Below are 58200 nucleotides of genomic sequence, written 5' to 3'. Positions count from 1 at the left end.
AATCCATTCGCCAAATAAAATACTTCTGGTGGTTTTTTACCTACTGCATCTAGACTTGCCAGAAGTTCATGTACACCAGAACAACATCATTACCCCATTCTCCATTGTCTTTCTTTAGTTTTGTAAAAATAAATAATGCTTGAGTTTTCTGGATTTCATTATTTAGGACAAATGTGGTCTTTGTGCTGTTCAATACCATTAAACTTGTAGTTTGACATTTATTTTGTTTTCAGCAGGACACATTATTTAATCCATAAATGTTTTTGTAACATGAAGCTTTTTGTTTCTATTTCATTACGAGTATAAATAAATCTGGTGGGCATTGTAAATGGGTCTTGTAACAACATGAACTAGTCCATTAGTCTAACAAAATAATGATGTGAAAAAAACTATTTATTTTCTGTATATTCAGCCTCACAACCAGTGCATATTGATTTCTGTCACTGGTAGTTCTGATTATCAGCTTTCATGGTAGGACTCTAATGAGGGAACATTTTCCACAATGAAACATAAAGAAGAAAAAATAATGTGCTTTTTTTACCAATACTTTAGATGAAGTATGTAACAATAATACCATACAGCTTGCACTTAATCTTCTGACTTCAGTGCTCTCCTTATATGGAAACTATTAGTATTCAAATAATTAAAATTAAGAATTTTTTACCTAAGTCCATTTTGTGAATTGAATGCCTTCCTGGTGCTTTCCACCTATCTTGTATACAATCCAAGTTCAGCAATGATTCCATTGATGCCATTTCCTAAAACTGTAAGTCCTATGAAGGAGGAAGAAGTTTAAATTTAATCTTCTCTAAGCAACTTTTTTTTGTCACTCTTTAATCATAAATTTAAAAACTGCATAATACACGATAAATGCATCATAAAAAGTGAATAAATACTGTAATATATTTATAATAATTAGTGTTTTCATTAACCTACCTAATTAATGCAAAGAAACTATGTATCTAGAATCCCTTGGGCCTGTGACCTTTCATTGACTTTGATTAACTTATTAACTTAAAAAAGAATATCAGAAGAATTTATTCCCTAAATGCTTAATTGTTTATTTGAAACCAATCACCAAAAAACATCAGCTGTGTTTGCGTTTATTGCTTTATTTGCTTATCAGATGTGGTAGATTATCCTGCACGTTTTGTATTGTCCATTTCACTTTTTCTCCAGACTTGTCACATAAAGTCTATTCCACATGGGCATGAAACATTCCATCTTTACCCTGATATGTTTTAAAAATGCCATAACAAGCTATTGCCAACAGTGTCAAAACAGGACTGTGCAAAACCGGCACAAGCCTGTGACATGAAGGTTCCGTAAAATTCTAGAACGGAAGGCTTCGGTTGTCCACCACTGCCAATAATATACAGTAGGTTTATGATTCACCTCAGTTTATTTTGGATGTGGGTTCTCTTTTGACTCTTTTGTCCAATATTTTCTGCACAAGTGATATATGTGGGTCTGATCTAAGACTGGAAGTTTAATTGATTTCCTTTGTGTATTTTTTTCTTTGTTCAACTTGAAACAATTAATTTTAAACTTTGCTGCTTTGTCATAAATCATCTTTTGTCACCTTTCCTGCCGCAAGCATCTTCCTTTCATCCGTCAATATACCTGCGTCTTTGAAGTGACCCACACGACTTCCTAACTTTCAGCTTGCAATTTTGCACGGGCAGGCTGGGGGAGGAGTTTATGTGCTGTAGATTGTTTGCCTTCCTGAGCTGCTTTGAGGGAGGTGTTCAGTTTACAATGACATTCAGTAATGGGTTTTGTACAGCAGCACGTTGCAAATCAGTTGTGAATGGAAAAAATATAGTGCCCTCCAAATATATGCAAACCCCTGATGAAATAGGAAAAATAAACATCACACAACAAGGATGTATAGATTATATCATGCCTCTTGCTTAAAAATATCTAAAAATGTGTTATACAGTAATGATACCAGCATTTCACAGAGCAAAGTCATCTTAGTCCAAAATAAAAAAAAGGTCATTTAGTCATACCTTTGTACAGTAGTTAAAGGGAAACTGCTATGCTATTTTTATATTTCAGGGTTAGAAAGATTCAGCATTGATGAGTGCATTTCAAACCACAATAAAAGTCAAATGAACACAGTAACTTGTAACCTCCAATTTGCATCACAAAATTGACAAAATTTCCAGGTATGCGCAGCGCCACGTACTGTGATTCAGAAACTGGCAACAAAACTTATGGTGACATGCGTGGTCTTATTACACTGTAAACAAGCAGACTTGTGAATACATCTCTTTTAATCCAATACAATATTACTTTTAATTTCAAGATGGTTTTGCTGACAACTACTACTTACTTGTTAACTCATGTTGGAACATTTCTGGGATAAAATGTCTGCTGCACAACCTGTACTTATTCACTCGTACATCACATTACATTAGCCATTACGGTGACTAGTGAGCAAGAAGGATCACATCACTTTGCTATTCGTGGGAACACGAATGTGAGTTTGTGACAGCATGGTGACGTACAGTACTATCAGTACTATAAAGTTCACAAATTTGTACATTTTTTCTATAATGTCAATTAATTTATTTTGTTACCGGAATTTAATAACTGGTCTGAGAAATTGGGACTGCAGTTCCCCTATAATAGTTTGTGAATACTCTGGCAGGATTAGGATTAGACATCTCCTGTATTGTGCTATGACATTCACATGGCAGTTCAGAGAACATTTCTGAACATTTTTCCAAAAATTGCTTTACATGCTTCAGACCCTTTGGTTTTCTTCTTGACCTATAATGAAAAATATTCAATTGGACTGAGGTCTGGAGATTTATTTTTTGCTACAGTTAACCATTGTTTTGTTAATTTGTATGTTAGCGCTGGATTATAATCATGATCGAATGTCCTTTTTCAGACAAGCATGAGGTTTTTGAGGAACGACCCTGGGTTCTGTCCAAAAGGTCCTGGTAGATGTTGAAGTTAATGAGTTTCCCCGCATTGACAAGGGCTCCTGGACACATAGGTGCAAAATAACATCTCCAAAACACAGGAGACCAACCATCATATCATGGTCAAGGATGTTCTCTCAAAATTCACTATGTTTTTAAAATAGCTTTTTTACACCAAGCATACCACTGGTGAGCATGTTCAAATAACTATATTTTCATTTCATCTGACCACAATACATTCCTTTAATTGTCATTTAAACGTTTGGCAAATTTCTTCTTCTGGTACTGCGACAAATTTGCAGTGCAGCGATGAATGCCACATTCATGCAGGTGATTCTGAATAGTAATTTGACACTTTATGTCCCTAGGATGCCAGAGTGTGTTGAAGATGTGTTGCCTTAAATTTACAGTAGACTCCCGAACCACTAGTTTCACAGCCTATCCTGCGGCAAGATATTCTTGCACCCCCTTTCTAGGAAGGTGGCAACTGTACCAGCAGACTCTCTTAAAATGGACACTACAGTGAAAAGAGGCAGGTTTGTGTAGATTCTTTTATAGACATCCCCATCTTGTGGAGGTCAGTGACTTCTTCCCTGCAATCTTTGAAGAGCTCTTCCCAATGAAGCTGCTACTACTGAACATCTTCTTTCTTCCTTCTATCTTTCAGCAAGGAATTAACCTACTGTACACGTGATCCTTTGCGCTAATGTACTGTATGCTGACACAGCTTCCCACTCGAACCTCTAAACAAGTATACTGTACTTGGAGATACTTCAAGTAAGTAGATGCGTCAGCATGTGTAGGCTACAAGGAAACAAGTAAAGATTTATTCCATGCTGAAAAGAGAAGAAAGAAACACACTTCTTTGGGTGTGACACATGGAATAAACCTTTACTTGTTCCTTTACTTAGAGGTACATTGGTACTCGTTCTTGCCTAGCTCAACCTGTGTGTACCCTTTTCTGCTACAATATGAACAATTTGATAGTCATTGTCTAGTACGGGTGTTGCAAACAATTTTCAAATAGGTATTTACTGTAAGTGTTTTTTTTGTCGGTGTTGGCCTTACATGTGGCTTTTAGGTTCTTGCTCTATTTAAACCATTATAAACTCTTAATGACATACTGTACACAGAACCAAAATTCTTATTGCAGCTGTCTGACCTCAGATCTCATCTTCTGATCTCGTCTCAATAGGATTAAATGAAAGGCCTGGGTAAAAGAATGCAAGGCCAAAAACTGCAGTGTCAACAATTAGTGCTGGTGTCCCTCAAGTGTAATTACTTTACCTCTGGTTTTGTTTGAAGTACCCTGGTCTAAATAATTGATCTGAGGCATGTGTTGCAACTACTGTATACTCCATCATATAATTAGACTTTTCGGTCAAACACAATAACCTAATAAATCAGGCAACATTGCTGTTCAACATTTGATTAACAGTGATTGATGTCACATCAAAAGACATAGAATTTTCTATTTATAGAAGTATTTTACACATTTGTTTGTGCCTCTTTATACAAATATCCCTTTCTCCTCTACTCATTAATAAACTCATTCTGTCAGAATCTGCTATTTCTTCTGAACAAAAAAAAATTAACTCTCCACTCCTTAGGTATGTTCTGTGGAAAGCCTTATACAGAGCTAATGAAATAGAATTGTTCTCAAAGTTAAGAAGAATAAATTTCATTTCTGGGGGAAAATTTTGTATTCACATCAGAATATTAGATTAGCTACATAAAAAAACCTACTCTGTTTGACAGTGTTTCTGAGAAAATACAGATGTTACATTTTAAAACCAATCTGCTGGAGTGGAATGCAAGTCGCGATTCAATGTTTAGACACAAGCTTAATAACTACAGTACTTGACAAATAAGATAGGTTTGATGTGCATTCCCTTCAGAGATGCTGGCAAAGCCTTGGTTTTTATTAATCCTCACAATTCATACTGACTGGTGCTGACACACACACAAGAGAGGCCTGATCTGTATTTTGAAGACCATGATTCGGTTGTCAATTAAAAACATACTATAAGTTGTGCTGCTTCTCAATAAATAATTCTGAAGGACAAGCTGCATTCTTTGTGCTTGGGCTTTCTGAGTCATCTTGGTGGTTTATTCTGCTTTTTCAGCTCATGTTACTTATTCTGAAGTAATGCTATGAATCAAAATGACCCAGATATCCCATGATTACTGTTTCTAATTTTTTAATGTCATATTACAACTGCATCTTTGTTTGAGATAGTCAAATGAAGTATAAACATTAGCATTTCATTTCTGTATTGTGCATTTAATGGCAGGTATTATACAGCAAGACCAATTATTGTTTACCTTTGTGCCTTCCACAAGGGTCAACAGAATGTGAAACAGCAGTTACTTCATGCATTGGTTAGATTATTCTTGCCAAGAAGAAGTTATTTTTGAAAAAACCCAATGTTCCTGATGGGTTGTTCACCTAGTATATATATATATTTGTTGTATTAAATTAATATTGAAAATAATAGAAAAAACAACTCCTGAAAATCAAATTGAAACCCAGAGGAATGCTGAAATTATTATCTTTGTCTAGATGTCCACTTATCTGTGCAAAGCCCAGGTTGGAATTATCAAGTTATAATGATTAATGTCATAAGTGATATTGATATGCAATTTAGGATTGACAATACATGAGAAAAAGCAGAATATCATTAAAATATAAAATAGATAACGCTCTTACATTGCTTTTCAATAAAGTGATGCTACAGTATTAGTGATGTACTGTACCATGGTGCGAATTACAGGGGAGCTAGGGGAGCTTAGCTCCCCTGAATAAGGCATGAGCTCCCCTCAAGAGACCATTTGCGAAATTTTAGGGGGTCTCTAAAATACGGATGGCACAGACGTGGAATCAATTTACAGTTGTCTGAGAGGGAGCCTTAGTAACGTGGGTTTTGATGAGTTTTTGAAGAAATCTCTTTCACACGTGTTGCGTCCATCCCCAACCAGGGGTGAGCTCCCCCTAATGCCAAGATATAATTCCCACCCTGTGAAGTACTATCTGCAAAGTGGAATGAAGGCAATTGTTCTTTTTTGGTGTATTATAATCAAGAAATGATAAGTTTAATTCAAACTTTCGGTTACCATAGAAGGAGTTTAAATTAGAGATAATGTACAATATATAGTGTATAATAATTATGTATAAAATTGTTGAGTATAATGTAACTGTAATGTCATGGTAATGCAGTGTGCTTTGACACGAAACAAGCAAAAACAAATTAAAATGCATTGAAATGCATTATGCACTGAGAAGTAAAACTCATTTAAATGTACTTTTAAGAGATTTTTCTATACATAATCAAAACAAACACAGAATTCAGATCAAAGGGCATTCCAAATAATTTATTCAGGTTAATTAACTTTACTGCCATATTAAAGGATAAATATTCAACAGAGAACAGACCGTTCCTTGTGGGGCTATTAATCTAGTTTCCTTAGGGACGGGCCATAGCATAAGCATACTGTAAATATAGGAATAGACACAGAAGCAAGAACAGGAGGAAAGAAGGGTCATCATCAGAAGCTGTGCCATAAGAGACCTCCAGCTTCCAATCAGACTCAAAGCCAGATAGGGTCCAGGTAATCTGGATGCTGAAAGAGCACCAGACACTGAGCTGTATTATATAAGAAAGTCGTATTTATCTGGAAATTCTGATTTCTTTTTTTTCCTGCTCAAAACATATCCCTTATTTTTAGTGATGCTTTGTTAGAACAAGGACATTTCTTCCCATTCCTTTTTGAGCATCTATTTAGAGAGATTTAGTCCTGGTTGTGATTGAGTTTATTACCCCCTTATTTAGCTTCTTTTCTTATGGCCAAGATTCTTCAGTCTGTTTTGTTGTGTTTACCTTTTAAGGATGAAATTCTGGAATGTGCTACTGTATGTCTATAAGATGCAGGACTCTAGAACTGACTGACGTACAGTATATATCTTGTGTAGTGTTATGTTTATAACATGTTTTTAAGAATATTATTGTTACAAATTGTGGTATATTTTCTGAATTCTTTTGATAAAGATTTTCCATAGAAGATTCTTTTTAGATTAGTTTCATTTCATTAGATTAGTATGCATTATTCACCATTCACTATTCTAAATACGTCAACCTCCACAATTATTAGTAAACACCCAAATGTCTGTCAGAAATAAATTATAAAGACACTCCCCATTTATACATGCGTTGTGCTTCAAAGGAAGGATAAAGCGAGGGTGAATCTTTCAGAGATGGACATGAAACTGATACTTACCAAACTGAAACATCCATCCATGTCTTGTCTTCTTCTTCCAATTTAGGTTTTTGGGGGAGCCGGAACAAGCCGGCACAAGCCAGGATACACCCTGGCCGGGACACCAGTTCATCGCTAGGCACACACACAGACACAGAAACTGACATGCACACACACACATACAGTACACTTACACCTAGAGCCAATTGTTCTATAAGCCAGTTAATCTATCAGTATGCTTTAGGACCGTGGGAGGAAAATGGAGCACCCAGAGGAAACCCATATGAACATGTGGGGAACACACAAACTCTGCAGGTCAGAAAGCAAACACAGGACCCAGTTTTTTTTAATCAGTTTTGATGTGTTTCTAACTCTGACTTTAACCACACACTAGTCTATAGTCATTGGATCGATGGTGTTATTTGATCTGACCTCAGAAATCACTGGAGCCTTTCACCAAGCCTGTTTTCCTTGTGTGCTCTATTGAAGACAAGGTCAAGTTCTTTTTAGACCATACACCACTGGGCAGCTATCTCCTGCTGTGAATATTTTCACAGGGCGTGAAAGGGCGTTTCTCGAAAAGAGTAGGGGTGTAACCCCGGCGTCCTTACAAATTTCCCATTGGCCCTTACCAGTCATGGCCTCCTTATAATCCCAATCTATGAATTGGCTTCATTACTCTGCTCTCCTCCCCACTGATAGCTGATGTGTGGTGAGCGTTCTGGCGCACTGTGGCTGCTGTTGCATCATCCAGGTGGATGCTGCACATTGGTTGTGGTGGAGGGGAGTCCCCATTACCTGTAAAGCGCTTTGAGTGGAGTGTCCAGAAAAGCTCTATATAAGTGTAAGCAATTATTATTATTATATTTTTACTGGGTGAAAAGTTTTTTGAACAGCCAAAGAATCTGTGAGGCAAGTGTTTGGCCAGAAGCGGCACATGTTTGAGTTCCGCTGGAGAGAGGGGGAATGAGGGTTTGAACACTGTACGCTGCAGTTTAGGGCTGAGACAGAAGGTTAACACAGCCCCTGAAAACCCACTGAGCTTCACACCCACTTGTTTTAAACAAGGTCATTGGGAGGTGCATTGATTTCTTGGCAAATACATCCTTGAAACTGTCTCAAATATGAAATAGCTTTTTTCAACCCTTTGTGTTTGCCTGTAGCTTTGGTGCTTTTTCATGCCTTTCATCCAGCTCTTTTTGAATGTCCTCTGTGGAGAAGGAGCCAGTTATTGTAAAGAGTAAATGTGCCATGCTAGCTTTTTAGCTGCACTGGCAACCATGCACAAAACATCCTTTTGAGGGGATCCCTGGATAAATTCAAAGCTGTTTCAGGAATGTCTCTTAAGCCTTAGATAGTTTTCTAAGCTTGAGAAAAACAGTCCCTATTTTTTCATTTGGCATTCATTGATATTGGCATGTTACATTTTTCTAGTAAAAGTGCAATTCTTTTGATATTTCCCACAATTAGTTTGCTTCACATGGAATTTTGGCAAATAACATATACTTGAACTTTCAAACATATTTTTGAGCATCATTTGAAACTTTTTCTTGCAATTTGAATTTGATAGAATTGATCTTTGTCAAAAATTATTACAATGAAAAAATCTGGTCAATAATTTTATTTAAAAAATAATTTAACTCAAATGTATCACTAAACACTTGCTGAGATATGGCAATTACTAGTTTGAACAAGAAAGCTAAATGTCTCCAGATGATATTGTAACGCATACGGCCATCAGTGGTGTGTAAGAGCCGGCTTACCAGAGCGGTGAAGTCACCACCCTTCCCTGTAATAGCAGGACTACAGCCTGGGGCTGTAGGGAGATCTCTCTTTAGCTCAACAAGCTGGGTCCCTGTTGAGTGATGCTGGAGGCCCGGGTTCGCGTCATGCACGGAGCGGGGCCGACCTGTGTAGGCAGAAGGCAAGGGTGCCCACCTGAACCACTGTTGTGTTACATTGGTGTCAGAGTGGGATGGGATAGCCCTTCGCTGAGGACAGCGAGTTAAGCAAGGGAGAGTGTAATGCTTACGGCCATCAGTGGTGTGTAAGAGCTGGCTTACCAGAGTGGTGATGTCACCGCCCTTCCCTGTAATAGCAGGACTACATCCACTGGGCTGTAGGGAGATCTCTCTTTAGCTCAACAAGCTGGGTCCCTGTTGAGTAACGCTGGAGACCCGGGTTCGCGTCCCGCACGGAGCGGGGCTGACCTGTGTAGGCAGAAGGCAAGGGCGCCCACCTGAACCCCTGTTGCGTTACAATATGATACATTCACCTGGAGCGATTCTTAATAGTGGATCCTTCACAAGACCCTTTGTAATTAGGTCAGTAGGCAAGCATGGCTCCACCATTGCCTCAAAACTGTTTTCAGTATTTCATACCAGTATTCCTTTCTATCCCTGAGCAATATCCCTCACCTTTCGACCACCAGCAAGCACCCAGCTGGAACAGAGCTAAGCGCTCAACATGAAAATAAGGTCTTTAACCTCAGCTGACCCTGAACCAGAAAGAAGTCTGTCCTCACTTCAGTCACTGAGCTCCAGAATGGCAACAATGCTGTAATGTACTGTATGCTTGGAAGCAGATCTTCAGGCAATTGCACAAATCTTTACTGAGGCATGTAAGAAAGTGAGATTAGTGCTTTACACTCAGAAGACTAAGGTTCTCCATTAAGAAGCTCCAATGAGCAGTCTCCAACTCCAGCAATTGAGATTCATGGGAAACTGAAAAACTTGTAGAATTTTACTGTTAACCATCCCTCAATTTACAAACATAATAAAGCGTGCCCTTTCATATCTATTCTTTGAAGTTCTGAAGAGGTGCAATGAAGGCATGTCCTTCATAGCTGAATGGAAGAAGCCACCTTAAAAGTGTGACCTTCCACTACAATATCCAAAAACATAGTTTCTCTCAGTGTCTGTGTCAATAGAATCCTGACATGTTTTATCTTGTCTGTGTATCATGTTAGCTATCGTACAAAGGGAAATAGGGTAATTAAATATAAAAAAACAAGCAGTCGTGTTCTTACTGTGACTCTGGTAGGCAACAAAAATAGTATTGGGTGATTTCTAAACCTCGGATCAGAACAAAAGGTTTTACATTTAAATAATGGTAGCTTCATTTTTGATTTATGAATTTTCACTGTTCTGAACCATTTCTAGGAATGAGTTACATTTGTAAATCAAGGGATGGGCTTATTTGAGAAGTCACTCTTAAACAGCAGCCATGAGCAACAAGTCCTCCTTTGTTTCAAAGATTCATGTACAGTTTTTAATTACCCGAGAAAGTTCATATTAATCTTATTCTGATCTGAATCCAAGCTAACAGTCTCTCAGAAATTTTCAATTCCCACACTTTTCTACAGAACTGAAATGTGGACGACATATCAGAGAAACCTCAAGGTGCTGGAGACATTCCTTCAGTGCTGCAATGCCTAGGCAATATCTCTTGAATGTCTAACATAGCCAACAGACAGATGAGTCAATGTAAGTAGTCCTTCACAAGCAAACAGAAAGCATCAAGTTAAAGGCTAAAGATATGATTTTGTTTTAATCATTTTCAAGGAAAATAAGGTGCTTAACTACCCACTGTGAATTAAGTTTTTTATATTATGCAGACATTTCCTTTGATCCAAATTTCAAACTTCAAAGAAACACATATTGTACAGTATAATTAAGGTAAGAGTGAGCATAATTTTAGTATTAACTGCAGGTAAGCATGAAGTTAACAAAAATCTGTGATAGACTTGTAATGATATTAATGATGGTCTGATGGTAATGATATTCTAAACGATTGCATTGGGGGAGAAGGATGTTCTTGTTGTACATGTTATCCAATGTATGACAAGAAAGGCTCAAATCCCTTAATAGCCTATTTCTACATAACAAGAAGAAATTTGTTAATTGAATATATCTGTGTAATTAAACCACAGTTTAAAAATGTAAATGCTTGGAACAGCGTTTTCGCTGATACTAGCTGTCCTAGAGCTAGGATTATATGTAAAGAGACACAGAGGAAAGGCTATAAATTCTGAGAATATTTCACACATTTGCACAATTTTTCTTAAGCTAGAGGATAAGCTTAAACAGGCATGAAGCAAATTAGTGTTTTTGATAATAGCATAAAACAGTGAATGTGAAATGTCACCAAGCAATTGCTTTTTTGTTTTGTAAAATACTGTATATATTCATTAAAACTGAATTAGTAACAGAAAAGCAGTTGCAGAAATATACATGGGCAGTAAAGTTTCAGACATCCTATTAATTGTTGTTTCAGACTAAAGTGATGACATCTTCTTTCTGAAAAAGATTTCTTTAGTAATTTAGTTTATTTTTTCTTAATTGAATTCTTATAATTGGGTCAACAGTTCAAGATCTAAATGAACACAAGACATTATTATTTTAAGCCTTGTGAGTTTGGGGTCTATAGGTCATAACCTAGAAACTCCAGTGAGAACAACTGTTACAAGGGATGAAGTAGTACAGAAATCAGGATGTAGCAGATGTCAGCTAGATTTAGAGGTCAATGCCAGTGTGCAGAGTGTGTTTTAACACAGACAGCACGCCTGGTTTTGTAATACAGTGTTTTAGCAAGCAACACACAGCAAGTAGCAGCTTTTCCAGTCTCGCAGTGGGAGTCTGGCACAGCAATTGCTCACTGTGAACAGTGGTGTCTCCCAGCCTTCAGACTCTTTTGCTGCTTCAGGATTCTACAAGGATCGGCAGCTCTCTCACAGCTCTCTGGGGTGAATAAATGCTCATGTCCCGGCAGCTGGGGAATTCTCATTCTCTCCACGCACTTCCACAGAACTCACTGAGCAGCCCCCACTCAACCCACAGGCACATTACATGCATGCAAATATGTTTTTCCAATAACAATCCTCCTGGTGCAGCAGCAATTACCAATGGGACCCTCAGTGGTCGATTCCCTGATGTGTTACAATAGGAAGCATTCAGCTATTAAAAAAAATACCATGAATAATCTTACAATTTAAATCATGAATATCCATTAATACCTAGTTAATCCATTAATCCCAGTTTTAGACTGTATGTTTTTCTAAATAGAATAACAGTGTATTATATTCAAGTAAACCTTTCCTTTGAGAGAATATTTAACTAGGGTAATGGGACAAAAGGTGAAGGTAAATGCCTCATTTTTGGAGACTGCTTTGTTGTGGATGAAGTTGCAGTTGAATTGTAAGTAAATGAGAAGGCTGACCCAGCCAAGAGGTACTGAAAATGAAGCCGGGAAAGGCCGAACAATCATATATATGGAGATCCGACAGAATAAATAAAGGTCTAAATTATAAAGAAAAATGTGTTGGATGGGTATTGTTGAAGAAATCCCTTCTCAGTAGGGCATCTACTATATATTAATGTACTGTTAGCTATAGATTAATATGAATAGTGTCTGGGCAGTCTGTATGGAGTTTGTATATATTCTCTATGTTTATGTGGGTTTCCCTGGGGGGGGTCAAGGGAGAGCTCTGGTTCCCCCACTATCCTGTACTCGATAAAGAAGTCAGTTTACAGACAGTGCAAATATAGACAAATGCATGTGACTGCTTTCTCTTTCTCTACTTCCTCTGGGCCAAAAGTAAACTGCCATGACACAGCACAAAATAAGACATGTCAAGTTCTGCTTCTTTTGTTAAAAAATAAAAATTGAATTGGAGAATTCATGAATCAGTTGCATGAAGTGTTACCAATTTTGGACAACAAAAGCAAAAATAAAAGTGTATACTGTGTGTAGCCTGCATTATGTGCATTTCATTGGATGTAGAAGGTTGATAAAAGGCTTTCTGTGTATCACAGACAGCCAAGCTCAGCTATACCTAGCAGGAGTGAGACATGTCTGGCAATTTATCATGTCTTTATGTAGCATCACGTGAGGAATTACTCAATGTCAAAATACAGCCATTTTCAAGATTAAAATGCTTTTGTTAAGAGGAAAAACAAAATTGATCTGGGGTCATAGTTGAATGTGACAGCTTCTAAGCATCCCCACTGGGATCAGGAAGAATGTTTCTTTGTCTGGTCCTCTCACAAATATCTGCAAATATATATTTCAGGGCCTCTGACATATTGGTCAGTCCATTGATTCAATGTCACCTTAAAATAATGAGGTATCTTAAGGTTTTTTTTCCCACCTACAACAAGGGAAGAGCAGCAAATATAGTAGAGTTTTACTTTAATTTTAAAACTTTAAATTCTAAACCTTCTCATATTTTTATGAAGAAGTGATAGAGATATTGGGGGCAAAACCACATACAGTATATTCAATAAATAGCTATTAGTTATGAGAATATGCTGATGCATCTAGACTGCTGCTGTTTTTTATTTAATGAGCTCTTTTCCAATTAATAGTGTAACGCTTACGGCCGACAGGTACTGTGTAAGAGCCGGCTTACCAGAGCAGGTGACGTCACCGCCCTTCCCTGTGATAGCAGGACTACAGCCACTGGGCTGTGGAGAGATCTCTCTTTAGCTCACCGGGCTTGGTTTCCTGTTGAGTGACACGGGAGTCCCGGGTTCGAGCTCCCGTCGGTGCGGGGCCGACCTAATGCGGCAAGGGCACCCACCTGAACCCCGTTGCGTTACAATAGTTTCAATCAATAGTTTTAGTTGTTGCACTATAATCTGTCTCTGGTTTATTTTTAATTTTGTTTACTAGATCCATCGGAACTTGAGTTTTTCTAACCTGTTTCATTATGATGTCTCCTGTAAAGTGTTTTGTGGCTCACATACCCAGGCGGGACCTCTCTGTCTGATGCTTCTTACTGCTTGTCTGGCCTGATCCAGGACTCAGCTCCAGACCAGACAACCCTAATTAGCTGGGATGAACGCTTGTGTCCATGCTGTGTGCTCTTGGATTCTGATACTGCTACTATCTGCTTCCTTGGCTCACTGGAAACAATTATTAGAAATAACTAGGTGTTCATCTGTATGGCAGTAAGATTCTAGAACTTTGTCAGCTTGGATTTAGAAAAGCAGGTCTTGCTTAAATTAGGCTTCTTTGAACAAGCAATAATAAAAATTAATATTTACTCAATGTGTGATATACCATATTTAGAATTTCAGAAGCTTTTGATTACATTTCTCTTGAAAGATTAAATGATCAAAATGTAGGCTGTAGGCATTCAAAGACAAATCATAGATAATACCTGGATTAAGAACTATTTCACAGACAGTAAACAAAGGGTATTGCTAAGGGATAAATACTAAAACTGTGGTGCTGTTATTTAGTGGAAGGATTCAGGGAAACAGTTTGTGTTGGGACTATTGCTCTTCCTAATTTAGATCAATGATTTAGATTCTGGTAACGTCAGTAAAGAATCAAATTTGTAGATGATACCAAAGTAGAAGGATTAACAAGCAGTGCAGAAGCCAAAAATGGAATTAGAAGAGACTAAGATGAAAATTCAGGATTTGACAAACACCTGGCAGATGACATTTAATGAAGACAAGTACAGGGCATTGCATGCAGAAAGGCTTATGAAAAAGACTTTGGTGTTAAAGAATACAAATCATTTTTGTCTACTATATACTACAGGGAAGCAATATGAAGACTACAGATAATGTTAGAATGCTCAAAATGGGGTTGCTTTGAGGAGACACAAGGAAAAACAGCACTATGGAAACGTATTTGGAACAGCAATTAAGTGTATAACACCTATATAAAGGGAAGAGTTTGGATAAGTAGTAGAAAAGTGGAAAAGAATAAATACAATTTAATACAGTAGTACTACAATGGTAATACTGCTCAATCTACAATTCTGGTAATCAGGCTTTGATTACAATAAAAATGATTCACAAAACCTTGTCTGTCCTGCATCTCTTTCCTGACTTTTGACACTGACAGCACAAATTCGTCTTTAAAGCACTGGAGAAAAAAATTCTTATACACATTGAAGAAACCAGCAAGTATAAATAAACAATTGTGTATGTATTAGGGACTCTTTTTCTTCTCAGATTTGAAGCCCAAAAAAAAAACTTTAGCAACATTTAATGCTATTTTTGAGAGGAGTTATACTTATTGGACCATAATTTTGTGTGCTTCACTGATATTGGCAAGGTAAAATGAGTACTTAACTCATAGATTCAAAAGAATAATATCCATTGACACTTATAGCTGAAACAATGGGAATAACGTCTTAAAATTGGCCTAAAGATGGTTTCTTACACATTATATGATTTAACAGCAATATTGCTCAGAAGCTTAAAAAAATGAATTTCATTTTGCTTAACAGAATAACCAGAGCGTAAATTACCTTACAGATACAATGATAGGGCACAAGTGGATCCTTTGCTCCTTTTCTTTAAGAAAGTGCATGCTGAAAGCACTGCACAGTGAAAATGAAATCAGTAGTACAGCCATGGGCTACAGGGCCTGCTCCATTTCCATGTCCCCACACTTCAGCACCAGGACAGTCCAGTGTTGTAGAAAGCTTGAATTAAATTTTGTTTTGAGGGAAAAAGATCCCTTCTGGGGAAACAATTTAAATATAATCTGTGTACTTAAAAGATTATTATTCTTAAACCAGGCAATTTTAACTTGAATTACAGTAATTGAAAATGCATGCCTTCAGAGGCAATACTGTAAGTAAGTAGGTCCCTTTCCAGGCCATAAAGGCATATTACTAGACACCCTTGCCGTCTGAGCTACCACGACTCCAAGGCAATACTGTACATACTGTACACACTTAGCAAGCTACTTTACAGTACAGATTAAGAGGAAGAGTTCTGCCATTAAGCAGTTCAGTTTTTTTGTTGTTGTACCTGAACAGATGCTTATTGCAGCTTTGCAGTATAATTAGTCCCTCCAGAATTCTGCAAACCTAAAATTTCATTTATTTTTGCTGAGCTTATAAATGAGTGAAATTTTTCACTTTCATGTACAAAGAAATGATGAGGTTAATACAATTTACTGGAACACCCTGGGATAATACAACTAGCGTTTGTTTATAGCTGTAACACATTCAGAAAACGTTTAATGTGGAGTAGAGCCTTTGGACTCCAAACTAAAAGGACAGAGTCTCAAAGCTGGTGAGCAACACATTTGAATAAGGTACTTCCCTCAGAGAGCTTCAATAGGTACAAACAAAGTACCCTCCAGGTTGCCATTGGAAACGTAGATTTGTTCTCAATTGACCTGACTCTGATTAAATTAACATGTACATGTATGAAAAAGAAAACGTGTATTGCAGATTTCTGCAGATGTTCACAGCATAGAGAGGATGAAAATAAACTCTGAATTTTGATTTGTTTCTTGCAATCACCTAAAGTCTTTATTTGAGCAAAAAAAAGGCCTTTTATTAAGATGTTTATCTTTTTTCAGAACAAATGTTTTTAATTCTTAGTTGACTCATTACTAGATGAGGCAATACAATTGGTAATTAAAGTAAATTTTACAATAAAGGTTTCTTAAAGGACAAAATACATCACAACCATCTACTGTATAAAACCCTGCTACGTTTTGAAAGAAATGCCTTTGCGTGCAATTTGATGAAGTATGAGGACAGTGGAGGAGGGGTTGTTAGGACATTCATACAATACAAGGTGGCTCAGGATTCTACTTGACTCCTGCCTGACTGGATATGTATACTTATAATCTGCAAAAGAGAGTTCTGCATTTTCCTGCTCTTTTAATTTTTCTCTTTTCTTCTTTATGTAATATAGATAATTCTGCAGTGACCTTCTATTGAAATATTAGATGCTGAGTTTTTAAACTTTATGGACGTGAGGAGAAAAACACATGATGTTTATGATGAGGTAATTATGATTATGACTGTATTAGACTTGATTGACTGGCCCAATGTTTCATACTGGCAGCTCATATATAGTTTACCATGAGATGTGATCATGTTGTAAACTAAAAACAGAATAGTATTTTTTCACCCAAACGGAGCCATTTTAATACCAGTCAAACTTTGCACACTATACGATATACAGTATATACAGATGATAACACAAAATATTAGGGGAGGCTTTCATGAAATTGTTTAAAGTTTTTAGAACAAAAACGTGTTTAAGATGTCTGAAACTTGCAAAGCTTTGCGTAGATATACAATTTGCTAACTGTATATTTTCTCTTTACTAACATCTTTATGTATATGTGTCTTTGCTTATATGTGCATATGTGTACATACAATTCATATGAATACATTCAATTCATATGAATATATACCTAGTATAATAAAGCCCTCTTTTCGGTTCTTTAAAGAATAATCACAGGTCTGCTGCTAAAGAATTTCAATGCAGCATCAGGGTATGTTTACTACCCTGTTATGTCAAGTGGCAGCTCTTCTCAATTGAAGTAGTATTGTGCTGTCAGACTCACAGTCATCCCAGGCTTTCCTTTAGGGTGTAAGTGTTCAGTGTGCTCAATGATGTGGTTAGTATGCCTGTTTCCAGGGCAACTGGAGAAGCAGTCACACTACTAAAGATATCTCACAATTATTTTCTTTGTTTATATAAATTAAATCCCAAAATAGAAAAAAAAACTCTTAGTAACATTTCAGGGACATACTATAAATTAATTCTAGATATTGCTTTCAGTTTTATGATACACATCTTATATATACCACTAACATATTTAATCATTTATAATATGTGTAAATAAATATTTACAGAGATTCTATCTCACGATTAGAATTTTGTGAATCCACAATAATTAAAATTAAAATTACTTTTTAAATGTGTCATTTACAGTACATTCAGATTTATATTGTAAATTTTATATGCAGAATTTATGTTGGGTTTTTCCCTTGCCAGATTCCAAACTTCTTATAGTATGTATTTACAGTAAATGTGATGAAGTGCAGTTAAATCTCTGGGTGAAGTGCAAAACTGTTGCTCAACTTTTGTTCAGCTGAAAATCTTAAGGGCTCTGCTCTTATTCAACTTAATCTTCTATGCAATAGACAAAAAACTTGTACATATGGAAGGCGTAAGCTGTTAACAGAGAAGCAAAACTACTTGGAAGCACGCAGACTACTTTGGAATATTGTCTTTCAACGAATATGGTTTGGGAAACCGGATAATAATAATATACTATGTTGTTTAATTTTTATCGCAAAATCATGATGTTTTCATGATACAGTACGTGCACGTACTGTATTCAAATTTGCAACAATTAATACTTTGCTAAAACAGGCAACTAGCTTACGTTATTTTAGAGGTAGTTTAAAACTTTTCTTTCTCCAGAATATAAATTATTATACATTCTTGCAAGCATGATACTGGACAAAAGATGTCCCTCGATTAACATCTCTGTTAAGATCTCTGTTGCTTTTCATGTATTAAAGGTAGTGAGTTACAGAAGTACTGAAGTGTTTTATATCATTCTGACCGTTTTTTGTACCAGGTACAGCTGGATTTTTTAACACAATAACTTCCGTTTTATAGTCGAAAAAAAGTGGAAAACTGAATTTGTAGTTGGAGTAACGGCTTATGGCAGTTTTATATTTCCATATTAAAAATCGGCTCACGTCGTCGGCACCAGTGTCTTTGCGCCTGCGTGGACCAAAAAAGCCGGAGCTGTCCAAGTGCTGAAATTAATCAGCGGAGCTGAGCGCACGTCGCTCATTCCAGCAGTAGATGATCATCTTTTGAAACAAAGATTCTTGGGCTTTACACTCCATCTTTTGATTTTTTTTTCCAAAAAATAATAATGCTACTTGAGTGGAAAAAAGCTGATGGCTAATTATTTATATTTCTTCAGTTAAATGATCAATTGCATTCACCATGTGCTAAAAATCCTTTTGGAGGAGAGAATTCAGTTCTCTCAATTCATGTGTGTGTACATATTTTTTTCTCCCCATACTTTACGTGGGTATCAGTCTTCCTCTAAACAGAACTATGATTCTAAGGACTGGCATATTATTTCCTGCTCATTATTTGCCGCTCACAAAAAAGTCTTACTGCCTTTTGATTTTAAAGAAAGCAATTTTGGCTTGTGGATCTTGCGTTTGATCAACATTCTCCAATGGAATAATTCAGAGAAGTGTGCAAACAATCACAGAAATCAAGAGGAATGAATCGTCCGCTTGTCAAAATCCTGACGACCTTATTTGCATGTTTCTTAGAGACCAACAACTTCAGGTATGTTGATCTTAAAGTAGTCTGTTCGGAAGTTTAGATTTATATTCCTTTGTGTCGCACAGCAGCGTACCTTTAGGCACGAAATTCTACGTGCAAAATGATTTCTGTTTTGCGTTGGTTTTCTTGATTCATAATACGGACACCTGTGCGGGATAACTTGATATCACATAAAAGCGATACATACGTATACATACGTATGGGTGTTTATAAGGAGCTTTTTGGACAAGCTCAGTGCTTTCTGGCACTGGCTTAAGGAAACGTTGTTTGTACAGGTTTACGGGAGAGCTCGCTTCTCTTAGATGCAGCCGAAATTGTTTTTATGTTTATTCAAACAATCCAGGATGTCTAAACGTTTTATTCTCAATGAGTCGGTTAACAATAATTTTGGAAATGCGTTTGGAATCGATGTACACAGCTGGCAGCAATGGTAAAGCGCTTTGTTATAAAATGCATTAGCTGTTTGTCGTAACAGAGAAACACACGACCTTTTTAAGGTAGGAAACGATATCATCGTTTCCTACCGAATACACGGTCAATTAGCTTGCGCCTTCTGGCATGCAGTTTGCATTTAGTTTGATTTCTGATTTAGTTTGATTGATTTAATTGACTCTCTTATGCACCTAGGTACATTCCGGATGAAAGTCTTTCTGACAGCATTGTTTGTAAGGCGATTAAAATACGAATGGAGCTGAGTGTTGAGTCCATCAGGAGTTTACTATAGTGAAAGAATGTCGATGTTAAAGCGCTGCTTTGCTTTAGCAGTTCTTACACGGAGCAATTTAATTATACGCAAAATTTATTACATACGGGAAATAAAGTCATATATGAGCTAAAATAATTTAGTGCTTTTTTTGTCATACCTAATATGTTTTAGTCATACTTAATATAGTACAATACATTAATTAGTTCTAATTAGTTTTAATTATTTATTGTCATTTTAAACCCATAACAGAACCCAAAGATGTCAAATGAAAAACAAATGTTGCAAAATATTTCCCTTATAAATTTTGAAAAGCCTTTAAAATCATAATTTTCCCATGCCAGCATGATGTTTACTGTGCTGTAACATGATTTGCACTGGATGTACTGTAGATTCCCTTTTGTATGTTGATGTAGTTGTAGCAACACCTTGAGTTGCCTCACAATCAGAATAGTCTTAAGTATTAAAGAACAAATGGAGACACTGAAAGATATACTGTATATTTTCTTCCAGGAATACAGATTGATTTATCTATTGTGTGCAACAGAAGAGAGTAATAATGCTTTTTTCTGCATATCATAAAGGATGTCTGATCATTTTGTTGTCAAAGCACCTGATTTAGGTCACCATATGAATTTTTGTTTCTTCTGATCTTTACATTATGCTAGAGTCTCTGATCAAGAGGAACACAACATGTCAAAGTGAGTGAATGATAGAGATTTGGAACACACAAAATAAATCCTTTTTTGTAGCACTTTCATTTTAAATGTGAGTCTCATCCTTCTTCATCTCAGTGCTGCTTTTGACACTGTTGACCATAACATCTTACTTTCTGGAGTTTCTGACACTGCTCTCAAATGGTTCAAATCTTACCTCACTGATCGCTGTCACTTTGTCTCTCTTAATGGGTACAGGTCTGAAATTGGTCTTGTTAAGTCTGGTGTTCCTCAGGGCTCAATACTGGGCCCCTTGCTCTTCAGCATTTACATGTTCCCACTTGGTCAGCTTTTAAGATCACACGGCCTCAGCTTTCATTTTTACGCTGACAATACTCAAATATACATCCATACCAAACCTGACACTGATGTGGCTGTCTTTATTCTTATTGCATCTCTGACATAAAAATTTGGATGACTCAAAACTTCCTTCATCTTAACTGCGACAAGACTGAAGTCATGCTTATTCGCACCCCCCATCAACTTAGTAAAGCCAGTCCTGTAACCCTATCTGTAGATGGTTCTGTACTTGAGCTTCAATCAAAATTGAAAAACCTTGGGGATATATTCGATTCTGGCTTAACATTCGACCCACATGTGCAGCATACTGTCAAAACATCTTTTTTTCACCTTAGAAATATCGCTAGACTACGCCCTATGCTATCATTAACTGTGGCTGAAAAGCTGATCAACACATTTGTGTTCTCTCGAATTGACTACTGTAATGCTCTACTCGCTGGGGTATCTAAATCTACTCTGAACAAACTGCAGTATGTCCAAAATTCAGCAGCCAGAATCCTGACCAGGTCTAGTGCAAGTGTTCACATTACTCCTATCTGGGAGTCCTTGCACTGGCTTCTGGTCAAATTCCGTGTAGACTTTAAAATCCTCATGCTCACCTATAAGGCTCTGCATGGCTTGGCACTTCAGTACCTGTCTGAACTATTATCGCCCTACTCCCCACCTCGCAACCTTTGCTCTTCTAATTCTGCTCTCCTTACTGTCCCCCAAGCCCGACTACATTGTGTGGGTGACAGGGCCTTCTCCTGTTATGCCCCCAAGCTCTGGAACTCTCTCCCCAAGGATATCAGAGAGTCACCTTCTCTAAACTCCTTCAAATCCAGACTCAAAACCCTCTTCTTCAGAAAAGCCTTTACTTAACTGGTTCCATTCTTCACCCCTCTGCTTTTCTTAGTACCACCATCCATGGTCTCCTCTACCTATTTAATTGTGTTTTATTTTGTGTATTCTTCTTATTTATTGTTGTTGTCATCCTGTAAAGCGCTTTGAGAAGCCACCTTTAAAGGCGCTATATAAAATAAAGTTTATTATTATTATTATTATTATTATTATTATTATTATCATTAAGCAGTATTAGAACTGTATATGATACAGTATATACTGTATATAAACACTCGAAGAAGGCTCTGCAGCCGAAACGTTTAGTTTTCTTTCTTTTTTTCAGCATTGAATAAACCTATTACTTGTTCCTTTGCACATTTACACATGTATATCGTGTTTATCTCCATTACAAATACTTACTATATATAATGGGTAGTTTGTAGGAACCAAGAATATGGACAAAGTAGGCTCAAACTGCAAGCCCAACTAGTATTTAATTTCTAACATCCATCCAGTTGTACAAGAAGGTGTGTGCTGGGATTTGTGAAGTCTTTCCCTTCAGCCATTTGTAGAGGTTCATTGAAATCAAAGGAGAATTAAATATATTAACTGGATGTAGGGGAACATTCTGCTACCACAGTCCTGAATCCATTTAAGCATCAGCTAGGCAGCTGCCCTGCTGTCTTTAGGAGGAGCCGGTGTCATTTATTAAGAATACAACTTGTTGGAGTGTTATACATGATGATGATTGAAAGAAACTCAGTGTGGCCAGAACTCTCACACTTACAAGAGAGAGATTTGAAGGTTCCATACAATAGGACAGTAACATCAGTGATCTCCAGACCTTATTTCTTATGTAATGTTTATGATGAGAGTGCTTCTGTGTGGTTTCCACAGGACTACACAGACATGACACAAAAGGATCTCTTGACATTGCAATCTGTTGACTGTTATTGATTTACTTATCTCAGTGTTTTTTTTATTCATGGTAATTTCAAACATCTAACTAAGCTCTGCTTTATTAGTACCACTCATCAGATATCCATGTTCTTAATTATTAAATTTCAAATACTAGCCAAGTGTAAGAATATATGACCTGAGTCTCAGAAATCTTATAATCCAGCTTCATAAATATTAAGAGTACATACTTAAGGTAAGAAAATGATAAAATCCTGTCTTGTTTTTCCTTTCTCTTCAGAGTGGCAGTTGCTAAGGAGCATGATTCAAGACCATCAGGAAAAAGCTCCTCCTCAGCCATGTCTCCTTCTGATTTTTTGGACAAATTAATGGGTAGAACTTCAGGTTATGATGCAAGAATACGACCAAACTTTAAAGGTAACTAAAAAAATATGTTTTTTTAGTTGCAAGATGCAACTAAATGCAAGAAAATAGTCATGTTTTAAACAAATACTGATATGATATTAGATTAAATGTAATGCATTATTAAATTCAATTCTGTTACTCTTCACTGTTGAAAATTTAATTATAATTGCATAGTGTGTCCAGAATCTGCATTGGTTATCAAGAAAATAAATTAGGCAATATCAGTGTAGTCTTCAGGAAGATAACCTTTGTTATCTTCGCAAACTTTTTATAAATATTCAAATCAATTCCAAAAAAATGTCAATAACCAAGAAATAATGTCACTATAATCTTAACACTGAAAATTATGAAATCTCTAATTTACTTATATGGAAAATATTTTGTACAGCCATTATTTTTTGTCAGTAATTTTAAGTGCCACAAAATAGGCAGAAATCATAGGTATACTTAGCCATCCCAAATCACAAGTAGAACAATGACAGTTATATACTGTATGCATCACTGCTAAATGACTCATTAGTGATTAATTCTTGCCCACAAACTTTGATAAAAAGTTGTCTATTAATCATGTTAGACAAGAGAGACAATCGTTCTTGTCTCGTTACAGCCATTGTCAAAGAGGTTTCCAATGCCTTCAGAATTTAATATCTGACCATCTGATAGGACAAGAAATATACACCACAGAGACGCTGGTACATAACCAGGGCATTTCCTTTTGCCTTCTTCAAATTATACTGCAACATTCAATGTACACAGCTTTGATGACGTCTTGATAATGAAAACAGATATTGCCTGCTGTTGTCAAATTTCATTTAGGCCAGCAACTAGACTTATTACCTGAACAGGCGATTTGACACATTTCATTACATGTGCAGTTTTTCTAACCTTTTTGTGAACCTGAGAATGTCACATTTAATGGTGTTTATTTAACACAAGATCGAGAGGAGGTCAAATTCTAATGTCACATTTCCACACCCTTATATACAGTATAAACGATCCCTGGCTTCCCACAGCCCTGCACATCTGTTCTACCCCCCCTTCCTCCACTCCAGCTTCACCCTTACAGCTGCCACCCTGGTTTATTCCTCACAACTCTGGGGGTGTGTGACAATGTTGATCTTCTGCCAGCTCTGTCATTTTCTCAGCCAGAATGAGCTCAGCCTGACTTGTTTCATCATTATTAGAATTTGACCAAGCTACTGAAATACTAATGGATGTAGTTTTCTAAAGGGTATTGTCTCTTGGGAACTGAGAATTAATCTAGTCATGGAAGGTTTTAATTAGTAAATTTGTTTTATTTTTTTTCTCAAATCTTTTAGATTTAGGGTTTCATTTGATCCTTTTCATTATCTCTATCTGCTATTATTCTAGCAAGTGAAGGAATAAATTTATACTTTCTGAGAAATCATGTATACTGAACTATTCAAATTATAATAAAGTGGAATGAGCATTTTTTAACAAACAAGTTTACAAGTGTTCATAGAACTAATAAGCTGATATAACGTTTTCAGTGAAAGTGCCAAAGTTATTAATTTTAAATAACAATGTGAGTTTAATTTGTCTTTTGTGGTCTCTCATGTCCTGTTGTCTACTAGACAAATTGTTGGGGTTGAAACTGAAGCCACTGTTGTGAGCACAATGGAGTAGAATACAAAACTGTTAAACATTCTGAAACAAGTAATGCAATCAGACAGCAAGGCCTGATGAGTTAAAGGAATAGCAAAGGCACTCTTCCAGCCTACTGACCCCTGTGACGATAACACTGTGCATATGCGATGTGGGAGTCAGCCTGATCAACAAAGCTTAGCCTTAGCCTTGAGGAAATTGACATTTTGATATTAATGGTGCATTACCAACAGGGAACGGCTAGGGAATTCTCTATTCTTTGCATATATACACTATGGACAAGGGATATATTGTGATGCAATTACAAAGGTTTGAGAGGTAAGGAATATAATTTTAATTGTTCAGCAATCATTATATTCAAAATGATTATAAAAAAAAGCCATAATTGCAAGAGAGTGACAGACATGTCCTACTGGGTTAATTGATTATTACCACACAATTACGTCGTGATTTCAACACCTTTAAATTTAATTGTAAAGCATCTGTTGTGAATAAAAATGAATCTTTGATTCAGCTAGGAATGTACATTAAGAAACTTCATATTTTTTTTAACCTGGAGTTCAGCATCTTTAATTTGATAATATTGAAATTAAACAAATTTTCCTTGAGGAACATTAATAACACTAGTAAGAGAAACAATTTTACTGTGAAGACACTTGTAAAAACTATTTTTTTCCTTTGGTTTCATAAGATAGATGTATTTTGTTAATTTAGTCCCTCTATACAAAGCCTCCTTATTACGTTTCTCAAAATGAAAATGTTACTCAGCTCTAGTTCATAAAAAAATTAACAGAAGCACAGGGATCTCTGATGATTTTGTAGGTATCCTGGCTGTGTCAATGGCAGTGTAGTGAAACTGTTTCCCTTCACTGTTTTTTCTTTCAAAGAATATTCATTTCACCTAAGATAAAGACCTGACTGCTTCCTAGAGCAGTATGAGATAGACAAGACAAGTGCATTCACTGATGCTCTCTTTCTTGATATCATTTATGCTTCAGTTATTTTGGATTTTCTAACTAAAAGCAATATTCAATGATCAAGACTTTCTTACTACAGCTCATTCTATCGTCCAATTAATTAATTTTCTGATTTGTTTGCATGTTTTATTTTTCAAAATGTCGTATTTATGTTTCTTTTCTGCTTACTATTAGTTGTAACCTCTTGTGTTGGTTTGCCTAGAAGATTCACCATCGGTAAGATAAAATGAAAAACCTCCCAAAAAGCATTTTTTTTCATTCAGCCATTTACAGTAGGATGAAACACGGTGTCTTCACAGGGACTTTGATACTGATATAAGCCTGAAACACTGAGTAACATTCCTTTATGATCAGATAAGGTTACGTGACTAAGCTTGAGACAAGAATCCTATGTTTAGTACTTTGGGATCACTTGGTGTTCTCAGAAGGGTGAAATTTAGCACAGTGCCTGAAGGAATCATGTGATGTCTTTCACTGTTCTGTCTTTCTTCAGTTATTCAAATGGTTTATTCATACTGAGAGATCTTTTAGGCAAAACCCAGAGAAAGTAACACACATTGCCCATTCACAGGTGAGATATTGTTACTGAAATACTCCTTGGAGGACCTGCAGAATCAAATTACGCAGTTTTTGTCATGAACAGTCAGAGGTGAAGTAGCCTGGGAATAATGGTGTATAAAGAAGAAAGAAGGCAATTTGATCAATTCATAGACCAAATAATTGTCAACTGCGTATGGAAGAAAAAGTGAAAATGAAAGGTGAACTTTACACAAGTGGATTTTCTGCCCTGTTGGTCACTAATATAAATCCTGGTAACTGTAATCCAAGAAGAATCTGTTCACTTAAAGGCTGGATTACTGATGACTGTTATAGTTTTCTTTCTGCACTCATGCATTTGAGGAAAAATCAGGTACTAGAATACTAAAGAGAAAATTAGGACAGGATTTGCCAGCACAATTAATACTTTAGCAATTGCCATAATATTGCTAATAAGAGCAAATGAAAAGATGAAATCACTGTCCTTCCCATTACTGTAGGCTTGTAAGCACAATTAATGTCTTAAATGTTTCTGATCAAATCTTGCCCGCAGCAATGAAAAAGGCCAAAGTCTGTTTTCCTACAATTTTTATGGTCATGATACAGTAAGTTGTACCACCTATTTATTTTTTCTAGTGTGTGAAAATACACAGAGACTTATAAAAGTGTGACATCCTTCAGGAAACTAAATCTATCAAATAAACTCAAATGTTTTTTTTAGATTTTTTGCCATGAAGATTTTAAAATCCATGAATAAGATGTGTATTGTCAAACATAATCAAATCATAAAAAGTATTTATGAGATTATGATATCAAAAAAATGTACGTCCAGTATTTACAGGATGGTTGAAATATCAAGTTAAGATGAAGGCAAATGGTGTTTGAACCAGGGTTACCGTTACCTCCTTTTCAGAATAGTTTGAATCTTGCAATATGTTCCATCCCTTGACGTGGCAAAATATTTGGAAGTTGGTGCTTCAAGTATATTTTTGAGTTTTGTACAGTATTTTAAACTGAGATCCTATTAGATTTAGTTTTTTTATTTGCCGTTGTACTTTCACTAGTGAAAATAAGTGAAAAGCTAAAACTGAAATAATCAGTACATTTCATATTCACATATGTACATCACTTTTTTATGAAGGAATTTATTTTGCATTTTGTGAACATCCAGCCTCTTACAAAAAAAGCCAGTGAAGTCGATAGAAGTCCTGGTCTTGGTCTTACCTTCTTACAGGAGATAAAGGGCTCTCTGTGTGGAGAGTACAAGGAGCCACTCAATTGTAAGAACTGAAGCAATCACTGCAGCTTTGGAGAATGACCTATATTCGACGGTACATTGTACAGACATTCTGTTTTACACTGTTTTCTTTTCGCATTAAATAGAAATGTGGACCCAAATTCTAGTAAATTAGTTTAAATAGCATAAAATGTTGATAAAAAAAGACTATAATAAAAATGTGAATCAAACACATCTTAACAAACATTTTCCAGCAGCACAGTGCTTTATTTCTGTTAATTTTGATTGTGATGGACATTCAATCAGTGTTCATGAAATGGAGTGATACAACTTCAAAACTTAAGACTGTAGCAAGAATTTTATATTATGTTAAACTGAATGTTTCCTTTACTGTATACTTCCTTATATTTCATCAGAACTGCACAGGAAATTTCACTTTATAATTATTTTGTATTTTTTTAAAAAAAGATCAGTGTTGTTTTTGATGACAGTGTTGTCTTCAAAAGAATATTGAACTAATGCAAACAAATCTCGGAGATCAAAAACTATAAGCATTTTAATATTACTGAAAACTATATTTTTATTTCTCTACTTGACTTTCATCTCTCCAAAAAATCTTTCATTACATCCCAGGTATGAATCTAATTATAATAAGTTAGACATCCGTAAAAAAAAATGCAGAATCCAGTTAAAGAAAAGGAATATAATGAACTGCAAGCATGGGTAAAAAGCAATATTAGAAAGGCCAAGAGAGAAGTAAAGAATAAGATTGTAGTGGCAGCTAAAATCAATAAAATCTTTTTCTTCAATATTACAACACCAGAAGAACAATAAAATATGAAGTAAAGCATTTCACCAATAAAGATGGGAAACTTCAAGACAAGAAAAGGGAAATGGCTGATGTATTATGGTAAATTAATATTTGACTCACGTTTTCTAAGGAAGAAATCAATAACATGCCTCAGGCCAAGGAAAGACACACTTCTGTATTAAATAATATTAGCTTAGATGAAACTGTGATATAGGTATTAGAAGCATCTAAGATAAACTCTTCAGGGCCTGAATGGTATTCTACTACTGTATAGGGTAAAAACCAATAGATACTGCATAACAGAGGGTAATACACAGCCACTCATAAAAGACTTGACAAAACTGAAGCAAATACAATGCACTTCAAATTTATCCATACCCTGATAAGACAGGAAAAATAAACAAAATAACAGAAAGATTTACAGACATTTTTAAGACATTGATCTCAATTAATGTCTAGAAAATCCAGGCATCAGATGTATTCACACCATTGTAGTTAGTATTCTGTAAATGCTCCTCTGGCAGGGATTACACAGATTGATCAGAAAATATGATTTTATGGAAGGTGTGACTTTTCAGAATAGCTTGTACATTACCTAGAGACTAGATCTAAGTCTCCAGAGATGTTTTGGCAATTTGGCTTTCAATCCATAAATAAAAGGTCTCAACTAGTTGAAAACAGGCAAAAAGAATGCAGGTGAAAGGTTTAATGTTTAGATACAAATATTTTTTTAGATAGATACTTTATAAATCCCATGAGGGAAATTGCAGGATTCCTGTATGTACTGTACATTTGACCTCTTATTATTTATACTGTACAGCTTGGATTATATTATGATTCATTTTCATTGGCCACTTCATTTTATTCAGCCATTTCATTGCATCAGTGCAACGGTTATTCTGAGACATTATTTGGCATTCGGTAAGCATTGCTATAAATGCTGTGAGTCAGTGTTGATTAAATAAAAAAAACCAAAAATATTAACTTTTCAATTAATGTTCTAGTCCCTATGTATCTATAATTATACAATATATACATGAGAAACTAAACATTTTCAGCAACTCTCAAATCTATCAACATATTTTCCTGAACTTTAGTTATCAAGTTATCAAGTAATAAGAAATTTGATCATTTAATGTAAAGTTGTTTGCAAGTTTTCAATTTTGAGAAGGAACAAAGCACGTAAAATAACAGGATTTTATATGTTACATACACTGTTGTTTGATTTAGTGTTTTTTTAAAGAGAAAGTCCTTAATTGCAGTACTCAAATGGTGTGGACCTACCTTGAAAAAAGGAGAAATATTCATACAGGACTATTCAGAAATTAATGCTGTTTAGCCAAAATACCATTATTGAATTTTAATTAAATGTATAAAAGCATCTCTTGCTATACTATACTGTATAGTGTATATATCTGATATTGCAGTTCAAATGCAAATGTCACTTTTCTCCAACACATCTTGCAACATTCTCATTGCATTCCACAGGTCCTCCAGTAAACGTTACTTGCAATATTTTTATCAACAGTTTTGGATCTGTCACAGAGACTACAATGGTAAGTGTTGTGATGCCACTGGCACTTTTTCTTGTGTATTATGAAAAACATAAATGTGTTATTTATTGTTCAACTTTCAGGTCCTCCTGTTAATGTTACCTGCAACATATTTATCAACAGCTTTGGTTCAATAGCTGAAACTACAATGGTGAGTTGGACATGTCATGCAGACCATTATAAGAAGGTCTGCTTTCTTTCCCAGATTACCAACAAATTAAAAAAAAAACAGCATATACATTTTAAAAGTTTAACCTTTGGACACTGTAACAGTTTATTGGCTGCACTATGCCTTATGGCTGGTATGGAACTACTGTATACGTCACTGTTCAGTGGTTGACAAAATATTCAGCTACTGATAACTAATATTCATGCACCTAAGAATTAAAATATGGGCACAGATTACACTACACATTTTGTCAGCTAATTTATCTCTCCTGTAGTTGTTACCATCTTTGAGTAAGGGTTGCAATTTAAATACTAAGTACATACGTTTCAGTATGGGAAGCTGTAACTCAAAGTAGAATTGATCTAAAATGCTATCAAACCAGCATTATGAATGCAGCAACCACCACCAATGTGAAAAGCAAACATTCAGAACCCTGAAAAGATTACTCCCTGAACCTTCAAGAAACTCACTACAGAAATGCCCAAATCAAATGAGTGTGTTATATTTGCTCAGTTTAAACAATCAATTTGAGCTTCCAATAAACTGTGATTGAACTGTAAGATGATTTGAAAAGGCAGTGGTTTCTGGGAAACACTACAGGCTTCATATAATGGATCTCAATAAAACCACCTGCACGAATCAATACTAACTGCATTTCAAAACCTATTTCTTCACAACTACACACTAACTAATAATGAAAGAATATTTATCTTTTGGGCATAATACTATGATAAATCTCCACTTGCTTTATTAGAACTGCAGTAGAAATCTCTGGTCTATTTTGAGTTATTTATGAAGCAAAGTTAATTGTTTTTTAGTTCCTTTACAGAACACAGTAATAAAACAACTGAAATTAAAGACATTTCATTGTCCAATTACCAGTTGCATTAGAATATATTTATGTGATAGAATTTTCTAAAGATTTTTTTTTCTCATGTATAACAGAATAATTCAATAAAAAAGTGACCGTTGTTCCCATTTTAGGAAGCACAATTTAGCCAATAACATTTTTTAATTTTATTATTTTAGAAATTACCTTTGAGTTGCAGCGATTTTACGTTATAGGTTTCAACAAGCAGAACACTCTGATCGTTCCTCTGTGGGAATTCCAGAACTCCCTCAATTATTTAGCAGATCCTACTAGTTCAGTGAAATGATTACAGAGCTCTTTGTTTCAGAAGTCCTTTGACAGCCTGCTTGTAGAGAACACATAAACAACGTGGTTTAAAAGCTTTTAAAACCAATTTAATGTTTCTTATTTTGTTTCTCTTATTCATAGGTTTGCTTATAAATATAAAATTAATAAAATTAGCAATATGCCTACTTTTGGGGCATTTTATTTTACAAAATTTTGTAAAGCACATTTTAAGACCTGGGAGCAATTGTTATATTTGGTCAGTTCACTGCAGAGGGTGACCATGTGAAAAATCTGGAGGCATAAATTGAGGCCTTGCACATCTGTGGCTGAAGAACTGAATTGCAAAAAAATGATTTTGTCTTCGAACATAAGGAGAGGTTTTAAAACAATTTAAAACAATCAGCCCTTCAAAACACAGCTCTGCAGTTACCATGGTTAAGTCAGTCTCACTTTTTGTGAGCACAAACAATTCTCACCCTTTTCTGTCTCCAAACAATTTCCAACTCAATTTTTAAGTTTAAAATCACAGGAATAACACCTATTACCCCTCTTTCCATAGTTTGTCACAAGCTGGACTGTCACACTATATGCATTTTGGCAATAATTGTAATATTTAGGCTTTTTGGTAATTGTGGTAATCTGACATCCATAAGAGGTTTACTTTTTATGGTGAAAATTATATTTCTTGTGTATTTAAAACTGAAAACAGGAAGAACTTCTTTATACAATCAATGGTGGGAATGTGGGACAGGCTGTCCAGCCAAATTGTTGAAGCCAATACCCTGACTTCTGTCAAGAAATGACTGAATGAGATCCTCTCACCATTTAGCTACTAGGAATTAACTTGACCAAATGGCACCCTCTCGCTTGGACTGTAATCTTTCTTATATAGATGATTGTTTCCTAAAAATATATGTTATAGTTAATATATATTTAATTCAACTCCAGGATATAGTGAACACAGATCGATCAAACCTAGAGTATATACAGTATTCATGTGGGAATTTATGCAGTTTCACTTGCTGTTACGAGTTGATTATAGCAGCTGACCAATACAGCATTAACACTTCCTAAATGTATTGTATTTAACATTTAAAATACTTCTCTGTTTTTAATTAGGACACTGTTTCTTTTTTTTTTCAAAATAATGCATTTAAAGATTAAAAAGAAAATAATTCTAGAAATTACTGACATTTTATTTTTTGATACTGTACCTAGGAACAATTCTAAATAATTAAGAAATAACACGAAGAAAATAAATTAACACTAAGCACTTTTCCATCACTAAGTAATTATTTCTTATATAATTTTACACTTTGCTTACAGTATATGCTTTTTCACAAGGTAGACCTGCAGGGCTTATTCCAGGAGAAAATTGCTTTTTTAAAATTGACATTAATCTTGTCACTGTGCACCGAAAGGTACAGTATTCCACAGGGCTGGATTCTCTGAATCATTTTTTCAATCTTCGGAAATGTTTGCACACTTAATCCCTGTCTTCAGACCAGCCAGTGTTTTACTCGGATATTGGATAACATTTTTTTTTGTTTCTATACTTGCAATATTTTTACAAAGTTTACAAGTTACAAGTAAATGTTACAAAATCATTTTAAGGATTTTAACTACTCACAGACAATATTAAAACATATAAGCACTAATATTAATTTGTTGTTCATTACTTCAATGTTTTGCATACCATTCTGTTCCACTTGTATGTTTGAAGTAGCCATGAAACATTATCAGTGTGTTCAACATGAAATAAAACTACATTTAGCATTCTGAATGGAATTGCCTACATATTGCACTTTTGCACACTAGAAGCATCCGTCATTTAATGATTGTGAAGTGCACTTTGTAGAGATTAAAGTGCATTTCAAAACACAAAAAGGTTTTCTCTTGAAATCTGAACAAAATGCTTGTTTTTGTTTTACTGTGATGAACTTTGCTCTAAACAAACATATGGAAATGATTGTTTCTACAAAATAATGCAGAGTAACTTCTTCCAGTTAGAAAAACAAGGCAATTTGAAGTGAAAATGTGAAAGCAGACTGTTAAAGAGCACCATTTGATGTGGGCTATGCAATGCATGCTACAGCTTTTGACATGAAGAGACTAGAATCCACTATGTCCCTTCTGTCCAAGATCAGATAACTAAAGTACCATTCAGTCTTTTCTCTTATTGTATATCACAAGGCAAAGGTCACCTCTTTGCTTAGTTGCAGTACTTGTTGTTTGCAATGTCTTGCTGAAAAAAGTCTAGAAATCATGTTTCTCAGTAGAGACTGTATTTCTCAATGTTTTTTATGACCCCAACATTTGCTGGTCTTTGTACCAGTTAGAGTTTGTCTTACCTGGAACATACTCTTATTAACTGCTTAAAAGCAGCACATATTAAGATCTTAGAAAATCTAACAGATCATTTGAAATCAGAGGCTGCATAAGAGCTGGAAACAAAGAGATTAAATTATTCAGGGTATTTGTTTAATTAAGGGATCGGTTCTGTATTTGATAGCTCAGCTGGAATGAAAGTTAGCAGACCCTAGGTCAGGAAACTCAGATTGGAAGTAGCTCATATTTTGTTGGGAATCCCTCATCTAAAGTATAAGAATACCTCGATGAAAAAAAAGTGCCTGGCTAATCTGACATATAACTACATCTGAGATATAACTACACGTACAGTATATACAGCTATAATGTGAAGTGCTTGTGCAATATGTTTGACTAAAGTCATTTTTCACCCTCAGTCTAAAATTCAGTTTTCTGTTTGCACACTGAGAATCTCTTTGTGCTGCTGAGAGTCAGGACAGTTGAAGTAATGCTTGGTATTTTCCCAGGATTACCGGGTGAACATATTCTTGAGGCAACAGTGGAATGACCCGCGCTTGGCCTACAGTGAATACCCTGATGACTCTCTGGATCTCGACCCCTCTATGCTAGACTCTATTTGGAAGCCTGACTTGTTCTTTGCCAATGAGAAAGGGGCCAACTTCCATGACGTTACAACAGACAACAAGCTACTGAGGATTTTCAAGGATGGCAATGTTCTGTACAGCATCAGGTGAGCAATGTGTTCTGCTGTGAATCCATGAGGAAATTCAAAATGGTCGAAGACTTGAGAGTTTTTTTTTTCTTATTTTGCATGCTGACTGGACAGGTGCTGTTCTGCTGCATTCCGTGATTAAGCACTATGTTGTAAATGAGATGTCAATGCAAATGCACTGTTGAAGTTGCTGTTCTGTCGTGTATAGATAATGCTGCTTACAATTCCATTTGCAAAACATTTCTTACTTGTTTTAATGTAAGAAAACTGTATTGATGAGAATATCTGATTGTGGCACTGAAAATTCAAGTTAGATGGAAGTGTATATGGATGATTTGGGTTTATAAACAGTGACTGGAATATGCTCAAATCAACAGTACAATACTGTTACAAATAATAATGGGATTTTTAGATATCATACATCTATAAAATCTATCCAATATACAATATACCCTTGCAGATTTTCCTAGACACAATGTAACATTTTTGTTGGACATGGTTCATACTGTAGGTACTGTAGCTAATGGCATACCTGAATGGCTGTACTTTCTGTGTGAATTTACAATTACAAAGTGCAGCAACAGTGCGTTAGAAGGTACAGAAAGGTTCTGTCCACTGCATGAGAAAAACAAAAGTTGTCAGAATATGACTATTAAAGGTACAGTTCTGTAAAAAAAAATAGTATGGCACATACTGTATGTCAAAATGAAAGTATTCAGATAATGCATACATCTGAAGTTGGATGTGACATACATATTTCAGATTAAAAAACATGTTGACATGTTGTAGGCAAAGTGTTTATCCATGTAAATTTTTATACAAACTACTGCACATGTAGTTATTCCCTGTTGGGTACCTTCTTCTGAAGATTCTCTACAGGTGATTGATAGTTTTCTGTATGAGCCACTGAAATGTATTTCTTCTTCCCTTGATTTCTGTCTTGTGTCAAAAACCAGGAGCCACAATAACAAACTACCAAATAAGTGATTTCTGTAGTGTGAAAAACTGTTAGGATAATGGTGACCATGCTTCTATTTTCTTTACAGTTCAAAATCAAATGCTATAGATTGAAAAAAATAATAAATTGAGCATTTAATACACCTACCTTAAAATTGTACGGTGCCCTTGAAGTACAGCCCAAACTATAAAAAGGGAACGCACACTAGAAAAAAGAGGTGCACCGTTCTCTTTTTCTAGTTCACTTTTTCTAGTGTGCGCTCCTTCTTAAAGTGTGTGCTGCACTCCAAGGCCACTGTACAATTGTAAGGAAGCACTCTTGTTTAAGAAATCACTGTGATGACACAAACTCTGTTATCCAGTTCTGCGTATTATGTTCAGTATTGCACAGCCTTGTACAGATATTCTATATCGTTATGTTCTAACTTCTTCTATTAAAAAAACAATTCTATAGTCATATACTGTATTCTAGGATCTTTTAGTCATTTTGGTTTATGTCAATGTGATCGAAATACTTTCTGTTCTTCATTTTTCTACAAATCATTACAAATTATTTGTGTAGTTATGTGTAGAAATCTAGAACAAAACATACTTTTTTAGCCTTTGAGGGATGTGTCGAGAGCACAAAATAACGTTAATAATGACCAACACCTAACAATGAGTCATCAATTAGATTTGATTGGTAATTAGGCTGGGATAGCTACTACAACACTACAGGTGGGCTGCTCAGATAGTTTGAGATGTTGTGATCATGATGTTTGGAAGATTCCAATTAATGTGAAGCAGCGTTTAGCTTCTGCTCACCCACCCGCTACTTTGTTAATATGCAATAGTTAACACAATAAAGCCCAAATAGTCACTGGGACAGCCGCTGGCTTTGACGGCCAATACATTGTAACAGTTGCGTTGCAGTGTTTTTCAGCTTTAGAGATGGTGTAAGCAGTGAGACAGAGACTCGTCCTGTTGAAAGGACATGTTCACTGGCATGTACAGTAGCTACAATATGTAGTCACCTCAGAGAGAGGTCCATACCTTTCATACACCACAGGCCAAGACGTAGGACCACAACCACTGGTACAGTAGGTAACTGCAGGTACACTGCAGGTAAAGACACTCCTGCTTTACTTCTCCTTTGATTGTAACTGAACCAAAACTGACCACACCTTTAGCAGAATCTAAATAGGTTTCAATTACATAATATCATTTCGGGCCAGTTTTCATGACCTGTGACATTTTCCTTAATATATTAAGTGAAAGGACATTTATCAGTTACTGTACATGTGCCACATGTGCCTTCTCCCTCATGAATCATGTATCTGTTTGGGAAAGCAACTTTTGAAATGTAATCCATTACATATTACATATTACTTGCAGAAGGGATTTCTTTTTAAATTAACAGGAATTTGGGTTAAATTATTTTATAACTTCACCCATGTAAAAGAGTTCCATGTAATGTGTGCACAACAACTACAGTACATAATAAGACATTTCCTCTTAAAAGTAATTCCTCCCAGCTTCCTTTTAATTAAAAACATTACCCAAGTAACTCTAGTGGATTCCTTTTTTAAAGTAATTTCCCCTAACACTATGTTTTGCCAATTTCAAAATACAGGAGGTTTCGAAGAATGTGTTTGAAGCCAGTCTAATTTATTACAAAAACCAAAGAGCAAATTAGTGCAGTCAAGGGTGTGTGAAGGGCAATAAAAATGCCACTTACACAGATGTAGTGCAGAGAAGATATTTTTTCTTGAATGTGGTCGTAACACTTTAAAGGCACTTTATGTATTTGTCCAGTACAAAACCATTAGGCTTTTACTGAGAGTGTGCTAAATGGTCATGGTTCACAGGTACAGATTGTCAGGATTTCTGAAAGAGGTGAGTTGTTGGACCCCTGTGCGAAGCCGTGAGGAAGGTAGTACGAGCAAAAGTAAATCCAATATTCCAAATCCAAGTCGTTAGGCAAGAGCGAAGACAACAGTAGGAGAACCAGGTCGGGTAATCAAAGGAGTCAGGTCAAGAATAGTAGCACGCTCAAGAGAAAGCTGTGGAAGACTTTTCAATAGTGAACATAGGTAAGCCAGTGAAGAGTGTTTAATTATTGAAGAGAGAGAGAGACGTGGTCAGATAATTAGTTCCTGGATGAGCGTGTGTGGAATTTAGTACGAGTGGGAATGCCAGGGCGCTTACGGGAGAAGCTATGAATCGTGACACAGATCTCTCAGCTGTTTTTGGCAGCACTGATAAAGGCACAACTGTCTGTTTTGTAGAATAAGAATGTAGCTTAGAATTTTGTTGCATTTGTAAAATGATTATAAATATTGAAATATTAAAATGAAACCTACAGCTAATATGAAGTACCTCCTATATAATGAAGTAATAACCGTATGATGAATACAGTATTTATATGGAGAGCACTTAAGCTATTTTGAGTTGGTGTTAGTTAAATCAATTGCTGTGGTAAGCTGTTATACCATTTAAGAAAATTTACAAGCTTCTCACAAGATATTTCCTCAGGTATGTTTTAATTCAGAAAAGGCTCCAGAAGAGCACTAAGGTGAATTAAGTCAATTTCACTGCAACTACACTTATTTCTCTCAAAGTGTATGACTACTGAAACTGTACTGCTGTACAAATTGCCTGTACTTCCACTATTTATACTAAATGTCTGGAGTTCAATTCTTTTTCAATGAAACACTGAAGACTGGTTTTAGGCAAGTGAATAAGAAACTTGTTGTTTGATAAATCCTAAAAAATGTGTGTTAAAAATCTAAAACAATACCTCAGAAAATTAAATTCAGTTGGTTGAATCAGCAAAGGGAAGGCTTGCTGTCAGTGATTGATCAATGACCAATTGCCCTTCTTCCCCATCCATTTTCTAACTGCTTCTTAAAATTCAGGGTCATGGAGGAGCTAGAGTCCTACCAGTAAGAGATGGGTGTAAGGCAGGATACACTCTGGATGCTAGTCAATCACAGGGCAGACACACAGAAACAGACATGCACACCTAGCATACTTTTCCTAGAAGTATTTTCCTATCAGTATGTTTGTGGATTGAGGGAGGAAGCTGGAGAACCCTGAGGAAACCCATGGGAACACAAATAATAGCTCAGGAATTGAACCCCAGCACTGCTAACCACTGCACCAATGTGCCACCCTTTTCTTCACATTCATTAACATAATGATGGCGAGACTGGAAACTGGCCAACATATTTAGAGCAATTTCTGTAAACTGCGGTTTTACAACACACAGTAGCTGGAGCCTGGCCAAATTCCATATCTGTTTACACGCTATGCCTTGCAAAAAACTTCAAGACCCTTGCACAGTTTTCACATGTTGTTGCTTTAAGGCTTTCAAATTTAAAGTAGCCATTAATATATCTCATATACACAACCCACATGCGACATTAAAAGTAGAAAACTAAAAAACAGTAAACAAATAAATAGTATGAAAGAAAAGTAAAAAAAGTAAAAGTTGCATTAGCATTCAAATCCTTCAATGTGGCAAAACTAAAATAATTCAGGGGCACAACATTACCTTAACAAGTCATACAGCTGTGTGGCTTCTGTGTGCAATAATAGTGATTCACATGATTTCAGAATAAATACACGGGTCTTTGTAAGTCCCCTTAGTCAGGTCATGAATTTCTAGCAAAGATTCAATCATGAAGACCAAGGAGCTTTCAGAAAAACTCAGGGGTAAAGTTGTATAAAGGCACTGACCAGGAGAAGGATATAAAAGACACTTAATATCTCCTTGGGCATGTGAAGTCCATCAGTAAGAAGTGGAAGACATGCAGACACTGTCTAGATCAGGCTGTCCCTCCAGCCTGAGCAGCCAGACAAGGAGGAAACTGCTTGGGAATACCACCACGAGAACAACGACTTTGAAAGAATCACAGAGTTCAGCCACTTAGATGAGAAAAAATATTCAGAGGAGAACAATCTGCCAGTCACTCCAGAAAGGAGGCAGTATGGCAGAGTGGAAAACCAATCTCACACCCCCCATGGAGTTTGCAACAAAGAATTTAAGTGATATTGCAATTATTTAACACAACAGTTTGTGGTCAGAGAGGTCTAAATTGGATGCAAACGCAAAATGTTGCATCTGTCACAAACCAAACATAGTTCATCACTCAGTCAACACCATCTCTACTGTCAACCACAGTGGTGTTAGCATTATGTTATAGTTCTGCTTCTCATCATCAGGAACTGGGAAGATGGGAAGATCATCATGTGTAATGTAATCAAAATAATGTTACTCTTACTGTGTGGTAGAACCATGTGAAATGAACCAGAAGACAAATTGCTAATAGAGGTCTATTCAAAAAGGTTGCTTGTGCCCTTCAAATCATTCTGGAAGAACAATGGTTTAGAGCATAGTCAGAAGGCAAGAAGAGATGACAAACCATCTATGAGTAAAACCAAGAAAGCTTGCTTTAATATATGTAAACTCTTTTCAGTGAAGACTGAAGAGTGTCTGAGAAGCTGGCTGTGTGGTCTGAATTTAATATCTACACCTTTTATTTGGTTCTATCCCTGGCAATTCTGTGACTCACAGGTCTCCAAGCTGAGTTGTTCCTTAGGGCTGCTGTTACGATAGAAAGTGTTATTTCATTGACAAGGGGAACACTGGCTTATTTTTTATTTTCCCTTCTTACGAGCAAGAGCACTTTCTTTCTGTTTCCAACTGGATTTGTTGCCTAACTAATCTTAGAACAAGGTTCCTTTGGCCGTTTTCTAGCATTTTATTGTTTTAAAAAGAGGTGAAAAAGATCGATTTTATTTCTGGGTATAGTATATGGAGAAAAAACTGCCATTTATTACTCCTCCCAAAAATTACATTAAAAGTAGAAAACAATTACAAAGATATTGTCATCCTGGAGAGTGCTTCTTATGGCAATTGTTCAACAGTATGAGGAGAGTTAATGTTATATTTGCCATGTGTTTCTGTTCTAATGTGCAGTACCTTGCTTAGTTTAAGACGAAATATTAAAGCTGCAGTTAGAGGGATGTCTAAAAACACAAAGCAGCTTTTCCACCACTGCACAGAGCATCCCTAGAGGCACAAAAAATGTAACAAAGTTATTGATTTCCATACTTCTTTGCTGCATTATTAATAACCTGCTGAATCAAAATGGCAAAGAACTGCATTCCTGTGAAGCATGGACCCCAATGTGTACAAGTTTCAGTTAATTTGTAATGCAGAAAAACAGTGTTTAGATTAGCAGACATGTGCTAAAGCAACCACTTTACTGTACCCTCCAAAGTATATAGTACCTTCAGTTTTATGATAGGATTTTTAGTGTTTCAAAAGAAGCACTCCCTCATCAAAGACTTCCCTTCTCAGGAGCTCAGCCTTGAAAGGATTATTGCAATCTAAGCAGAACCACTTCTGCACCTGAGCAGCAGTCTTGTTTTTAGTCAAGGACTAAGTCAGTCTGGAGCATTTGTATGGAAAGAATAAAAAGGCTGCTCTGGTAACAACAATAAAACTGTCTCCCAGTCTAATAGATTCAATCACTTCTGGGATGAAGAGGTCTGCATTGTAAAACTAGTGAGGAACAAAAATTCTGGGCAACACTGAGCAATTTCCCAGAATGTCACTATCTGTAGGAGATGTGGCTGCAATATTTTTATACTGTTTACCTGTCAGCTTATGCCAACAAGGGCTATTCCCATGAAATCAAGGCTTCGCAAGAACCGTGGTATGAAGACAAATTATTTTGGCTTAAATCCAGTGGCTGTGTTCTTTTTTATCTTCTGTTTTGTTGCTTTTCAAGATTCTTTTTTAATAGCATTGGATACTAGTGAATGCATGCCGACATATCAGATGATTAAATCTGAATATCAGATTTTGCGTGCTGGATAAAATATTTCAAAATATATGTCTTGTTTTACATATTTAATTAATTGTTTGCATTGATCTGTTCAAATCATATTTATGTCCGTTCATTCTCTATTGTGATTAAGAACAGAAAAAAAAGTGCTTAGCTCCTATTAATTTAATGGAACCAGTTGGTTAAATGGAACCAAATCCGCTGATCTACTGTACATCACATAGAGGTTAGCACATAAGAAAGAGGCCATGAGAATGAAACCCAACCAAGATAACAAGTCTTTGGTAACTGTTTTTACAGTACCTTCAATTTGTTTGTTCTCCGTTTCCTCTGTGACCAGTGAGTTAGGAGGTAGAATTAATTCCAAATACTGTTTTATTTTTGGAAGCAGGTGAAATTAGAAGCTCTACTAGTGGATATACATCTGATTTTCTAATCAGGGATGAATATGCTTCCCTTTATTAATTAGATACGTCAATGGTACAGTAAAATTCAGCAAGCATAATCGTTAACAGTCTAAATCAAGAAATCAAGCATACTGTATAAAGTTTTGTTCAAATCATTTGTTATTTCAGCTTATTATGGAATGCATATTTTTTAAATGCTATTAAAATAAAGACTTGTTCTAAAGTAACTAAAAAAGCTCTGTATAATTAGTTACTTTATAAACAGGGAATCAATTCAGTGATTTTGCAAGCATGGGATGATATTGATTTTGTTGGTTGCTACAGTATATGACTGAATGAATCAATATATAATTGCATATGAGGAGAACAAAAGGTATAAACATGACATCTGAAACCAGGTTGTTAGATATTATTTGGGTGCTCATTTTTTCATTATAGAGTATGTTGAAATCCTTTCAAACATACTAGTCTTTCAAAAGATTCATGTTCTGCAGCTAAATTAAGTATTGATTATGTGTTTTTTTCAACTAATTCATATTACTGTTTTGTACTGGAGTGGGGTAATTGTAGTTGTGGATTTCTGATGGGTGGATATAGGGAATCAGTTCTCATCAATAATCACCGGTTAGGCAAATGTGTGAAGACTGGAATTCTGCAGACCAGATTGCCAGCTATCTGTCCAAACGTCCAAGCCACAATTGCTGGATTTGTATTACTGGAGTACGTGTGCAATTATCACTTGTATTTATTAGACTTGTTGTGCTTGAAGTGGAGACAGTATTAGAACAAATTGAAAAACACATCTTTAAAACATTTGTCTCTATGCTAACACTGAGATCCTTATTTCACTTGATGTTTGGCACATACATCATTTTTTCTTGGCTAGTAAATTATATGTTTGTTTTGGTGTAGTCTCTTAAATTGTCAGGAGTCTGCAGGAAAATAAGACTAGTTCTGGTTAAACAGCAGCATTCTGTAGGTATTTGTCTATGATTTATATTAGCATATTGCACATAATTCCCCATCTAAACAAATGCTTGTGACTTGTATTTTAAAGAGTTCTTGAATGTTAACTTTGCCTTTTTTTTGTGAAATAAAGCAACAGTAATTGGTCCTACATGATAACTCTTATTTGTATTAAGAGTGATCCACTGATAATCTACAACAATATATTTTCAGTGTGATTTTTTTTTCATTCTTTATTTGGAAAAAAGAGGAATGAGGAAACTGGAATGAACAACTATGCTAACTTCAGATATAGTGGCTACTTTCCACCTATGAAAATAACCTGCCCCATCTCACTAAAGGAAATAAATTTGATATATAACGGTAAATATTTCAGGGGAGAAAATGAGGTTTATTAAAGATAACCCTGGAAAACCTTGAATTGGGAGCTTTGCCTTACATGGTTGTGAACTCTAATGGGAAATAATCTGTGTGTAACAGGATTCACTCATATTTGTTTCATTATCCCTGAAAATGTTACGTATACATAACTGACATAAATTCTGAAGATCAGTGATCCTACTGTAAATCAGATGTCTGTGGTACTGCACTTCACTCTGATGACTATTCACTTACTACTTGTTGTCTCTTTTCCCTGTGCTTTAAAAATTTCTTGAACAAATGGGTAATACCTCTGTTAGGTGTCACTGTTGGAGTTACTGTATGTTTACAGTCAATGAAATTTGAGTTCAGAGCTGTTGCAGTACATTGATGTGACCAGTATTCTATCCTTCCATTTTTCTGAAAGTAATCAGTTTTTTTTTATTCAGCAGACACTTTTGTATCCAACAGTTTACATATGTGTCCATGTACTGTATACAACTGAACACTTTACTGCTACCATCTGAGTAAAGTTCAAGGGTATAACTGGAGAGCCCCACCTTCCAGATACATATTCAGAACTTGAACCCTAGGAACACTGTTGCGCGACAAAAACAAAATCCAGTCAGTTTTTGTTTTAGATTTCCACATACTGTATACTGAATTCAAAGCAATAATGAATGGTATCTGTAGCTCAGGTGGGTAGCTGCGTCAGCATGCGTAGGCTGCAAAGGAACAAGTAATACGTTTATTCCATGCTGGAAAGAGAAGAAAGAAAACACAACGTTTTGGCCTTGGAGCCTTCTTCAGGCTCCAACACGTTGTATTTTCTTTCTTCTCTTTTCAGCATGGAATAAACCTATTACTTGTTCCATTAATGGTATCTTCCCTGTTAAATGCCTTGGGCATTTAAATAAAAAATGTGTTTCTAAAAACCCCTCTAACATGTAGTAGTTAATAATGTTTTGACTGAATTGAGTATACTGTAGGGATCAGCAGGTTTTTACATGCTAGCTGAGTTTTTGATTATCATGTACACAAATGTGTTTCCTTTGTGGATCTTTTTGTTACATAAAATAGTGTGTGTGATAATGATGTGTTAACAGTTCCATTCTTGTTTAAGGATGTTCAATGCTCTGATTAACTGCAATTCTCTATATAGTTTGTTAACACAGTATTTATGATTTGACTTTTTTAAGGTTGACTCTTATCCTGTCTTGTCCAATGGACTTGAAAAACTTCCCGATGGATGTTCAGACCTGTGCAATGCAATTAGAGAGCTGTAAGCTATTACCATTTTTTTTTGCTTTTTGTAATAGTCAGAAAAATGTAAAAGAAGGGCCAAGGCAGTTGAAATTTAAACTTTCGTTTTAGTAGTTCTGTTATTTTGAATACAGCACTTCATATCATCTTTGTGTATTAAATCATTGTCTCATGAAGACTGTAAACTGCTCAATAGGAAATGAAATGTGATAGACAGACACAGACAGACAGACACATACTAGTATTAATCATTGTTGATGCATAATATAAAACAATGTATTTAATCACAGACAACCATAATCGTATTAACAGTATGTAGAAGTAATTGACAAGCAATAAGATGGACACTAAATGAGCAGGAAAATACAGAACTACTTTTGCTTTATTTTTAAGACTGTTCTTTCTCTTGAATGTTGCATCTGCAGCCCAATATTAGTCTGGGAGGTCATACTGTCATTGCTAATTATGAGGTTCCAGTCTCTTCCTATCATTCATCTTCTCAGAAAATATACAATACACTGAACAATGTCAGAGGGAATTTCTTACTATTTATATGGTTAAAATAGATGTTAAGGGACCCAAATCTGTCATTTAGTTTCATTTGTCCCACTTACAAAACTGCCACACTTAACAGTTGTCAACAATCAGCCTTTAATCATGAGTATGAGAACATTTGTGTTTAATGAGAACATTTTGTTGATGTGTGAAAGCAGTAAAAGCAGGATTCATCATCTACTGACAAGTGTCTTCTCAAAGATTTATTGGTTGTTTAAAGAAACACTCGGTCTGTAAATTACTGTAGGCCAAAGTGTTCTTAACTCAATCTCAAAGTGAGCACAGCAGAAATATTATCTTCTCAAGCAGATTAAGTCTGGACTCCAGCAGTGGCTAATTACAAAGTGGATCATTACAAAGGTCAGGAAAAGCTGCTGTGTTTTCTCTGCACCAAGATAAGATATTCAGTGATCAACAGCAGTCAGCTTTGGTAACCTGCTCTTTAACAATCACTCACCTTTGTTTCTTAAAAAAAAACATTGTAATATCCACATCACACAGGTCCTTGTTTTCTGCATGCCATGGAAAACTATCCACTCCACAATCAATGAATTATAGATAATTTACCCACAAGCTCATACTCACCATTCAGAATCATTATATATTAATTAGCTCGAGAAATTATTATGTTTTTATTAGTAGTAAATTGTTTTAAAATTGTTTTTGTTTATTTTTTTTAAATTGTTTTTTGGTTTTTTGCTTCCTTTAAGATTTTATTTTAACTGCCCTCTTGCAATTGTTTTCAGTTTTGGAATAAGGGTGCTGGTATGCAGATTAGTGCGAATTTAAGTAAAATGTGGGATCCATAATCGAATGCACTGACACTGACACAGACACTGAAATAAAAGGTCAAAATGTAAAGCTATTCAGCTATTCAGAAATGTCAAAGCTCTGAAAAAAGCATAAGACAGAAGTAAATTTATGAAGAAGAAAAACGTACATTTTGCTGATTCAGATTTCAAATACAAGATATGAATATTTGAAGGGTGTTAATAATTCTGCATGACTTTTTTCATCTTTTAGTAATGTGGTGCGCCTTACATTAGATTTTGATGTACTGTAACTCTATTTCTAGTATAATACACCAAAGAAGGCTACACTTTTTTGCCAATGATGCATAAGTACATTAGGAACATTAGTTTTTTTTCTTTACTGATTCCTCTGACTCTTGTCACTTAGTATCCATATCTTTAAAGACCTCAGACACTTGTCTCCATCTGCTGAAAATCTTTTAATGATAATAAAATATTTGAGCACTTATACAGTAGATGTCAAGTACCGTAAATAAGCAGAGCTGTGGAATTCTGCTCAATCCTGTTTATGCACAGACTCAAGTTTACAAAGAAGGTACCAAACGGTAAAGCCAGTGACAGTGGCAGCCGATTCACATTCTGTGGAGAGGTACTCAGTACCCAGCTACTAAACTAAGCCATCCAGCCCCAGGGTACCAGACACACAAGGAGTGACAGAAAACACCCACTACAGAATATCACAGAAATAGTACCTCACCATATGAGACCCATGTGAAACCATGTGATGGCTTCACTATTTCATCATCTGTGGATGTTTTAGTCCTCCTGAAAGGCACATTCATGCTTACCAGTTTCCATGAAGGCAGCTGGCTCCCATTAAGGCCTGTGTGACAGCTGGACCTTGCTGTGATTTTCTGGGCTTGTCATGGGGCGATCACTGACAATGGAGATCCTTGTGACTGCAGCAGGGCTTCTAATCGCAGACTATTCAATTGCAGCAAATGTAGGTTGCTGGTACTAATTACACACTAATGTCTTAAACAATGACTTTTTAATGTATTTTACAAGGGCGACGTCATATCTTCATTTCTAACACTGATGATTTCCACTGGTTTCATTGTGCTCTGTTATGGTCTCATTTTTACTGGATTTATTGGATTTCAAAAATGCAGATTAATAAAAAAAGAAGAGTTCTGCCCTTTTTTATTTCTTGCAGTCGGCTACACAATGAATGATTTGATCTTCGAGTGGTTGAATGAAGGTCCTGTGCAGGTGGCGGATGGGTTAACCCTGCCTCAGTTCATTCTGAAGGATGAAAAGGAGCTTGGGTACTGCACAAAGCATTACAATACAGGTACAGGACACTCGTCAGTTTTTCCCCTCATGTGAAAAAATCATATTGGCAGGTTGAAAAAAAAGGCTGCTTGCACGAAACTGCGACACTGTTTTAATATTTAGTATATATATATTTTTTTTTAATTTCAGGAAAGTTTACTTGCATTGAAGTCAAGTTTCACCTCGAGCGACAGATGGGTTACTATTTGATCCAAATGTACATTCCCAGCCTGCTGATCGTCATTCTGTCCTGGGTGTCTTTCTGGATCAACATGGATGCTGCACCAGCTAGAGTGGCTCTGGGCATCACCACTGTACTCACCATGACCACGCAGAGCTCAGGCTCCAGAGCATCGCTTCCAAAGGTAGAAGTGGCCGCGGCTGGGTTCATTTGTCAAAGGAAGCAATTTCACATAACCAGGGGCACTCCTATGACAGCTGCATGGAGTCCCTCCTTCTCATTTATTGTTTTTCTCAGGTCTAGTTCTGGTCTGATATGTCAAAAAAAAACAAAGGCAAGCATCCGATTAGGAAGGACCCTTTTCACTGCACTAAGTAAATGCTTAAGGGATGCATGGAATGAAGGCAATATTCTATATCTTCAGCTTCTGAATGGCAGGAAAAAAATATTTTTTCAGTTAAATCAGATTTTATAATATAGAGAGCATTAATGACTTTAATTTGACCTTTTATACCCTGGGTAAACAGTCAAAAATTCAAGCGCAGTCAGAAACAATGAAATTAGTCTTAAAAATGTAGCCGCGATAAACATTCACCTCTGATTTTTACTGTTGTTGTCAATACTGCCTAATTCAAAGTGCAGATAAATGCATTCTGAGAACGGGGGTTGCCATGGCAAAAGACACCTTACAGCGTGACGTCTTTGCTGAGGGTTTTCATTAAAGTAGCTTCCAGCAGCAGGCTGCTCTGGCAGCAGTCTCCTTAGGGACTGCGAATGTGACAGCCTGGGTCCACAGCCTTTTGTTCTGCACGGCTTGTCGTGTCTGATGTGCAGATGATATTATCTTGTGAAACTCGGCATGGATTCATTCAGAGTCATGGCCTTGTGTCTTTTTCTCCCCCGTATAAAACTTATTAAAAACAACACAAAACAAGTCAAAACTACAAAGTGATTTACTGAAAGATCCAAGGGAATAAATGATTTTTCATATATCTGTTGCATGAGTCCAACTTTCAGCTCACACAATTCACTGCATCACCCTGTTATAACATGGGACAGACTATGAATTTAAATGCTATGAATTTTATTTTTTTTTTACAGTTGTGATCTAGTGAATCTTGATATTTTACCCTTAGTAACATGGAGTGCAAACGTAGCAGATGACCTAGGCTTATCCCTGTCTGTCTGTCTTTTATCTTAGACTTTGCTTATATTGGACCTATTACCACTTGCGAAATCCTTAATACAGTTTGTGTTATAATGATCTCCGTAAGGTCCAAAATGATATATGCAAGAAATTTAATTTATCTAGACACTATGTCACCTTCTGCAAAATGTCTAATATGTTTGCATTTCTTGAAGCTCAACAGCAGGCAGACTCTCAGCTTGATTTTCACTTTTGTTTTTCATTTAATCTCTTGCCTGTGGTAATGCTTTTTTTGTAATCAGTGCACCTTACTATAATTAGAGTAAGAGAGGGATGTTAAACCATTCAGCTGAAAGGTTGTTTTTTTGTTTGTTTAAACACATGCTTCAGGCCATACAAGAATTTGCAGTATGAATATGTTTTGTTGCCCGTTGAGTTTCAGATTATTCAAAGTTTTTAATTCATATATTTAAATACAATTCATGAGTACCTGTGGGGGAATGAGGTTCTGACACCTGGAAGCTCAGAGGCTTTCAGCTCATACTCTATAAATCTCCTTACTGTTTGCTCCTGTAATGAGAAGAATTACTGCTCCAATAGTGCTTAAATAGCAAACAGCACCACTAAATTAAACTGTAATAGTATCGTAAATTATTTAATTGCAATATGTATTGATGGCCAATGTGACATAACTGACCCATGAAATGTACAAGCACTTTGTGGAAAACCTCAGTAACTTTGAATCATTCTTGGGCACTTGATCAATGGGCCAATATTGTTTCTTCAAATGAGATGCTACAGAACAGAAACTATTTACAAGACACTGCAAGGATGATTATTTTAATTATTAGAGGAAATGTTTTTCCTAAGCTTTTTCCCACTTGACTTTTGGGGATTTTAAACATCTTTAAGTTAAATAATACAACTGTTTAGCTTTTAAATTCACATCACTCACACCACAAACATCAATAATTCATTTAAATAAAGATGTTTTGCATTATATTTACTGTAAGAATCTAAAAACCAAATACAATTTTGTTTTTCCATTCTATTGGGGATATATTTTCCTATTCTACTTAATGCCCAGTGGATATAAATTCAAAGACACTGTACAAAGTTAAAGAAATAATATTATTATTATATTACTTTATTTGATACCCAGGGAGCTATAAAGATGCAGTTTGATCGAGCTTTTATTTACTCATTCAATTCACTTACGTTATTATCATCAAAGAACGTTGATTAAAACCGTTAAACCACTGCAAATGAACCCTAATTCGAAGTGACTGTTTCTGCATTTACACCTCTATCTCATTAATGAGAAAAAGAAGCTTTTATTTCAACTGTGCTGTGGGAGGGATGCCGCTTTTATTGCAAGCTCAATTTTATTTTTTCATGTAATATTTTCAAATAATTTGGTGCTTGTGCTTTTAATGTAGTAAGATGTTATTATTCTCTCACAGACACTTTCAAACTTTCAAAGAGATTGTGTTCAAAGTTTATTTAGATTAGATGGTAATAAGCTCCGTAGTCATGTTAAATTGCTTGTAAGGGATTCATAAACCTTACAAGCAATTTAATTACTGGCATAAATTACTGACTACATTCTTTGTAAACAACACTTCTTTTCTAAAATAATTATGTCACATTGATGCCTCAGTCTTCGCTTGCATTCAAGAAGTGGTAATTTGGTAAAGTGCTCTTCAGTCTTTCTAATAAGAATTATCCCACAGAAAGAAAATTCAAATGTGGGACAGAAAGAAGTACTTTACTTTTAATATTATCTGCGTCTTGAAATTGAGTCGTAGAGACTCTTTTCTCTGAGCGATAATTAAAAGAAAATAAATAACATCAGATTATAGTTTAGGAAAGATTGTTACTTTACTCATTATGAAAACATAATGAATAAAAGCAAAAACTGATAATGCTTTCAACATCAACATTCTGATCCACAGCAAGACATATACAGTACATATTGTATATACAGTATGCTAGGACACATTCCTCACCTGAGAGGTCCTAATTAAAATTCCACCATAGCATTCACAGGGTTGATCATGAGGAGAGAGGTTCTCATGCTTGCAAGGAATTGCAAACCCTCCAGAGATAGAAACATTTTAAGGTTTTGTCAAGGTTTAATATATTTCAATTCAGGCAAAGTGAGTTGAATCTGAGTCAACGTGATTGCAGAGGTTAATTTAGGATATGTGAAAAAAAAACCAACAAGCAATACACAATACAGGGAAGATTTGGACATGTGGACAGGGCACCTGGAACCCCTCTATGACAAGAGCCAGAAGGCTACTGCATCAGCAGCAGTATTGGCACTTGAGCTGAAACTCTGGGAAGACAAATAGGCCATGCCATACAGTATTTGCTCCTTCGTGAGCAGGAGATTGGTGGGCTCTGGGCTTTGTCCCTCTCTAACACATTTCCTTTTTACTCTGGGCAATATGTCTATTCTTCATGTACTGCACGTACAGCATAAAACTGGAATTAAATTGTTTTCGTGTGTTGACTCTCTTCCAACGTGGTTAACCAGTTCCTCTTAGAACTACAACCCTTGCAATGTACAGGGAGAATCACTTCACTGGAGGAGAGAGGAGCTATAGACAGCCTACCTGTCAGAGCCGTTTGTCATTGAAATACTGCAAGCTCCACAGCGCCTCACAAGGACGGAGCGGCCAACATGAGGACCACCACAACCCTCACCGACAGCACTGCAAGCTTGAAAGTGACAGGAGTGTCTGCTGAGTGCCAAACCCATGTCAACTCAATCCTCCCCAGGCCTGCCAGTACTTGGCCACTCTACTGATGCTCAGGGAATCCCGGTCAGAGTCAGCTCGTGATAAACAAGAGAGATATATGCCAGACTTCACTATGAAACAGCACCATCTTGATTATGTAGCCTGTGTGGACCACAGGGTTCAATGCAAAATCCAAACAAGCATGTACTGGTGGAGCCACTCAGAAGTGCTTGCATACAGTAATATTAGGAAGACAATATTGTGACTGGTAGTATGGAGCATTTACAGGAAGGCCTTATTTCATCTATCCTGAATGGCGCTAGTTCTATATCATCTGACCTAACAATTATTAAGTTGTCCTAGATTAGTGCTAATCAGGATCTGTGAAGCCAGAGCTGAAATTAATTCAGATGCTGTTTATTTCAATTAATATATTTTTAAGAAAGTGTAAAAAATATTACCAGACAAAAGCTAGCTCATTTAGATCTTAGCTGAAGTTAAAAAGCTTTTTTTATTGCTATCTGTCTGGCCATCTAGATATGCAAGACACAGAGAAACAGCAGATAACAGGATACCTCCTAGAATTAATTCCATCTGACTAGGGACATGAAGAAAGGTTATTAAAGAAAGGTTATTTTAAGTACTGGCTCCTATCAGTCCCTGATGGATGGAAGATCCAAGCTTATGTTTTGCAATAGATATCATCTCATGTATTACAATATGTGATTGTGGACTTTTTTCCTTCCTCTTCTCGAACAGGAAATAAATAGAGAAAGACTGAATTATTTAGATATGGACTTCATTCTCTGTCAATCCAACTTGACATACTTCTTCAGAGAATGTCTGATTCAATGCTGTGTCATGTGCCTTTAGGGAAAGTGTGTCCGCTGAGATGTGCCAATTTAGCAAATCTGTATTCTGTCTTAGTTACTGAGGAGAAAACCCCTGGGTAGCAGCCATGATCTGTACTACAGAGAAAACGCTTCAGCAATATGTAAATTAAAAAGAGTACCCGAACCCCCAAAGATGTAGTATTAGATATTGAACTGACACGGGAAATCAATTCCCTACATTAACTTCAAAATATTTTAATGGTAAAACAGTGATCTATACTTCAGAACAATGAAAAGTAAATTTAATAACCATAATTAGAGGAATCTACTGTATGTGGTGGAGCTGGTGAGCTTGTAGGTAGCACTCTTCCCACTGGACTAAACTGTCCATTTCTTAGTATAAGAAACCTGTGCTACTATGAAAACATTATGTTGGTTCAACCTTGACGTTTGGGTTTGGAATTTATTTTTGGCCCAGACATGTAACGTTTCTATCCATGTGATTGGGAACTGTAGTGAAGCATTAAGCATTAAGTAATATTTCTTTTAATCCCTACTCCTGGAAAGGGTTATCATTCTGTTTTCTGCTCAGGTCTCCTACGTGAAGGCCATCGACATCTGGATGGCCGTGTGTCTGCTGTTTGTGTTTGCTGCCTTGCTGGAATACGCTGGAGTCAACTTTGTCTCAAGGCAACAGAAAGAGTTCCTCCGTCTCAGAAGAAGACAGAGAAGACAGAACAAGGTGATTGTACAAAGCGTGAGCTGTCGGGGCAGCTCATACTTTGGAAAATGGTTTTGCTGTCCAGACAAAAAATTGGTTTTTAATCATTTTCATGTCCATTCCTTTTGTGTGTTGATAGTAAATGAAAGACAACACTGATGAACATTAGTGGTAAAATTAGATATTACAAATTTATGTTAAAATTTCAACCAAACTTAATTCAACTGAATTTTTCTCTAGAACAGTCACTGATGAAGTTTCTTTCACTAGGCAAAATGTATTATTTTTTATAAATCCAGTACTTACTGTTGCTGTTCAGAAACTGTTTTTTAGTGAGGTTTTCCTGATATCTAATTTACAATTAAGCCCTCTTTGTTTAAATCACACCTAGCTTCCTCTGAACTAAAGCAATAAAATTAAGTAATAAAACAAAACAGCATAATGTATTGAAAATGACATTGGGGAATTGAAGATACATAATTTAAATTGAAAAATCAAAAAGTATAAACACACCATTTTCATGTTTTGATGACAAACATACTACACAGTAAAAGACATTACCAAATCAGAGCTTGATCACTCCTTATAAGGGGTTAATAAATACTGTACACTGCAAATATTTTAAGAGATATGAAGCCGACAGAATTACATTAATTTTTAAAATGATGTGTGTATTGCTAATGTTATAATAGAGCAGTTGCAATTTTCTAACTCGTTGTAAACCTTAATATTTTTCTCTTGTATAAAGAGTAGAGGGGCAAAACACTGGAAACATGCAAGGGTCCTGCTCTGACATGTTTAAAAAAAAACAATAACAAAATTACAGCTAAGCCATCTCTTTTCCATAAATTCCACTTTCCATTACTCTTTTACTCTGTCCTTATATTATTATTTTGCATGCTCTCTCTCTTTCATTCTAACCAGCTCATTTTTTTTTGTTTCATCAATTTGCTGTTCTCATTCTCTCGACTGCTGTCTGGTCTGCAATTCTGGGGACAGGAATTGGTTGTTGGCAATGAGAGCGTTCAATCTGTACGCCGAACGAATGGTTTGCAGAGCAAAGAGCCATCGACCTGTGGAGCTTTGAATCAAATCTGCAATGCAAGCTCAAGGGTAAAAGCACTGAAACACACGGCACACCGCATGATGCCATACAGCCCAAGCTTGCTGGCTATGGCATTGGGCTGATCCGTGTCATGTCTTGTGGATGAGTGTCACACAGCAACTGTTATCCCTAAGAGTTTAGCATTTTCGTGTCCTTTTTTACATTCATCATTTATTTACCCTGTTTTACTCCCACGTGCTCTGACAATGCACCCTGACACCGGGAAGTCCTTCCTTTTCCTATGAAATGTCTAAGCAGCCTCAGCACGCAGCTCTGGGCACAGTTACAATGAAGTGCATGCTGAAACGAACATTGTGAATTAATTTATTTCACAAAACATTGGGGGGGGGGGGTTGGCGGTTTTAGTTTTCCAAAACCAGTTTGATTCAAACTGAAGAGCTGCAGAAATTATATTGTAATATATTTGAAGGATTGTAAAACTCTTTCACACAGTGTTGACAACTATAAACATGAAAAAACAGTTTTGTGTGCTTACAGTATACAACATGAGCAATGAAGAATTGTAATTGCATTACACACTTTTATGAAGACCCTGGAACCTTTCCTTTTTCTCTTTCTAGATTATCTAAAGCACGACAGGTCATGTCAGGGCATTGGCAGAGTCTGTTCGCTGAGGCTTCATTGAAGGGATAAACAGATGTACTGTATGGCTAATGTTAACTCAGATCAAAACGAGGGCTCTGAAGCTCATCGGATAGAGACGTCTCATTCAGGGACAGGCGTCCAGGCAACAGGAGATCTCTTGTTTCAGAAAATTTTAACATCACTTAAAAACAGTCCTTGAAAAGATGCTGAACTCGTTTACACTTAAATGCTATCTTTTTTTTCCGATCTCCACTGGGTGCTCCCCCGCTGGTTAATTTGAATCCTGCAGTCTCTTACTTTCACATTTCTAACCAATATGCTTTATTTATTGCCATTTCTTCCCTAAAAAACTAGTCATTTCTAACCAATATGCTGTATATATTGCCATTTTTTATTTCCCCCCAAAAACCTGTGAAAGGCTTGGAAGCACTGATTATGATGCATTTTTAATGCCCCTGAGTTCTGTAAATCAGATACAGTAGTTTGAATTCCCTTTTCAGAAAATATCCAAGTCTAATGCCTGCATTGGGCCAGCCTTCCTTTAGGAGGACATTGAAGGACATCTTTAAGAGATGGGGATGGGAGGGTAATTAGGATTTAATGACTCGAAAGTTAATTTGTGCAGTTTTCACTGTCTTTGAAGCAACACATAGTGGAATTGTGGCACACTCACCATTATCACTCTTTTATACTACTGCCCTGAATATTAAACTGCATATAATGAAAAATAAAAAAGGCGGGCTTGTTCCAAGTGCTCACAGTACACGTCGTTGTATAGTTTGCATCCTAAGACATATTCTAATCGCAGCAATAGTGAAAGCACTGTGCTTTGGTACCTACAGCATAGGAAATCCATAAAAGGCATTTTTGGTTAGATTAACAAAGTCGTGTTAAGCTCAGCAGTGCTTAAATAAGAAAATCCCACTACAACTAATCCACTAGCATTATGAATATGGCACATTATATGGGGAAATGTCAGGTCGACAGATTAAACATTGTTCCATTAAATTCTAAGAGCTTTTTCTGCAGTGGGTCTTGAGCAAACTGTCTTGTGACTTCCAGGTTAGCAGTCCCCAGCCTTTTTTGAAGAGTGTTAGCCCCTTTTCAATTTCCAGACATTTGGCAGACCACCACACACTAAGATCTGTTATTTACACTCTATTATATATGGAATTTAACATGGTATCAAAGAAATAATCTGTAAACATTTGTCATGTAGCCAGATTTGCATAGGACATTTTTATTCATTATCTCAGAAAATATATTTGCGAAGCTCAGCCATGCCTGTACAGATGTATATTAAGTACCTTCATGAGAGGCCCAGTCATGCTTCGCAGACTACCGAGATGGGTTGTCAGGTTGCTGGGATGACAGGTTCAGACTTGAATTTGATTCCCAATTACGTTATTGTTTTCTGCAGTGTCCATGTTGTAGCTTCGCTAGACCACCAGGGGTCCTCAGATTTCGGTTGAGAAAAGCTGCCCTGGAAAACACAAACGAAAGATTGCAGTGCACTAACAATACAGCTGCTGAGCTCATGCTTGTTTTTCTTTCTGGTTGCATTGCTAGGACGACGACGTGGTGCGCGAGAGCCGTTTCAACTTCTCCGGTTATGGCATGGGTCATTGTCTGCAGGTGAAAGACGGCACCGCGGTAAAAGCACCACCAGCTAACCCTACTCCTCTTCCACCCAAGGATACAGAAACAATTAAAAAGAAGTTTGTCGACAGAGCTAAAAGGATCGACACTATATCTAGGGCTGCCTTTCCTTTAGCATTCTTAATTTTTAATATATTTTATTGGATTACATATAAAATAATAAGACATGAGGATATCCACAAAGAGTAGCTGGCTTTTCTGGGTGGATCTCTTGAACTTTCATTGCCAAAAAACAAAACAAACAAACAAACATTTCATAAATAAGTGAACAATATCAGAGATCATATTGCTTCTCGAATGGTCGCCACCTCCTGGAAGACAAGTTCAGCCTCGATGGAAAGCGTCAGTAAACATGGACTGGGACAGTGCAATATGTTTCGCCAAACATTCTCGATGGAAAATGAGTTCTTCCAAAATCTTAACACAGACTCAGACGAAAGTACACAGCTCAGTTAAAAGGGAAACAAAAAATATCAACTCCGAACCTAATTCTATTTTTGTTGTTATTGAATGCTGCAAAATTGTTTTGGTGACACAACATGTTAAACTGTTTTTAGTGATCTAAAGTAAAACATAGTCAAGAATGGACCAAATTTTACCAGATATTACTGCCTTTCTCTTTGTACTACATACTCACTGAGTTACATTCCATTGATGTGTAAGTAGTAAAGGCTAAACAGGGAGTACTTTTTGTGTATTGAATCAATTTAATAATAATGAAGAAAAATAAATTTATACAGTTATATGGTATTTCAGGGGAGCTTATGTTTTAGACTGTTTTTGAAGTTTTGAAGGACGTTTTGTTAAGATGAAACCTTACATTCTTTAACCAGTACTTACTCTACCCTTGTTATAGCTAAAGTCTGAAATTAGACTACCTAAAGGTTTTTGATAATGTGTAATGTAGCTTGTGAATACACAAAATTGCCTAATTTTGGATTTTAGCTGTAACTTTGTTTTCAAAACTACTCGTGTTATTCATAACTTCTGTTATGAATCAGTGCGCTTGCTTTTTCGGGTTTTTTTTGCTTTCTTTACAATGCATCTAAAGGTGCCAAACAATGAAAAACCTTCTGTGCATTTTTGCACCACTGTATTAAAATGTCTTTAGGTGGTGCAGTTCAAACTAGCATTGGATTAGCATTCCAGCTACATAGTTTTTTATTGGTGTACTTGCAATTAATAGCTTTTGTAGGTAGATTTGGTGTAACAATGTTTACAAACTCCAGATTTATAACTCCTTCAGTAACTAACATTTTAAAGAAGACATCAATCTATTTAAAATTTGAAAATGTTTTGTGATTGCATATTACGTCAATCCCTTCAGTGCCAACAGTATGTGTTTAACATGGTTGTATTTCATACAGTATTTCTTACTGAAGAATTTCACACAGAAAACAAGAAAGGGAACAATAAAATGTAAATGGGACCTGAAAGACATCACAGTGTTACACAGTTTTATTCTCTGAAGCATTTATTTTGAACAGCTCATCTTTGTTATACTTCAATAAAGCTAAATGTGCAACATGATTTTTTACTGCTTCACTTATTTCCTTTCATATTGTAACTTGTAATCCTACTGGAGATTTGTTCCGAGTTACGTGTAAATGAAAGCATACCGTGGCTGGGCCATTCCAGTAGTGATAACAATCATGCTATTAATAATACTATTATTTACTGCATTTATCTCTTGGTAGTTTGGAAAAGGTCATCATACCAAAAGCTGACTGATATAACTGCACATGCCTGTGGAGAGAGGATAATTGTTGGACAGTTTCACTGAGCTTACCTTAGGGTACATATTTCTAAGGACTTCAGCCATGTTGAGTGAAAGTGTGAAGCAGGCCTCAGTAAATTGATGTGTGCATGGATATTGAGAGCCTATATAGAGTGTTTCACACTTAATATGAGAAAACTAGAAACCCTGCAGAACCTCAGCATTACTGCCCTGAATAAATCATTCTCTATCACATCTGTTTCCCTATTGAGGTCAGGTCCAAAGAGAGAGAGTTCAATTAAACTTTATTGATGGAAAAACAAAAAACAAGATGTAAAATTGTGAACTTTTATTTACCTTTCCACCCTCCCCACCCCAGGTCAGGTCCAAAGAAGAAGTTGTTTTCTTAGAAAACCCAGAATGAAAGACCTGGGTCACCACTGTACTTGTTAAGTTGTGGGTTTTATTAATGGTTACCATTTAACTCTACATATATTTTACTCGATGTAAGTTTTTTTTAGGTTTTAGACATTCTGTTGCTATACTGCCAATATTAATGTGAAAGTTTATTCCACTCAATATTTAGTAAGAATCATGATTTTAATGTAATATAGGCTGGTGATTACATTTTCTAGATTGTGTTTACTTCAGATGAGGACTGTGCAACAACATGAATTCCAAGTACTCTTACTGCTGATGGTCTGAAGATCTTTCTCTTCTTTGCCGCTGGGTACAATCAAGCTATCGTTTACCATCCAAAATGAAGTCTTTTTCCTTTGGGGGGGTTTCTATAATGCTCATGATATTAGCTT

General features: G+C 36.0%; 1 protein-coding gene across 1 annotated transcript; it reads left to right on the top strand.

Annotated features, from left to right (window-relative positions):
* Positions 1-18723: 18723 nt before the first annotated feature.
* Positions 18724-57201, top strand: glra2 (glycine receptor, alpha 2). Its single transcript, XM_088912623.1, has 9 exons — positions 18724-19291; positions 23028-23164; positions 29977-30044; positions 34035-34258; positions 43967-44049; positions 46554-46691; positions 46823-47037; positions 52173-52322; positions 55582-57201. Exons 1-9 carry the CDS (start codon positions 19224-19226, stop codon positions 55858-55860), a joined length of 1362 nt encoding a protein of 453 aa, XP_088768749.1. The 5' UTR covers positions 18724-19223; the 3' UTR covers positions 55861-57201.
* The last annotated feature ends 999 nt before the right edge of the window (positions 57202-58200 follow it).

Source organism: Atractosteus spatula, chromosome 4 (genome assembly GCF_055471065.1).
Source record: "Atractosteus spatula isolate fAtrSpa1 chromosome 4, fAtrSpa1.hap1, whole genome shotgun sequence".
NCBI classification, from domain to species: Eukaryota; Metazoa; Chordata; class Actinopteri; order Semionotiformes; family Lepisosteidae; genus Atractosteus; species Atractosteus spatula.
This window is presented reverse-complemented; position numbering and strand designations above follow the sequence as displayed.

Excerpts from the sequence above, each read along its gene's own strand:
- glra2 (XM_088912623.1), top strand. The coding sequence starts at position 19,224 with ATGAATCGTCCGCTTGTCAAAATCCTGACGACCTTATTTGCATGTTTC. Across the intron at positions 23,165-29,976 it reads AATACGACCAAACTTTAAAG|GTCCTCCTGTTAATGTTACC; the intron begins GTAACTAAAAAA and ends TTCAACTTTCAG. Across the intron at positions 52,323-55,581 it reads GACAGAGAAGACAGAACAAG|GACGACGACGTGGTGCGCGA; the intron begins GTGATTGTACAA and ends TTGCATTGCTAG.